This window comes from Nothobranchius furzeri, chromosome 10, assembly GCF_043380555.1.
Source record: "Nothobranchius furzeri strain GRZ-AD chromosome 10, NfurGRZ-RIMD1, whole genome shotgun sequence".
NCBI classification, from domain to species: Eukaryota; Metazoa; Chordata; class Actinopteri; order Cyprinodontiformes; family Nothobranchiidae; genus Nothobranchius; species Nothobranchius furzeri.
In genome coordinates, this window is record NC_091750.1 from 51258328 (window position 1) to 51319275 (window position 60948).

Below are 60948 nucleotides of genomic sequence, written 5' to 3' on the forward strand. Positions count from 1 at the left end.
TTATGTTTTGTTTCCCCCCACAACTCTCATGAATCCCCCAACGGTTGGACAACAAGTCTCATAGCAGGATATCAGGACATCACAGAAGATGCCTCATGTAGTAAATCAGTTGTGTCTTTTCTCTTTTAAACTTCTTAAATTTGCCTTCACTCCAGGGATTACAGTGTGTGCTATTGTTGTAGACGCCATCAGTATTCCACAATGTAAATACGTTTTCAGAATAATAATAATTTTGTCTTTTTAATGCAGAAGTTGAAAACACGCCTAACACAAAGGTCTGAATCAGGGTCACTTAGTCTCTTCCATAAATTCATAATTGTAACGAGTTATTAAGGCCTGGCTTTTAGTGTCTATTTTTTAGATTTATATCAAGATTGTTTTGAATTTATTGCAAAAAAACAACAATGATTCAGTTTTAGATTTTTTGTTTGTTTGTTCTGCTCAAGAAATTTGAATGTCTAAAAAAATGACTAAAAAGAATGAAAGAAAGCGTTTAAATATAAAAAAATGTCTTCTTAATTGATTGTAGGTGCAGTAGTTCTATAGAAATCACAAAGAAGTAATAGAAAATAAAAGGTTTAATTAATAATACATGTGCAATTCATTCCTTATAGTACTTGATACACACGAGTTGCACTACAAGATTTTAAATCAAGTCAATATCTGTTAAATATTCATATACAATCAGCTTTTCTCCTATGTAGGAGGTGTACGCAAGGTGCTGACTAAAATAAAAATAGCATTTGAATCAAAAAAAAAAAATTAACAATAAAGATCGTGTTTAATGCCAAAACAGAAAATATGAAAATGTATTTATCTTTGCTTGGAAGATATATGAGGAATAGAAAGTCCACCCTCCTTCAGTTTTAAGGTTCTATGTATCTGAACATAGTGAGAATGATCTGATCATTACGGGGTACTAAGATTATTCAAATTTAACCTTAAGTATACGAAACACCAGATTCCACATGATGCAGCAGCTTGTTGAACCTCCTCACAGCAATAACTTAGGGTAGTTGTTTCTAGTTTGGCTTTTTCAGTCACATGGTTGTTTTAGTTCCTTTGAGGAGAAAATGCATAGATGGGTAAGGTCCCAAAATAGCTTTTTGGTGAGGTTGAAGGAGAACTGGATCATTGCAACGTTTTGAGTCTTGTCTTTTGAATCCGTTCTATTTGGATTTTCTACTGAACATTGATCTGCTTTATGACCCGGTTTGGTCTTTGCTTTGTTCTGTTTGACAGACAGCCTCACGCTGGAGTTTAGAAGGCTTGTTCAGTGGTTTTTGCAGATTCTCCGAGCGATGCACAGTCTAACCTTGAGGTGAACTTGTTTGGACATTCACTCTTGGGGGAGACTAACACTTCTCTTACATGTTTTTTTTTTTCTTTTTCCAAATCGCTTGGGATTAACTCTTTAAAACATCTCAGATCGAGAAACTGTTGATTATTTTAAGTCATTTCTTATGCATTTCCTTCTTGGTATTGTGTTAACGCACACTTGTATGCTCCAGACCGGTAAAATCTTTCATCTAAAAAGGTGCTAATACTTGCTGATGATTAATCAGTCAATCAAAGGTTCTTAATTAGCTGAGCCTGTGAGCCAACCTATACATGTAAATATACAGTCTGGCCACGACCCATAGACGGAGTTCAGTCATGGCCAGGTGCAAAATCTACGATTAACTTCAAACTGGTTTCTGTACGCGGTTGGACAGCACTAGGATCAATACGAGCAATGAACAATTTGATGTATTAATAGCAACAGAAATCAGTCAACAGGGCAGTCTGTCATACACCATAGAAAAATACTGCATACATTTTGAAATAAAGGACATAAGTCTCCTAAATGTCTCAAATAAAGCCCACGTCTAAAGTCAGTGCTAAAGCCGTTTCAAACACACACACTTTCTGACTCGCCACCATCTTTGTTGTTTTTTTTTTTTCTGTCACAGTTCTGCCATCATCAGAAAGCTCTGCTAATATTAGTGCTAAGCACCAGCTTCTCTACAAACAGAGCACTGTGATAGGTTAACGCTTAGCCGTGCCAGTGGTAGACCTGCCGAGGCTACAATGGGGCGTGGCTAGACCGACCTGCAGAACAAAATCGTTTTCTACTGCTACGGTCTGTCTAGATTCCTAGCTACCTGGGAGTTACTTTTCTTCTTGAATGTTATGCAAAAAAGGTTTATATTAGTTTTGTACTAAGGTTGAAGTATATGTATGTGCACAGGACTGTCATGGTACAGGTTTAGGGTACAGGTGCCAGCATCCGGATAAAGACCATGATATTGCAGGCAATTAAGTGGAGTTTGATGTGTGAAAATCCTAAAGTGTCAAAAGTCCATGCACTTTGAAACACACACTGGTGATTAACGACTGTATCAAACTTTTAAAGTGTGTTCTGAACTTGATTCTTTGCTCTTGTGCTAAAATCAAACATAATCTACAATCCAAATCCAAGTAAACCATGATGTAAGCATACTGTTACACCTCTGTTTTAGACACATTAGTTTACTGTTCAAGTATTAGCATGATGACAAATGTCTAAATACTTTTAGATTAAATTTAATCACTTTAGGTCATTCCATTATGTCCTAAAACCTTAGAAATGAAAGAGGGTGTCCTTTTATTTCCCCCTGACTGTAGGTGCAGTCGAGGTTCTCTTTGATAAATATTCATGGTTTTTATATATGCTTTGTGTAGTAACTTTTGTGAGCTTCTTTAAGGGCATTTTGTGTTGCAGATTTGTAGTGTAGTGCATATAAAGTTGTTTTGGTAGTGTACATGAATAAAAAATGAAACAAGATTACTTTTCTTGACCTCAAAGGTAGTGCTGCTGCACTACCGTCTAGCCCAGGACTTCTCTGTAACAAGGAGCTTTTAAAGACACTCGATAGGGATGCTAAATGGTCAGATGTAACGGTGAGTGGCGTAGGAAGGTCGGACTATGATAACTCAGTGTTAATTACACCTGCAGTGTTTTTGTGCTGACTCTGCTGATGGTGCAAAAATGTGTTTTAAACAGATGACAGCACTTAAAATTTTCGATATGCCCTGGATCTAAATGTGATCCCATCACTTTGTCACCAGTGCAGTGATGGTAGAATATTTCTGGATGGATCCAGCTCCTCCATCTGAGTCATTGAAATTGAACCTCCCTTTCCCTCCTTTTCTCTCACTGTCTCACACCAAGCTGCCCACCTATAAAAGCATCCAGCTGACTTGAAGACTTGACACGATGAGGGATCTCTTGCTGTCGAGCACATACAATATGTGTAATGATTATCAAGTTGCACATATGATGAGCTCCTTGCGTGCCTTCTGCCTTGTAAAAGATGACTGTTGACAGCTAAAATAACGGCATTTCGTATAGTTTAATAAATTTGTTTCTCCCAGAACACAGATCATGAGCTGCTGGTTGGATAGAGACTTTTAAATCCATAACACAATGAACCCGTAGATGCGTTTACTGTAAAATGAAATGCTTTATAATTTGTATTTTTTTTATATACCTTTTTAATATCTTGTGTGTTCACTGTGATCGAATGGCATGGAAGGCGCTTGTGCTCAGTGAAGAAAAAGTGTTTTTTCTCATTTCTTTTTGCAGCTACTTTGCCAATCAAACTGTACAAAACGCTTCGGTAATTGCTCTCAAGTTCCATCCCATTTAGCCGGATCAAAATTAGTATGGGTGAGAATGGTCGTGCTTTATTATCCATTCTTGGTACATCTGACAGATTTTGATGTTGCTTATTTGGTTTATTGTATCGCCTGATCATGCTACTTTGAATAAAGATTTTTAATCCGTCTCTTTGTTAAATATGTGATGAGCACAAACAGAAGTTATCAAAGTGATGTATTCAAATCCTCCCTCCTTCCATTCTTGCCTCTCAATTTCTTTGTGAAATTCACACTCTCTCACACACACGCACACACACACACACACACACACACACACACACACGTTTTGACCCAGTTTCTCTTTATAAATGCTCTGTGCTAATTCTTGGAAATTGACACTAAATAAAGAAGATGGGCCTGCAGTTTAAAATCACAGAAGCAGACAAATAGTAACTGTATCAGAGTTAATCCTGCATGAATCTGACTATGAATGCACCAATCCTTTTATAAGGTACACATGTATGGAAGAAATACAGTCTCACCAGAATATGACTTTGTAGACAACACATTTATGACTTTTAATTCAAAAATTCAATAGCAGATTTTCAACAGCAACAATTCAACAACTGAGGTGCCTTCCTGGCACCCAAGCCAAAGTAATTGTCATTCGATTGAGTCGAGTGGCTTTAACCAATCAAATTACAATTTATTTGATCATGTGACACCAGTGAGGCACCGACTCAATCGAGTGAGTGTTTTGGCTTAGGTCACCAATAAGAAAGAAAATTATCTTTTTTGTAGCACCTCTCAAGATAAAAATCACAAGGAGCTTCACATGAACAAAATATTTATAGTATTTAAAAAATGATTTTATGGTTTTGGTTAAACAGATAAAAATGTGTGATTAAAAACATAAGGAAAGGGAAAGAGGGAAATTAGTGGATCCTGGGAAAGGCATAGTTAGGAGAAAGAGATGAAAAGGAGAGGGTGGTGACAGAGGTGTGGACTTGAGTCACATGACTTGGACTCGAGTCAGACTTCAGTAATTATTTTAATAACTTCTGACTTGACTTGATAAAATCTATAAAGACTTACGACTTGACTCGGACTAGAACGCCAATGACTTGCGAATGGAATCAACTTGCCTCTGTTGACTAGATGATGACTTGAGCCCATTTGATATTTTAGCACAAAAATGGCACGACATGGACAAAAATCATAAATCATTCTTGGTTCTGGGTTTGATCTTGTTCTGCTAACTGCAGCAGCACTTTGTTTATAATCAGAAGAGTTATTTCTGAAATGTATTTATTATCATTGTCATTAAATAGAAGTTGGACACATGACTTGAATATGACTTGATAATTCAAAGTTAAGGCATTGGACTTGACTTGGACTTCTACATTATTGACTTTGGACTTGACTTGGACTTGGTTGTCTTTGACTTGGACTTGACTCGAGACTTGACTGGAAAGACTTGTGACTTACTTGTGACTTGCAAAGCAGTGACTTGGTCACACCTCTGGGTGGTGATGAAGGTCACACCTAGGCCAGCTTGAACAAGTGAGTCTTCAGCTGCTTTTTAAAGGAGACCACTGAGTCCACTGATCTCAGGCTCAGGGGGAGAGAGTTCCAGAGTCTGGGGGCCACAGCAGCAAATGATCGGTCACCTTTGGTCTTTAGCCTGGTGCGCTGCACAACCAGTAGGCTTTGGTCACTGGACCTCAGGGACCTGCTGGGGGTGTAGGGACTAAGATCACCAATGTAAGATGGTACTTGTCCATGTAAGGCCCTAAAGACATGAACCAGGATCTTGAAATGAACCCTGAAGTTAACTGACAGACATTGAAGCTGGAGGAGAAGCGGGGTGATGTGGGTGTGTTTGGAGGACTTGGTCAGAAGCCGAGCACAGGCATTCTGAACCACCTGTAGACGGTTCAGGGAGGTTTTGTTCAGACACATGAAAAGAGAGTTACAGTAGTCTAAGCATGAGGAGATGAAGGTGTGGAGAACCGTCTCAAGTTCAGAGCGGGACAGAATGGGACTCAGCTTAGCAATGTTCCTGAGATGGAAGAAGGAAGGAAGGTGGTCAGTAGGTCACCTCAGTTGTTGAATTGTTGCTGATTAAATGATTACATGGAAATGTATTTGTTGAATTTTTGATGATGAAATTCTGCAATTGAATTTTTGCGGATGAAATATTTGCTGGTGGATTTTGTTTTAAAAAGTTTTAATACATATTTTCACAGAATAAAAATTCCGTCATAAATTCAATGTCTTAAAAAATAGTCATACTGGTGAAACTGTACTTCTTCAATACCAGATGCCACTACCAACATTGAAACCGCTTTTACCTTCAGAACTATCGGAACTCTTTGTGCCACAGATCCAATGCGGTTTTGGAAATGACACTCATAGATTTTGGTCTATGATATCATCACACAACTGCTTCAAACTAGTCAGCTGCTTATCCATAATGTGAATTTCCCATTACACACATCTTCAAATTTCTGCACTGGGTGAGGATTTGGGTATGGTGGAGTCCAGAATGTATCGTCTCATTCCAAAAAATAATCTCTGTGTTACGGTTCCAGCCTGACCATCCTGGCCAGCGCTCCTCCTGCTCACCCTGTTCCAGCACCATGGACAGTACTGATGCTTTGATGTCAACAGGGAATTTTCTTTCACAGAACTGTCACTCATTGTATATTATCTCTTTTTAGGGTCATTCTCTGCAAACCCTAGAAATGGTTGTGGGTGAAACTCCCAGTTGATGAGCAGCTTCTAAAATACAGCTTGGCACCAACAACGATGCCACCTTTGAAATGACTTAAATTGCCCACTTCAGATGCTATTAGTCCTTTAAATATCTGTTATTAGCAGTTTTCCTGACTGGCCCTCTTGTACCAACTAGCAAGCTGATAAGTACTTTTCCTCCATTCTGATCACTGATAATCACAACACTTTCACCTTGACTCACTTCTAAGATCAGCAGTTGTTTAAATCATCTTTTCTTTTCATTCTTATACTCGTTTAGCTGTGAAGGAAGTTACTTAAACATAAATCTGGATGCCTAAAGGCACCAAGTTGCTGACATGTTATTTGATATTTAGATTAGCAAGCAACTGGCCTAATAAAGTGACCCGAGACTTGGTGGGGTGTTTACTGCAACAAACAAGGAGGGTGGACTTTTTGGGGTTAACACTCCTTGTTGTAGGAGAAAAATATCTAAGTATCAGTGCATTGACTCTTCACTTTAATGCATTTCTCCAACCTGAACAAAAACCAGAAAGAGCCTTTATTTGCAGGAACATAGGTCAATTCAACAGGAACCATGCTTCTTTTTTTTTTCAAAACCACAATAACTTACATTTATTTTCTTTGCTGGATCTAAAACCCACTAATCAAATTTGACCCATAACAGACTCAATGTGCATTTTAGCACCTGTGCAAAAGTAGGACACCTTTGAACCATTTTGTCTTACATTTTGATTCTCTTAAATTAAAGTATTTTTTTATTACCTGAAAGTAAGATCTGAGTTTAAATCAACAACAGCAAAGAGTCCCATCAGGTATATTTTCAATAAAAACTAAATAATTTAGTGTGTTTGTACAGTGAAGGTAAAATTTTAATCAAACAGAATTTTCTACGAAAATTGCTAGAGTCCCAAGCTGAAAACAGCTACACTGAAGACCTCGAGGTTCTACCAAACTTGTGCTTTAAGTAAATTCTGAAGTAGGTCAGCGGAACTAAGCAGCGCACCACAGGCTACAGACATGTGCGCCGAGTGTTGCTGCCATCAGTTCTTCTCCCCGGTGGGCTTGATTTTTAGAGTGGCCAATCTCCATTGCCCTGACACTGTTGCACAAAAAACCCTGTGAGTGCAAAGCTGCACTTTTGATAACCTGAAGCAGGAGAGGAGTTGTCCTTTTCTTTGAAAACTCTGCAGGGTGTTTTGTAAGAAGCTTTAATTATGACAGTACATTTTTAGAACCTCTTTCAACTGTCTGGCTATCAGCTCTGAGTTATTATAAGATAATAATGACAGCTCATTTCTTGTCCTCATATGACCATGAAAATGATGCTCACAATCTCTTCAAAGCTCACAGAACTTAACAATGAAGTTTCACTACTAAAACCTTTCCCATGCCTCTGCATTAAATCTGATGATGAGAAGTGGTCAGAGGTGGCTGAATGACCCATCAGACTCATCATTTGCACATTGTACAGCTTTTAGTCTCTGTGCTTCCTCATAAATTATTTTACAATCTGTCTCCACATCAGTAAATACCACTTCTGTTTGCTTCAGCCTGCAGACTGCAGCATATTGATCAACTAAGTGTTTTCACTGCAGATGGATGGGTGTTTTAGTTCATAGTAAGTGCTTAAATACTAAATCCAAAGTGGAGGTGCCTAAGCATATATTAACCATTTTAATTTTGCATTTCCAAACTTTAACTTAGGGGTCTGCAACCTGTGGCTTGGAGATCACAGGTGGCCTTTTGATACCTTTGCAGTAGCTCTTTGTAGTTTTGACACAAAATAACACTTTTTAATTTCGTTGTCACCTCATCTGTGATTTAATTCTCTGCGACAGAGTGATACCAATAATACAAGAGCAAAAAGGATCCATCAGTTTACTCTAAAGTTTTTCTGTCTTTTTTTCTTTTATTACTTTGAAATTCACAACAGAAATGAAAGATTTAAACATATTTTACCCCCTGAGACCCAAATTTGTATTTGGTGTGATGTAAAATAAAATGAAATAAAAATATTGACAGGTTTCCTAGAAAAACAGAAATAAAGATATGTTTTACTTCAATTCAATATAAAATGTTTCTAAATAATAATAAAAAAGGGTTTAAATTGAAGAGAATAAAATATTCTCGAACATGAAAGAAATGTTTGTATATGTGGATGCAGGGTCTCATGAGGTTAAAGTGGCAGTGTGTCTGGATGGGGCAGTAGATACCTAAATCACTGCAAGCAAGCAGTATTTTTGTGTTGGAGTGAGACCTTACCAATGGATGCCCATTAGGGTCAAAAGGCCCTGGGGCGTTCAAACTTTTGCTAAATAACAAGCACATCAGACTGCCTTTTGTCAGTGGCAACAAGTGAAAAGGTAAATGTGTAAAACAAAAACAATTAAGAATGACGGAAAGTTTTGTAATCATTTCTTACAAATCAGTAAATGCATTTTGTCCTCATGGGCTCCCTTAGAAGGAAATATGAAATCTATTATGGTGTCATCCAGAGACTCAGACCTGCTCCATGTATTTTAGACCAGATTTTTAGGTTATATGTTAGAAAGGCACCAATATTTTTCAACAACTGGGCATCATTTCATTCATTTTCAACAACATTTTGCTAGATATTTCTAGAAATTAATGATAAAAACAGGCCCCCACAATGCAGCTCTGAAATTGAGTCAAACCCGGAAGTGACAAAAATTGCAGTTCCACCCTCATCCGCTGGGGGCTGGTGTCAGAAACGAGCAAATCCTCATTGACTCCCATGTTAAAAATATCAATTTCACAGCAGAAATAAACATGTTTACAGCCTGGTTCCAAAACATGTATTTTGTTTAAATGATCTAGTTTACACTCATGACAAGTCTGAGGGGGGTGAATTTTTTCTCACTCTTCTGTTTAAATGTATTAAAAGCCTAAAATTCTGTATAATTAATGAGCATCCGACCCACGTGACCACAGAGCTAGCTCCGTGGAAAGGCCTCAGTAGAGCCTCGGCCTGGCTTGGAAACTGCTCCGGGATTTTGAGTGTTTGTGTTTGTGTATTCTTTTTTGGACATTTTTTGTGCAATTGTTGGACAAAATGACTTGCTGTGGCATTAATTGCACTAATAGAGCTTCCAAGGAGTCTCCACTTCATTTTTTTTGGTAAGTAAAATTATATTTATGTATTTAATGGCTGACGGCTGGTTCTCCCAGCAGCTCGGCGCATCTGTCTGATCACGGCTTCTGTTAGCTGCACGGGCTGACGGCTTGTGGAGCTCTGGGATGGAAACCTTTCCACCCGGCTCTCCCCAGCGGCAGCTCTGCGCATCTCAGATCACAGCGGCGCTTGTCTGCTGTGCGGCTGCCGGCTTGTGTTCCACCCGGTTTTACCCAGCGGTCAGCCCGGCGTATCTCTGACTCAGAAGCTCTGGTGTTGTGCACAGTTAACTCCAGTTGTAGCTAGGTTGCTACCTCCGTTAGCTTAGCTCCCACCTCCGCATTAGCTTTGGGTTAGCTTCAGGTTAGCTTGTAGCTAGTTGACCGGGTGTCGTCAGTCGATCCCAGCCTTACAGCCCCACCCTCAGTTCCTCCTCTCTTCCCTTTTATGGAATTGTCTGGGCTTGACGGAACCTGTGACACGGTCAAAATGGCGGTGGTGGCCACCTCCCATTTTAGTACAAAAACTTGTTATTGGAGTCTATGGAAACCCATTGTCCATATATTTATGTCGATGGATAAAAACTACACAATAAGCAATGCGTTAGGGAGATTTGGGTTAGGGTAGAAAAAATGTTGCTTTATGAAAAACTAAATGCTTTGGGGACCCTAATAAAGTCCAGCAAGCATCAGCCTTAATGAACCCATCCACCACAAGTGCAGAGCTGCTTATGGCTGCAGGGACGCTCATTTGCATACAGTGAGGAGAAGACTTGTGAGGCTATTTCACTGATTATTTGCAAAAAGTCCAGCGTTTGGAATGCTGACAACTGGGATGAAGTCAATAGCTTTGATAAACCCTCCTTCTGATTGTTTGGGTCATCTAGGAAACTGATTATCCAGTGAAGAAAAGAAGAGCTCTGCAGTAATTCATACCAACAGCCAAACTAATGTTCTCTCATCCAAGAGCAGTTAGGTTATAAATAACATTTTGTAGCATGATAGAACACATCATCAAAGTAAAACTAAGAGGTTTGAACACATAACATCAGCAACTTGTTAAATGAACAATAAACTCCCCAAATTATTAAGAAACTAAGGCCAACCTTCAAAAGGGGAGTAAAAATCTACAGAATCTGACAAACTCAAACTATTGGTTTTAAGAAAATGGGCTGGGATTGGTCAAGATTTAGACCACGAGTCCATTAAAAACATGACAGAGTGAAAATAAAGAACCAATACTGCAAGAATTGATGGATTTGTCTGAAACTGCTGAAATAATTAAATGTTTTTGTTATTTCACTTTTCACTGATGCAATATTTTATGCTAAATTGCAAATTTTGTGATTTATTCAAATAAACCTTCTGCTGCATTTACGAATCTGTGCTGCTTTTAGAACTGCAATGTCATCCGTCAAAGTGTCAGAGACGCTGAGCGAGCTTGACCCATTTATGAGATGACTCTGGCTGGAGCCCATGCACAATGGGGTCACTGGTATTTTCACCTCAGAGCTTTAGTTTGCGTAACGGCTGAATGGATGAACCGAGGACTTTTTCAGCCTGTGTCTAGTGAACTGGAGGGCCGAGCAGCAGCCAGGAGGACAAAACCGATGCATCATTCATCTGATTGTGAGATTGGGACGTGTGAAAAGAGTCACTGCGCTGTGGCAGAAACTGATACGAGTGAGTTGTCACTCTGATTTAGAGATGCACATCAGACAAGACAAATCTGTTAGTGCATCTCTGAAAATTCACCGTGTCAAATTCTCCAAAGAAAGCGCCTGTCTTGTTGCCTTTCAGTTACATCACTTCACATGATTAAGGCTGACTCTGCTTACGATCTAAAAAGACAGTCATCTTTATCAGGCTTCACACTTTCAGGAGATTTACCAACTGAGAACAAAAAATAAACGGACTTCCTGATAGCTGGTATGGAGTAAAGTGCTGTGAGATTTAGACTTCTTTCTTGAGTGACGCCTCTGGCAGGTTATTTATGTGCATGGCTGCCCTCGCCAAGGGGTCGCTCCAGCACAAGTTCATATTTGCTGCTCTTTTTTGCATGCATGTGGTGATGAACCACATAAGAATAAAAATCCCCACAACTCAGTATTTAAGCTACATTACAATAATTTACTAAATATATTTTAAAATGCATTGCTGAAAGAACCCGACTCGTGTTGCAGAATCATTTAAGATGAGCTTAAATGTATTTTTTTAGAGAAAAGGGGGCAACAGTGAGCGTAGTGTTCTTTGATGTGCCAGCACAACTCCTACAGACCCGTCACTACATAAATAAGCATGTTTATGTGTCGGGACAGTACATCTGGTTTGGTCACAGCTCACACACATTGTTTCTATGGAGACATGAATCCAATGCAACAAAAGGGAAATGATTTGGAAAAACAAGCTGGTTAAGAATCTGTATTATTGTTTGTGTTATTTATTTATTTATTTATTTCTCCTCTGTACTTGTCTCATATAAATACATAAATATTAAACTTTAATTAAACAAAGTTATTTTTGATCCAGCTAACTGCTCAGAGCTTTGAGGTGTCACCCTGTCTCCCATGAGACACTTTCATCCGGTGACCTGCTCCCAAAGGCTATAAGGACAGCCTTATCCCGTCAGATGCTGCGACTGACTTCTCCTTTGAGAGTTTGTTGGATTTCCCAGAACTTGACCTCCGTCTAATGCTCCTCTCACAGTGAAATGTTATTACCCACTCTGGTTTGTGGTTTACAACCACTGCCATTTCTTACTCTACTAAACTGGGGGCGATATTTAGTGGCTTATCAGTTTATCTTTTAGCACACAAATCTTAGGTTTTACCATAAAAACACACAAGGTACAGAACTATTGCAATCTAGTCTCACACACTCAGCACTTTCAATGACTCCTGAAACAACAGTGGTTGTAATCTCACCATATATGGTATGCAATAAGGGACTTGAAGGAGTTTGATTGCTAAGAGAGAGCAGCTCATGATTGGTGAGGGAAATGGTCAATGAGCATAGGGAATTAAAAATATATAGCGAATAAAACAACTCCAGAGAACCAATAAAAAAGGGAAATCACTAATTACAGAAATAATCAGAATGTCTTCAACTAAAAAAACAAAAAACTAATGAAGAATATGACTAACTCAAATGTTAAAATGACTAAATAAACACATTTAATAAAACTGACAACCCTCAAGTCTGATTAGCATTTTACATGTTACTGTGACTGAGAGTTCTAATTAACTTTAAAGAGCAAAGTTAATTACTACATGAGTCTTACTCCACTTCCACTTACTGTTTGAAAAATGCAACAATTGCTGTTTCATGGGCAGCAGGGCATTCGGTCACAACCTCCATTCTCCGTAGAGGAAATGTTTTGGCCATTTTTTCTGCAATCAACTTTGCATTGTTTCTCTTCTTTGTTTCTTCCACCAACTCAAGCCTCTCCCTCTCCAAGGTCTCCTTACTTTCTCCACTAGGATGTGGAGGGAGATAATTCACCTCGGCTTTCTTTGGTTTTCTCACATTTTTTGCAGGAGCGGAATTTCCAGGTTTCTTCTTTTTTAACACGTTTACTTCCAATTCTGGGTAAGCAAACTTGCGTGACTTCAACATTGTGCGGTAATTGTGCATTTTATACTTCAGCCGTTGCTGCCAGCCATACATTCCTGAAAAGGACCCTGGTTCCTTCAGACAAGGAAACTTCTCAACAAGGTCTTCAACAACTGAGATTATTTGCACATTTGAAGGGTATGCTGTGTACGAGAATATGGCTTTGGCAAGGTCTTGCATTGCTGCAGATTTTATGCTTGCATCATTGAAGTGTCTTCCAGATGTCTGGTGTATCATGTTTGCCTCAGCAAGTGTCATTTCAATGTCCCTTGAAAATGTAGGGACTTCTAATTCAGCTGGCCATGGAGCAGTACGGCATGATGCAGGAAGAATGATGGTGTTGTTTGAGCTTGATGATCCACCATCATCCTCTGCAAGGGCTGAATCTTCACTTTCATCTGCAGCAGACATGTCTCCTGAGGTCGTTGTATGAGGAAGTCCCGATTCATTCAATGGAACAAAGTCAAGGCTGAGAACAGGTTCTTTTCTTACTAGCTTTACGGTGGCCATATCTTCCAAATCAGCAGTTGAGATGACACTGAAAAATTCATTCCCAAAGTCTTTATCTTCATAAAGCAGCCCAAATTCACCATGCAGTTGTAATTCTTCAAGAATCACTGACACAAGACCTTCCACAGTATCAGGAACTCCTGATTGAAGCTTCAACTTTCGAATGTCATGTTCAGCAACAATGACTCTCAGTTGGAATGGCATTGTCTGGCTTATTCTATCAACAGCTGTGAAGACATACAAAGAGAAGATTTGGTAAATGAAAACATTTTCTCACATATCATCATTGAGGTAGAGTTATAACACTGTAATATAAAGTGTAGCTTTCTCTGAAATGTAAATGAAATGCTTCAGGGACACCATCCGACCATTTCTTGTATTATATGCAGCCAAGGGGTAGCCATGGCTAGATCGTACATGATCAGCAGCGTGTGAATGTGTGAATGACTGACTGTGTTGTGAAGCACCTTTGGGGGTTGTAGAACCCTAAGAAGGGGTTATACAAATACAGGCCACTGTATATACTATTTAAGTGTTCCAAAATCCAAAAAACAGCTTTCTGCGTCTTTACAAGTCTGTTAAGTCTCCCAGAATCCTTTCAGGACATGCACCTGCAGCAGAGACCTACTTTGGGTTTGCATAAGCAGCAGGTCTCTCCTCAGATGAGAATCTGCAGATTTGATCTCAATCTGAAAAGATGTTTTTATCCTTACACTTTTTTATTGATTTTGTGTATTTCTTTTAATTATCTCAGGCTCAAAATAAGTTTTGATTAAAGGACAAACAACTAAGTCCTCCAGGGGTACTTCTGAGTTAAAAAATGCTCATGAAATACGTATGTGGAGTAATCAGGTAGGTACGTTTTAACGTTGCAAATCTGCAACACCTGCCTCAAGAGGGTTAAAGAAGTAAATGCATAAATGCAAATGCAAAAGATGAGAGTGCAAGGTGCAAAACCCGAGGCAGTGTGTGACTGCAAGGCTGGCTCAGTCTTATTTTCTTGTCTCTTTTTTTCTTTTATTTTTATTGTTGTTTGTTTTTATTTTGATTAGGAAGAAAAAATAAAATATGCTAATTAAACCCTAAATGATCAAACAAGGACAGAAGAATGTCACATATTGCGGCTCCTCTTCATGATAATGATATTTTATAATTGACAATATATTCATTTCATGTCATCCTTGGATTCGTCCAAATAGTCAGTTTCTATGTTTATCTGAGATCAGATTCGGTTTGTGCTCTGTTCTCATGAGTCCACGATGGATATGTGACCTGACACCACTGTCCACCACTGACAGTGATCCATGTGGAGGGAAGATTGCGATTGTCAGTGCTGTCTCTGCGCAGCGCATTGCCCGCAAATGCTGGCCATGCGGTGGGCTGTGCCGCAGAATAGCTACCGGCAAAATAACCATCCTGATGCAAGACAAAGAACACGGAATCAGACGCTCGTCGTCTCCCAACATGTGTCTGCAGCCCCACTCTCTTTTCCCACCCTCTCTCTCTCTCCTTTCCTTCTGTTATTTTCCACTGGGGGCGAGGGGGCACCTCCTCATCAGCAAAACATCTCAAATAAATGTTGTTTCTCCACACCGGTAATCCTCATCATCAATTTCCCAATCACGTGCTTCAGCGCATCTTAATAATGATGAATAACTGGTGCACAAGAGCGCGCAATACTATTATTATTATTATTATTATTATTATTATTATTATTATTATTATTATTATTATTGGTGTTATTGATGTTGTTTCCTCTTGTTCTTTCAAATCGCCATGGAGGAAAGAGAGGAGATAAATGGGCGTGGAGGGGAGCTGCGCCACAGAGGAGAGAGATGAAGTCTGAGCGCGCGTGCCTGGGTGGGATGCGTTCATTACAACATCAAGTCAGACACATTCAGTCACACGACTTCCGCTTGGGAGCTCACAGCAGGCTTCTTAATGCTGAACGATAACACAGTGCTTCTATAAATATGTAAATAAGCTCCCGAGTTATGAATTATTCTCTCTAGACGTTGTTATTTACGTAGAAAAATATTTATAAAACTGGTTTTGTATGAATAAATATGAAATGTTATGTTAAATAGCATTGGGTAATAAAATTAAACTTAAAACCGCATATGTAAGCCACAAAATCGCCCCCAAAATAAATTACCTTTATTATGAGACAACGGCATTGTATTTTATTTTGAAACAACCCCCTTCTTTTCTGGTTCTTTGAGTGTGTTTTTCTCTGCCTTGACGTTCTCACAGCTCCAGCGGCTGGGAAACACACCCGTCAGAGACGCGCATGAGGGAGAGAAAAAAAGTGCATCACAGACAAAGGAAATATGGGTGCGCTGGTGAGGACTGACTCGTGCCGGGCAACGCAATGGATCTGCTGTTTCACTCACCGGGAGACCAAGTAGCGCACCTTGATGAGGTGCTGGGATGCAAGATACTGCAGGCTAAAAAGGCGGAAGGCTGCGTTTAATCCGTCTGCGGATCCTGTGAGCTTGCGATGGCTGTGACGGGGATATGCAACTGGACAGGGAGTAATGTGCCTTTTTATTTCGTGCTGTTTTCCTTATTTTGTGGCCTTGCGTTTGGACAGTTGCGATACTCTATTACAGAAGAACTAGAAAACGGCGCACTGGTTGGTGAATTAGCGCACGACCTGGGGCTGGATATTCGAAAGCTGGCCAGCCGAAGAATCAAGGTAACCTCCAACAGCGGAAAACGCTATGTGATTGTCAACCCCAAAAACGGGAAATTACTTGTCAATGACAGGATCGACAGAGAGGCGCTGTGTGATCTCTCCAGCACTTGCCTTATTAACCTGGAGGTGCTGGTTGAAAACCCCACAGAGGAGCACCAAGTCGTGGTGGAGATTGTGGATGCCAATGACAATGCGCCGCAGTTCCCCAGAGATGAGTATCAACTGGAAATCACAGAATCCGCTCTGCCGGGGTCTCGTTATTCCATAGAAAACGCCCAAGACCCAGACATTGGCTCTAACTCAGTCCGCATGTATCAGCTTAGCACAAATGAGAATTTTGCGCTGGTTTCAAACAAACCCTCTCTAAATACAAAGCACATTGAGCTGGTGCTCAAAAAGCCCCTAGATCGTGAGCAGACGCCTTACCACCAGTTAATTCTAAGTGCTGTGGATGGTGGGATACCAGAGAAAACAGGTTCGGCTAAAATTAACATCAGGGTGCTGGACTCAAATGACAATGTTCCCTTGTTTGACAGTTCAGTGTACAAGGTGAAACTGTTGGAAAACTCGCCCAAAGACACCCTGGTGGTCAAACTGAATGCAACAGACCTGGATGAGGGCACAAATGGAGATATTTATTATTCTTTCAGTAGCTACACCCCTGAAAGAGTCCGGCAGATGTTCAGTATGGAAACTAATACAGGGGAAATAAGAGTGAGAAGCAATGTTGACTATGAAGAGACACACTCTTATGAGATGTACATCCAAGCTATGGATAAGGGACCCGGGGCCGTGGCTGCACACTGTAAAGTGGTGGTGGATGTTGTTGATGTAAATGACAATGTCCCCCAGATAGTGCTGTCATCGCTGTCGAGCCCGGTGAGGGAGGACGCCCGTGCAGACACAGTTGTGGCACTAATTAGTGTTACTGATCAAGACTCCGGCGCGAACAAACAGGTGAGCTTAGAGATTCCAGCAGGCCTTCCATTCAAGATCAAATCATTTAGAAACTACTACACTCTGGTTACCTCAGCCTTCCTGGACCGTGAGACCACCGATGCCTACAATGTCACTCTGAGTGCCACAGATGGGGGAAATCCTCCCTTATCGTCCCAGAAGACCATACAGGTGGATGTGGCTGATGTTAATGACAACCCACCACGCTTTGAACAGACTTCATATACAGTCTATGTGACTGAGAACAATGCCCCCGGGGCCTCTTTGTGTACTGTGAAAGCTCAAGATGCAGACATAAAAGAAAATGCACGCATCACTTATACAGTGCTCAATGACAACAACCATGGCATCCCTGTAACATCGTATGTGTCTGTGAAGGCCGATACAGGTGAGGCTTATGCCCTGCGAGCCTTTGACTATGAGTCACTGAGAGAGTTTCATTTCCAGGTCAAAGCCCAGGATGGGGGCATTCCTCCACTCAGCCGAGTTGCCACTGTCTACATCTATATCATGGATCAGAATGACCATGCTCCACTGATAGTAAGTCCTCCTGGCAATGGGACACGTTCCTTGGAGACGGTACAAAAAAATGCAGACCCTGGTGCCTTGGTGACCAAAGTAGTTGCGTATGATGCAGATGCGGGCACAAACGCTTGGCTGGTCTATGAACTGGAGACTGCCACGGACATGGACTTGTTCAAAGTTCACCAGCACACTGGGGAGATCAAGACCACTCGCAGAATCCTGGAGGACAACTCCACTTCATTCGCTCTAACTGTTGTTGTGAAGGATCATGGCCAGCCACCTCTGTCCTCCACTGCCACCATCAATGTGGCCGTCATAGAGGTGGTGCCAAAAGTGGCACCTGATACCAAGAAGGTCACAAGACCTCACAGCACACTGTTTTTCTCCAACGTCACCCTGTATTTGATTGTGGCTTTGAGTGCCACAACGTTTGTTTTCCTGGTCACTGTGGTTGTGCTGGCCATCGTCCGTTGCCATGCCTACTGCTCTCAGCCTGGTTCTTGCTCTCCTTGCTGCGGGTCACAGAAACCCCCTCCAGATGGTGGGAGCAGCAGTGTAAGTGCTGGTGGGGGAGGTGGCGGAGGAGCCCCGGGACAGCCTAATAGCAATGTAGTGCTTCGACGAGATCTTAAAGTGGAACCTCACTACATCGAGGTGCGAGGAAATGGATCCCTAACGAAGACGTACTGCTACAAGACCTGCCTGACTGCCACGTCTGGCAGTGACACGTTCATGTTCTACAACACAGGCCGGCCCATCAGTGGCACCTGGGGTAGCGGTGCTGACCGCTTCTTCACCAGTGGAAGTGGATTTGTACGCAGACTGAGTATGCCTGATGCCTCCCTACAAATCTGCCCAGAGGTGTGTTTTTCTCTTTTATGATTTCCTTTGTCAGCAAAACTGAGGGGGGAGGTTTAATTATCAGTTTTTGTATATCAATACTTTGTTGTGCAGCTTCAAACAATATTCCACACTTATATTACACTTCACATAAATACTGTATACATGCACGTAGTTTGACTTTAGAGGTGTGTGTGTGTGGTGGTGGTGGTGGTGGTGGTGGGGGGGGGGGGGGGGTACAGTAAGCATACAAAAAATACGTATAAAACTACAGTCTAGAAGCTCTTTTATGCAATGTCCGGAATGCAGAACTGTCAAGTACACAAGTGGCAAGAAAGGCCAATCACACGTTGGCAACTATCACCAGAGCCAATAGATGGACTTATAGACAGTTCTAATGGGAAACAGGCTTCAACACAAGCAGTTGTTTTCTGCTTGGTCCTAGTGCTCAACCAATGTCTATTTAATATAATGTAATATTGTTTGTGGACGGTAAAAAGTGCAGGGGACAAAAATTGACTTTAGAAAAAGTGTGTGTGTGCGTGTGTGTGTGTGTGTGTGTGTGTGTGTGTGTGTGTGTGTGTGTGTGTGTGTGTGTGTGTGTGTGTGTGTGTGTGTGAACTACAACCATGACTGTACACACACTGTCAGTACACCATTTCAATATGAAGAAGGCAGTGACCTTTTTGTGCTTTTAAAAATTAGTATAGTTTATGTACACATGTTCCCTTGTTTCAAAACTACTTTGAGGGGAAAATTCCATTTTTTTTAATTCCAAAAAACTTAATCTTGTAAGAGAAGGGGATATAATTTGTCCCAGATATTCTCCATTGGTCAGGAATGACAACTCAGCACAACACCAGTTCACAGTGACCAGGGGACCAAATTGTGCCAACACATTCCCAGTTTTTGTATGTGTGAGACAGAACTTTCTGGTTATGAAAGCCTGACATGAACTCTGTTATGAATATGCACCAGTTCATGTACTTTTTGGGATTTGGCTGAGTTATTACACCTGACTGCAGGATAACTTCTGGTAAAGAGCTTAATCTCTTTTCATTTAACAATTTTTTAGGCTAAACAAATGGCTTTTACCACGTGAAATGGTTTTGAAACCAAACCAATGTACCTAGTTCTAAAAGGCACACAAAGGCCTTCTTAGTAAGAAGTACTTTCTCGTGTTGAGTGAAATCTTTTCAGTGTTCATTCTCTTAGTTCACTTGTTCTGTGCAGTCACCCTGTGGAGCTCAGCATTCGTACTGAATTAGTGTCAGACCGTGTGCTTTTCAAGAGACCTGTGTTTTATCTGATGATTCTTACATCCGTGCTTCGGTTTGAGGTTGTCATCACTTCTGCACTACAAATATGAAGATGAAATGTTTTGTCTCTACTAGTGGGATAAACTAGTTTCTGAGCAGGAATCTGTTAGTGAGGGAGTGAAATGGAGAAATTCCATAGAAGTAAAATGAGGCACTAATTGTATTCAGAGTAGTGCAGTGACTCCCAAGAATGAAACAGGTTTGTTGTCAAACTACTGGTTAATAGTCAATTTAAAAATAACATTATTTTTACTTATTTCATACAGCAATGAATGTTTCTCATGGGTTTTTTTTAAATATTTTTGTCTTGCAAATTCAGGTTAGACTTTTGTCAAATTTAAAGTAAGGATCCTTTCTATCATTTAACTGAAACAGTTGCATAAAGTCAGCCTCAAAGCTACAGGAAGGACGATACAGCTGTCCTATCTGCATGCATACAAATGATCCTATCAGGATTATTTTGTTGTTTAAATTAGATTAACCTCCAGCCTCTGTTCCTCAGCACTGCTCATTAGATTTACTGGAGGAGGATGGTTGCACCATTAGAAAATACTTCCCATCTGAATTCAGCTGAAGAACATACGGGTAGTTGGTGTGTATGCGGGTCACATACTGGTGCTTCTGCAGATGTTTAGATTTTCTTAATGGTTTAATGTTTCTTTCATATTTTCTATGTTCACTTCTGAAAGCCTTGTGATTCTATCAGATTCTAACAGTGTCTCGACTGCAGTGTTTTTCTGCTGTGCACCTTACTGAGAAAAAAAATATTAGCAGAAGATGATAAATATTTATGGTGGTTCATAAAAGATAAGATAAGCCCAAAATATTTATGTTAAATGGTAAATGGCCTGTATTTGATATACTGTAGCACCTACTAGAGTCCTGGAACCCCCCAAGGCGCTTTACAACACAGTCATTCACCCATTCACACACTGGTGTAGCCACAGCTGCCCTGGGGTGCACTGACAGAGGTGAGGCTGCCAAGCACTGGCACCACCGGTCCCTCCGACCACCACCAGCAGACAAGGTGGGTTAAGTGTCTTGCCCAAGGACACAATGACAGCGACAGACTGAGCAGGGCTCGAACCTGCAACCTTCCGATTACAGGGCAAGCACTTAACTCTTGTGCCACCACCCCATTTAGTGGTTCCACAGTATGGGTGCTGATTTAAGAAGAATAAGATTTTATTTGGCCAAATTTAGCTTAGATAGTGTGAAATTTTAACACCATTTTGCACAATATTTATTCAGAAAAATTAAAATAGCTAAATGTTTAAACATAAATGTAATTAATTATGTTAAAATAAATATTTAGTATTTATTTGTACATTAGTATTTAGTAATAAAAGTTTAGTATTTAGTATATATTTTTATAATCACTATAAACTCAAACCTTAGATACATAAATGGTAAATGCCCTGTATTTGATATTGTTCCTTCTAGAGTTCTGGAACCCCCAAGGTGCTTTACAACACAATCAGTCATTCACCCATTCACACACACATTCACACCCTGGTGGTGATAAGCTACATTGTAGCCACAGCTGCCCTGGGGCACAACGTACACAGGCGCCACTGGTCCCTCCAGTTCAATGTCTTGCCCAAAAACACTTGCTTAGTGAACTAGACCAAATTCTTGCTTTGCAAAGTTTGGTCTAGGAACGCTCCACTGGAACCTCTGCAGCCCCTAACAGCATTCTGGCAGACCAATCACAGCTCTCTAGAGGGGTTTCAAACAAATAAAGAGCTGTGATTGGTCCATAATGGTGGGCCAGTCATAGTGCTCTATCTGCGTAGTGAACAAATCACAGAGCTTTATCCACTTTGTGGGCCAATCAGGGCACTCTGTACGCCTGGTGGGTGGGATGATGCAACAGAGTGAAACAATATGGCGACAGCTCCTTTAAAACAGCTTTTACATTAATTTTGGACTGTTAGAACTTGTGCTTCATTAGAATCAGGAGCACATAGATGTATTTAAGTGTTTTTTTAATAGAAAAAAAATAGGTGTTTTCTCCTTCTTCAACTGTGGAGCACCTCATTTACCGATATCTGTTGCGGTGAGAATGTCACATTCATTGTCCAGTAGCATGCGGAGATCATTTGAAAGACAACGGTAGAACCCGCCCCACAACCGAGAGTCGTCAATGGAGCGTTGCCAGACTAAATAATACATTTATTTAGTCTGGCTTGCCAGGCTACAAAAACACGATAACTGTGACAGAATGAGCGGGACTCAAACCTGCAACCTTCTGATTACGGGCAAACACTTAACTCCTGTGCCACCATTGCAGTTACATGTAAATGTTAAAGTTTAACTAAATTGTGCTAGTTTTAAACATAACTTAATATTTAGTTTAATATTTAGTATAAAGTAGGCCTCTTTATTCAGCAACATGCAGTTTCATTCAGAGTAGCCTCAAAGTTAAAGTAAGGTGAGGAGATCCTCAATATAACATCTGAGTTGCTTTAATGCAAATATTGTGCAAGTTAATTTAGTCATGAGTAGCTAGTGTTATTGTCCTGGTTTTCCTCAAACATCGATGAATTAACCACAGTTTAAATGACTCGACATGCTATCAGAATAACCTAAGATGTTATGGGATCACTTTGAAGCCTCGCATTTATTTTGGTTGTCTACTACTTCTAGTTCACAGTGGTCTGAATTAGCATATTAGCTCAGCCTTTAATTGGAAATTGACATATTCATATTTAGGTTTTAATATTTACTCTTAACTTTACACATTTAGAATTCATTTAAAATCTGAGGTCAACTGTGAGTGTAAATAGTTAAATTTTACATTTTACTCTTAATATTTAGAATGGATTCTATTTATTTAGGTTTGCAAACTTTGCATTATTTAAATGAGTTATTGGTTCATATTTTGTGTTACAAATTCAAAGTTAACATTGATATTTAGTTTTGATTCTAATTATTCCTATTAACAGCATTGTCAAAAGATACACGTGATCAAATGCATTTGTTAAATGTGCCTCTATTCCTTTACAACCAGTGGCCAATCCTGAAACAGGTTAATAATCATTGCCTACGATGACAAATATTCTGCTAGTTGAGTCTTAAAAGCCTGAAAGATAAAAACACTTAAAAAAAGACTGTCTTAAATGGCGTGTTTCCCTTTGTCTAATAATACACATGAACATTATCACGTTTGTATTTAACACATGTATGGCTGATGAAGGTTAGAGAGAGGATGTGGGTGCTGTGGTGATGATGGCCATTCTTGCTTGATTTTATGAAACGTCTGCTGGGAACTTCAAGCAATCAGACCAGTTTCATCAGGAGCAGCCAGATTTACTCCACTTACATGTGTGCACACACACACACACACACATACATGTGCACGCATGCACACACACACACACACACACACACACACATCAAAATGATCAAACATGGCAGCACTCAAGGAATGGGCCATAATTCCTCCACCTCGCTTATTTTACCGCACTGATGGGGAGATAGTAGAAAAGCTGCCAGTTTGGCTCTCAGTGACTTCCAGTGTTATTTTATTTTATTTTTGTGTGTGTGGCTATGATTATATACATGTTTGTGTTTAAAATGTGAGCCACAGCTGCAGTGTTCTTATCACATCCTGAACTCGGATGTGCATCATGAATAATTGATGAGACCACGGCCCAGCCCGGCTCTGCACTGCATGAGATCAAATTAAACTCACTCTCTTCCCACTTCTGTCCCCCCTCCTCCTTGTGTCTCTTCATCTTTCTCTTATCCCTCCTTTTTTTTACCCCTCTCTTCTCTTCTCTCTCTTCCTCATGCTCTCTCAGCCAAAAGCCCCAAATGCTGACTGGCGATATTCTGCGTCTTTGAGGGCAGGGGTGCAAGGGTAAGCATTTTCCATCTTTAACATTTTTGCAAGAATGTCCTTCTTAATGAATGAATAAAAAAATAAAGATGTACTTCTTTATCCTGCTTATAGCATCCATAACAGGGATTCAGTAATACACAGTTTAATGCAAATATGTTCTCTGGTTAACATGATTGCACAAAATATCCCACTGACTCAAAACAATGGGTTTTAAATGTGATAGACAGACAGACAGACAGACATACAGATAGATAGATAGATAGATAGATAGATAGATAGATAGATAGATAGATAGATAGATAGATAGATAGATAGATAGATAGATAGATAGATAGATAGATAGATAGATAGATAGATGGATGGATGGATGGATAGATAGATAGATAGATAGATAGATAGATAGATAGATAGATAGATAGATAGATAGATAGATAGATAGATAGATAGATAGATAGATAGATAGATAGATAGATAGATAGATAGATAGATAGATGGATGGATAGATGATAGATAGATAGATAGATAGATAGATAGATGATAGATAGATAGATAGATAGATAGATAGATAGATAGATAGATAGATAGATAGATAGATAGATAGATAGATAGATAGATAGATAGATAGATGGATGGATAGATGATAGATAGATAGATAGATAGATAGATAGATAGATAGATAGATAGATAGATAGATGGACAATCTTTCTAAAGTTGCAGACAAACATCTTAAGAATGTTTTATAAACATGATCTGTAGATGAGTGTAGTCATACCGATCCAATCAGATATGTAGGATGGGATTAGAGCATCTTGAGGTTATCAGAATGTATCAGCTGCACAAAAACATATTTCATGTGTTCTCTACACCAGTGACCATGTAAATAACCAGCATACATGGTCGGTAGCTGGTTAAAATGAACATAATCCATAACTCCCATATGCATCAATAGAAACAAAATCAACATCCTTATTCAGTCTTGACACTGGGCTCAAAATTACAAAACAACACCGTAGGTTTTAAAAGGTGCTTGTGACTCCATAACTATATACAGATGCTGCTAATTGATTTTTTTGCCAACATGGATGATAGCAGCTATTTTCTGGCTTCATGCGTTGGCCTGGATCCCTTAGCTGAAAGGAATAGGAATAGTAATACAAAATGTCTCGAAAACTTGTGGCAGTAAACAAACCATGTCAAATGCTGTGCTCATCTTCATGGGTCAGGCCACCAGAATACTCTGGGTAACTAAATGCTGCTGGCACTGTGATAATAATCATTTGATTTAGTGGGATTTGCATTCAAGAATCTACATATGTAGATTCATCATGGGAAAAAATTCATATTTAAGAATTTATGATCTACAATTTGTTCCATTAAAGGTGTGGAGCACTGAAAAAAGTTTTTAATCTTATTTCTTCTTACAATCATTCAATCTGAGTTTTGTGCAGGCTAAACTTGAAAGTAGTCTCTTACACATATCTCCTGCATTAGCTTCTGTTAGAAATAGACTGTGAAACCTGGCCCCAGTATGGCTACCTGTGTTCAAAGTTCAAACTTTATAAGAAATAAATATAATATCATTTTAAGGACTGAAGTCTGGAGTGCAAGCAAAACCCAAACCCACCAGATGGCACCCCACGGCCTTTTGTTGGAATTATTTCATTTTGTATGGTAAAAGGCCGCGACACTAGGATTTAAAAAGTCTGACAAGTCTACATCATACTGTCACTTAACATTAATGGGCTCAGCCATTTTGACTCATGATGGGGAAAGCTGTTGCTGGTTTAGCATCCAGGAAACAGAAGAGAACACTAGTAGAAGCTAACTGTTAGCCTTAGCAACTTCACCACATGGTAGAACTCCTTCAGGCTATTGTTATTTGTGGAGATAAAACATCCACGATGCAAGTTGGTGGTAGATTCACGTTGCTGTCATCTAATTTGAGGTTAGATGTCCAAATATCAGAAAACAAGACTCCAAAACCTGTCCTCTGAAGCTCAGCTGTAATGTGGCTCACTTCTCGACCCCCATCCCCCCCCCCAGTATTGATTAAATGAGTGTATCACATCTTTAAACGATTACATGAACTGACAACGGATATTTTGTAAGCTCTTTTAATATAATTCTGTATCTTGTGTCAACCAATTTTACAGACTAACAGTAACAGTACAACAAAACGTGTATCTGCACCTGGAAACAGACACGAGGGTATTTGTCAGTGGCTGCAGCATCCCTCTAGTTTTCTGCAGTGTACTACTATATAGGTCATCAACATTCAGAGTGTAGCTTCCTCTCTTTCTGTCTTTAAGCATGAAGCATGAAGGACAAACGAGCTGCCGACGACCTTTCTCAGATTATGAGATACACATGTGTTGCTTTGTGTATTAACTCCACGTGTGAGCATCTCTCCGGGGGCAGCTTGAACTTGTGTGAAGTGTTTGCTACTGATGACCTGATAAGGCTCTTCCACTCAGCTAAATCAAATTATAAAAAGATCCAAAGTCATGCTAGTAGCAAAACAACACTAAGCCAAGCTGGAAAAAGCTTGGAAAAGTTGATTTTCCTCAGTTCTTTAAAACAAATTTAGTTAGGAGTTGAAACACATTATAATCATAGACAGATTGTAGAATACTTGAGTATTCCCACATTGTTTCACTTTCTTGTTCAAAGTAGCATTGTCATCAAAAGCAACAGTGTATATTTTACTTTAATGATTAGGTCATGCAAAACCTCCTTATTAACATGAAATTAAGTGCATTTCTTATTTCATACAAAGACAGCTGGAAAATGAGGAACTAATGAGTTTTCCCCCCACATGACCACGCTTTGTACCAGATTTTCATAATGTCATGCTAGCAATGCCTAATGTTCAGTCACGCAGCCATTTGCTCCGTCCAAGTTGGATTTAATTGGATATTAATGCTAATTTCTACAGTGAGCAGGAGATCATGATGTGCACTCTGTCAACAAGTCATGGCAACATGACATGGATTAACAATAATCATTGCTGCAATTTGCCACTGCCATCTTTAAAGTGGCAGGGCCTGTAATGCACGCGGACACAGAGAGACCTCCCATTAACTCTTAACCTGGACGTAGGAGTGATCACACATGTTGCTCTGTGCTCAGTAGTTGCTTAGGTTTTTAGATTGACACAAATATTGTTTCTAACATAGTTTGTGGTCACAATGTTATGGGCTCGACACACGGGAGGCGACATCGCCTCTCCTCCATTCATTTTCAATGAGACATGCGCGACAAAGTGATAATCGCGGGTCTCCCTCCCAGTAAGCAAAAAGCGAAAAACGTGCGTGTGAAATTTTGCGCCCGTGCACGTGTCGTGCACATGTGACCCAGCGACACAATCTCAGAAAGTTGAAATATTTTCAATTTTTCATCGCTGTCACTCGGACGAGGACCAATCAATGGAGGTTTCATTCACTGACCAATGAGCGTACAGGATGCTCCGTACATCTCCGAGCAAACATGACAGAGAAGTTGATTATTATTATGTTTTATGTAGTAAAATCAGAAGTAAGATTTCACGAAACTCCAGCAGCACCTTGTGAAACATCATATCTACCACTTTTTGTTACTCTGAACCACTTAAATAACCTTAATTCCCTCCAACTTGACACAGCCAAACAAAACAACGGAAGTTTTGATTTTGCCATGGAACAGAACGCCTAGACGGCTTTGCCGCTGGCCGCTGCCACGGGTCGCCTCCCATATGTCAGGTAATAAAAGCGGCAGCGATGATTTACGGTGATCGCGGTCGTTTGTCGCCACGCGTGTGTCGAGCCCCTTATGATGGCAGTTTGCATAAAGTCCAGATTAATCATTAATTGCAAAATCTCTCTTGGCCATGAAAATAAAGATAATCCCTAAAAATCCCAATTTCTGCAGCATTTGTGAAACGGTCTTCTAAGTGCACAAGAAAGTTTAGAAGTACATAGGTTGTCACCTAAATTTTATCCAGCTAAAGGACTGGGGCACCATTTTAGCAAAGCTTGCGAAAGAATGACAGCAGACAGCAAAATGGTGAAAGATTTTGGAGAATGGTCTGCTAGTAAGAAGGGGTATTCAATTCTGGGCCTTGAGGGCTGGTATCCAGCACGTTTTAGTTTTAACCCTCTGGAGGCAGGCGTTGCAGATTTGCAACAGTTAAAACCTACCTACCTGGTTACTCCACATACCTATTTCATGAGCATGTTTTAACTCTGAAGTACCGCTGAAGGACTTAGTTCTTCATCCTTTTATCCAAACTTATTTTGATCCAACACATTCTCACACCCTAAGCGTCGGAAACAAACGCTTGGTCAGCCACCCTCCACGTCAGACCCCAGACGCCAAAAGTGCCCTTTTTCGTTACTTATGTGCGAAAAGGGTTTTCCCCTTTTGTAACTGCAGATCCCAATGCAGCGTAAAACCGACGTGATTAGATATCCGCTGATGCGGCACCGAACCAGCTCGTTTAACCGCACCTAAACCTTAACGTTTCGCTATTTATAACCTTCCCCTCTCCCTCATCCTAACCTTAACCCTCTTGCTACCTAAAACGTTGCTCTCACTGCGATCAAGCGTTTGCTTCCCCTGCATTCTGACTCTGACAGTCAGAATCTGACTGTGAATTTTCGTATTTGCCGCCCAAGGGGAACGTTAGAACATACCATCTGGCGAGGGGGAGGTTACACATACCCTCTACTTTTAACCTCCACCTTGGTAGTTGAAACCTCCCCCTCGCGTTGGCTCGGTCCAAACTCAACCAATCACGAGGCGGCTCCCGCCGTTCACTTCGTAGAGCCGGCTTTTAGAGCGATCGACACATCACTAACGTGTTCGCTGGCAAGATTGTTAAGGTTAGGATAGAGGTGAGGGGAAGGTTAAATAAGAGGATAAGGTTAAGGTGAGGTACAATGAGCTTGTCTGGTGCCAGTGTAACGCTGCATTGGGATGCAATGGTAGCGGACATCACATCGCTTCAGTTTTACGCTGCATTGGGATCTGCAGTCAAATAAGGGAAAACCCCTTTTCGCACATAAGTAACGAAAAAGGGCACTTTTGGCGTCAGGGGTCTGACGTGGAGGGTAGCTGACCAAGCGTTTGTTTTTGACGCGCTGGGAGTGAGAACGTGTTGTTTGATCAGCAGGTGATTAACAGGCAGAGCCTGATGAGCTGCTGAATCAATTGTGTTAGACCAGAGAAACCACTAAAACGTGCTGAATATTGGCCCTTGAGGCCAGGAATTGAATAGCCCTGATATAGAGGATTTGAAGGTAAACCTTAAACATTGTACATCTTTAAAAATCCCTTTTCCAGATCAGAGTAACTTGATGTATTGGTTATCGTCGGCGATCTGTTTTATTTTCATTACAAGGATGCCTTTTTTTTTTTTGCAATTATTATTTGCACCATGTCAGGCTAGACTGTACAAAGTAAAGTATGTGTATAATACTTTCTTTTTAATATTCCCAAATAATAAAAATAGCATTAAAAAACCCTGAGGGTGAATCACAAAGGATATCCATATTTTAAAGGCAGTCACTAATCTTTATTTTTAACAGGAACCAGATAAAACACTTATTCATTTATTTAAATGTGTCTGTTTTTTGTTTTGTGTTATTGCGGCATTTCAAATCAGTCCAACTCAAAAACTAACTGAACATGTTCGAAGACAGACACCAAATGCAATACGTCCTATTTAGAAAAAGCTAAGCATCTACTGAGATGTCTTTTTTAAACCTTATTAAACAATCCAAAGCCTTTTGCCACTTTATATTGAAGAGTTTTGTGAAAATGCAAAGAAGGTGACATGGACAGAAAATCCACTTAGACAAAATCAATTAAATGATCCCACAGAGGCCATAAACCACTGCAGTCCAAGCCTGAGGCATTGGCTATGAAAAAATAAAATGACTTACAATAAATCTTTTTTCTATATATTGGATTACATTGTAGTTTGGGATGTTAGAATTATAAAACTTAAAAAATATCTAAATTTTAACATGTTCTCATTTGGATATGTGATGTGTGTGGTCTGTCTTCCAGTGCTGTCCACATGGAGGAGTCCTCGGTGGTGCAGGGAGCCCAGGGCATGCTGGTCCAGAACTGGCCTACTGTATCCAGTGCTGCAGGTGAGTAGGACTGCAGCAGTGTGAATTATGACCGTCATAATGTGAGTCAGCACTTTTTGCTGTGATTGGACCAAGAAAGTGTACAGAACAAACAAGTAATATCTGAGTATTGCTCTCTGGTTAACGCAGACACAACCATGAACACAATAGTGCCTCTGTTGTTGCAGAGAGTGGATTTTTGAGGAAATGTGACAAAATGAAACTTTGTTCCTTGAATTTTGACTCATTTTAAAAATTGAAACATCTGACTTAAATTTCCCAAGTGTCATTCAAACGTGTTACCCCTTTTATAATAAAGATTATAAATAATGTATCATTTTAAATAGTTATGTAGGCATCTGTTTGGTTCGTATTTGTTGCATTTCAAATGCTAAACATGTTTGCATCCTGACTTCCATTTTTCTTCATTTGACATTAATTCAGTCTGTCACATTCATACTCTGTTAAACCAGTCAAGCCTGAATGCAAAGATTCTGTCATGCTGTATAGGAAAGTTTTTATTAATTTAAGCATTTTTTTTTCATTCCCTGTTTTAGGAAAACTACTCTTTTTCACATTGATCTTATAAAAACCTGAGTTTTATCCAACTCTCAGGGTGTAAATGGATGAGATTTCTCCAATTTTAAAACTGTACCTTTAATATACCAGGCACCAACATACTAGCCCCACATAAGCTGTTACATCCATAAAGGTGGTTGAATTCAATTTCAAAATAATTTTAATGTAGTTAATTTAACAACTTTCAATTTGAAATGTAATATAATTAACATTTGAATATCTAAACTCTCCTAAAAATCAGTGTGGTGCTGATGCAGGGCTCAGATGAGACGCTGGAAGCCTGAGGCACCATGCAGCATCACAGATAAACAACTGTGTCCTTCCTTCGTAGCAGCCGGCAGCACGAGGCGCCGCAAACAGAAGGAGGCTGCTGTTTTCAACAAGGAATGATCTGTCCTGAGTGGGTGGCACGATTTCAAATGTGTAGCAACAAAACGTAAAGAGAGCTAACCCTAAAAGTTGACCCATGTTGCATCATTTTCACATTTGCTGGCTTCTGAGCCTCGGAGCGGATGACTAAGAACATCTCAGAGTACTACAGTTTGTTGAAAGTGACAGAAATGACTGGAAAACTTCTTGTGAATGGAAAACAGTGTTTAGAAGATTATGAGCTGTTCCTTTCTTTCAGTCAATCTTCCAGTCATTGATTTTCTGTGTGGCTGTAGGAATTATAACACACAGAGAGATTTCAAGGTGATGGGTAGTGGCACAGTCAGCAAGGGAACTGTTAGTAAATTTGTGCATTTTTTTACTTTATTTTTTAGTTCAGATGTCTGCTGTGTATCCTGAAGTTGCCCAACGTGCCGTGGTGCATCTTGATGCAGTTTTCTGAAATCCATGTTTACATAAATGATCCCTGGCACACATCAGGAAGACATTTGACTCAGGCCAGAGGGGCAGCCAAGCTATTACTAGTGAGAGCATTTAAAAAAAAAAGAAGTGGTCCTGTAACATTAAAAGCAGAAGTGGGAGTGAAAGAGCAAAAGGATGTATGCAGGAGGATAAAGAAGAAAAATGGAGGTGTGGGGGGATGGAGGGAGAGAAAGGTTAAGAGGATTGGCAGGTTTCTGCAGTGGTGTTGTTGCTAGGGAACAACGCCATGTGACTTGTTGCCTGGCAACACTGTCTAACAGAGAGACTGCTGCAGCAGCCGCACCCACCATCAGCAGGGAGTGGGCGAAGGCAGTTTCCATAGCAACCAGCCTTATCTCTGAATGGAATTTTTAGAGACAGAAGCAGGGAGCAGAGAAGGGAAGACAACTCAGCAAGAATAGGTATTAGGAGCAAATGGATGAGCTTAAGATTGGTGTGCTTATGAAAAATACATGTGACACACACTGCATTTATTTACTCTACATGACTATTGCATCAGCACGTGTGTTACAAACCCTCCAGAGGAATTCATTCAGAGATGAAAATGTATCAGTACAGAAAATAGCACAGCTTATTTTAAATGTAGGACACCGGGTTACATGAAATCAGGCTTTCAGCACTCATCAGGTGTCATGGCAACGTGCTCACAAGGAGCTATGCTGACCTGCCTATTAGCAAGCTCCACAGAAATGTGTTTCAGATCGCTGTAAGTAACTGAGGAAACTGACCTACCTGATAAAAAGCTGCACAAGTGCCTTCATAATTGTACCAATCAGTGACATGACCTGCTAATTACGAATTATGCAAACACACAACCACACACACACATGCACGCGCACCCAGACAGGCCAATTACTGATTAATATCAGTGTCTTAATTAACGATATCTGGAATCGGGGATTTGCCACAGCAGTACAGGAAGCCCTGGGATGTCCCAAGACACATTAATTTGATAAGAGATGCAGCCCAGTGCAAGTGTCTTGAACCACTCCCTTTATTTCTTTATAGATTTACTTAGAGTTGTTTAAAGTGTTCGTTTTCAGGTCAGCCCTCAGACTTGACCTTTTTCTAGAGGATTTTGTGTTTGTTTGCAAACCCAGTCCAGATGAGTCACCCAGTCCACCCTGACCTGGGAATTAATCAAAAAAGGAACCTAAATTAAGGGATTAACCAGATCTAGACAAAACAAGCAGCTTAGCTGAGCCCATTTTAAATGGCTTTTCTGGCAGGATTGTTGGGGATCAAACTGACAGAGTTTTGAACACAGAAAAAAAACACAGATTTTGATCCATCATTCTGAAAAGAAGCTAATTGGCAGCAGTTGTCTTTTTCATCATTATATTCATTTCAAAAGCACTGTCAATGCTGAAAAGCTCCCAAACACTCAGCAGAATACTATCAAAGCCCACAACACAACATTACTGTAGAGGATTGTCTTGAGAGGCAACAAATCCAATGAAAATCTTTGGTAAATGCATAAAGATGGTTGGACGACTTTGGTCTAATCAATCATTCAATCAGATTTTATTTACAAAGCGCTTTTCAAGCAAAAGTGCAACTCAAAGTGCTTTACAGAATTAAAATGACCCCAAATTCCCACAACAGTTTAAAAGCATTTACAGTCATACACACACACACACACATACAAACACTCACACAAATCAAGTCCATTTAATGCGGACCAGGGCTAGAATAAGATAGTCAACCCAGAACATCCAAGCTGAAGATTCAATGCAGAGAGCAAGAAGATTTTGAACCCTAGCCCTAAATTCCAAAAATAGAGAGTTTTGACCAAACGGTAAAAATTAAGGTGCATGCAGGGGCGTGTCCAGGGAGTTGCCTAGGGTAGCACTTGCCACCCTTAAAATCTGAATGGCCACCCCACTGAGTTTCATTTAAATAGAAGCTGTCCTGTATTTGTTTCGTGCCTTCTTAGGGTTCTACAACCCCCCACGGTGCTTCACAACACAGTCATCCACCTATTCACACACACATTCACATGCTGGTGACGATGAGCTACAATGTAGCCACAACTGCCTTGGGTCGCACTGACAAAGACAAGGCCTGCCATACAGTGGCGCCACCGATCTCTCTAGTGGGAGCTGGGATTGAACCTGCAACCTCCCCATTGATGGACAACCCGCTCTACCTCCTGAGCCTCATTTAAATTGCCTTCACATCGTCCTTAAAAGGCATGGGGTTTAACATTGTTTCAAGCCCCAGGCCCACACAACATTTCTATATTATTTTTTGGCTTTATTATTTGTAGAGTCATCATTGAATGGATGGCACACAGTAGTGTAAAGTGTTTTGGAGTCCTCTGACTCAAAGGCACATACAAGTGAGATTTTTAATTTTTTTTTTTTCATTTTGACATGAGTCATATTTAGAATCCCAGTCCCACCCCACTCCAGTTGGCGGCTTTCCAGCCACCACAAAACAGCTCAAAGTAGAAGTAAAAGAAAAAGAGAGAGGAAAATTGGTCATGACACAATGTGGAGCACACAAATTCACTGAAATGAAAAGTATAATGATTTTGACACCCCCTCAAAAATAATTTATTAATAAAAGCGTATTCATAGGTGTCACCCATGCATAAACAAGTGCCCCACCAGGGCCACCCTATTTTGAAAGGCCTGAACACTCCACTGGGTGCACGGGGATAGGTAAAACATCTGTTTTCACGTTGCATCGGATCAGCATTAAACTCTTTCAACAAGAACAGAGTCCATCCAGAAGAAAGTTTTGAAAGAGCACGATAATCGATTTGAGCTCTTAAAATGTCTTGCTACAAACTTGCTACGATGTAACGATTAAAAATGGTTCATGGTAACCAACTGGTAGCTGTGAGGTCTCCAAATTGTGTGGTTTGTTTTCTTCTCTTTGGTTTGCTTCGGATGTAAATGTCCACTCTACTTTTTGTTTTTCTGATCTAAAAAATGCAACTTAAAATTATTAGCTCTGTGTTATTCACCCTATTTTATGCATTTTCACTGACTCATGCACATTTTGGTTATGGTTGTCTTGTTTTGCAGAAGAAGCCATCTATCCTAGCTCACCACTGATTTGATGGGGCTTCGCTGCATCAGTGTTTCAGTCGGTTTAATTCCCAGATTAAATACAGACAGACAGACTACAGTATAAACACAAATGTCATAATCCTCAGAAACAGACGTTATAGACTTACAGCACTAAGTCTACTAATGAGGATATTAGATTAAATGCCAACACTAAATATAAAATAAGCTCAATTTCAGTGGTCAATTTGTGTTTATTAGGGAACAAAACATTAATGAAAAAGACAAAAAGTATAAGTAAAAAGTGAGAATGCTCAAAATGTTTGAGAACATATGAACAGTTCAATAGTATATAAATGCTCATTTTAACTGCTTTCTTGATTTCAATTTCCTTCTGGATGATCCTGTAGGAAGACTTTAATGAGACGGCATGTGTATGAGCATAGCAATTTTTTAAATAGTGTTTGTCCCAACAGAGTGGTTGTTGAAACCATTTGAGCACTCGAGCAATCTCATAAATAGCATCCAAACATTTTTTTTAATAAAATTCAGGAAGAGATGAATCTTTTTGCAACAGCTCGCATTTGATCTAAATAAAATCCAGACTGAAAGTAGGTCAGTGTAGAGAGAACTGGTGTGGGCCTGAGAGCACCGTGTCTGCAAAACCCGCCCACCCCCATCCTCCTCTCTGCCTCACTCTCCTCTCATCCTCCCTTCCCTCTCTCTCCATCTCATTTAACACCCACTTTCCTTTTCATTGTAAGCCATGTGACCTTTTAACCTTAAGTTATATTTCACCTTTTCTTTTCAATAACTGTCACAATAACATAAAATTCGTTTTCCATTTCTTTGCCCTGTTCTTTTTTCCGGTCTGCCATCTGGGTTCCTTTCTCTTTCACACCCAAGCTTTTGCTTTACAGACTGAATTGCTGTCCACCTCCATGAGTGGCATTATGCTTGCTGCCATCACCCAAATACAAAAACTAATCACAATGTCAGGTTAAAAATCTCTTAAGGTTATTAACTTACCTTGCCTTCAGTGGTAGCTAAACTAAAGCTCTGAAAATGTCCACTTCTTGTCGCTACTGAGCTGCAGAAAATAAAACAGCATTAAAAAAAATCAGGAATTGTAATCTGAGAGTGCAAAGTAAGTACAAAAGTAAAAAGAGATGTTAAACTTCTACATTTGACACAAATGTGGCAATAAAGGAGGAAGTGGTGCATCCTGTGACTTTTAAGATGCTCAGATGGATGTCTGATCCTTTGCAGCTTGTGAGGATTTATCAAATCTTCTATCTGTGCTAAATTTAGAAAATCTGTTGGCATAAATAACTGACTATTTAGCAAGTTATAGATAAAAAAACGATCAATTCAAATAATTATTCAGTTGCTGAAGAAATGAGAAAAAGCAAACAATTCACCAAGATCTTTTAATTTCAAAATGCCATTACCTCCATAGCTTCAATGTGTTATCCAGATGGGAATTGTTTTGCTCATGCACCTGAAATGTCACACGATAAAAGGTAGAAGGATTGTTTTACCTTTAAGATATGTTTCACAATATCCCAATAGGTAGTGATGGTAAAAATGTGTAAGGAAAATTGTGAAATCATGACATTAGTTTAAAATTTTGAATATATATATATATATATATATATATATATATATATATATATATATATATATAAAGAAAAGGAAACATTTGATGAACTTGCCCATCTTTTTTTTTGTTTGTTTGTTTGTTTTAGTATTTGTCTCAGATTCTGTTCATAACTTTTATGGACAGGATTTCTAACCGCAGCTAAGGTGGTGGGGGGATCTGCTTTGATGGCCTGATGATCAGGTCTCTGCATTTTGCAGATGGTGTTGTCCTGTTGATGTCATCAGAACATGATCTCCAGCTTTCAATGTAGGGGTTTGTAGCTGAGTGTGAAGCGGCTGGGATGAGAATCAGCTCCTCTAAATCCTTGAATTGGAAAAAGGCAGGATGCCTTGTCCTGGTCGGGGATGAGGTCCTGCTTCAAGGGGAGGAGTTTATTTATCTCTTGGTCTTGTTCATGAATGGGGCAGGTGATCGACAGGCAGATTAGCGCTGCGTCTGCGGTGATGCAGGTGCTGTAATGGTATTTCGTGGCGAAGAGAGAGCTGAGCTAGAAGGCGGAGTTCTCAATTTAAAGGTTGATTTACGTTCCATCCCTCATTTATAGGTAGTTGGGCAGTGACAGAAATAATGATATCGAGGATACAAGCATTCAAAATGAGTTTTCTCTGCAGAATGTTGGGGCTCTATGAGACAGGGGGAGGAGCTTGTTCATCAGGGAGGGTCTTGGAGTAGATCAGCGTCTCCTCTACATCGAGAGGAACTAGTTGAGGTGGCTCATGTGTCTGGTTGGGATACCTCCTTGACACCTCCCTGGTGAGGTTTTCCAGGCGCATTCAACCAGGAGAAGTCACAAAGAAAGACCCAGGACACGCTGGAGGGACTATGTCTCTCAGCTGGCCAGGGAATGCTTTGGGATTTCCCAGGAGGAGCTGGCCCAAGTGGCTTGGAGGAGGGAATTCTGGGCCTCTCTGCTTAGGCTGCTGCCCCCGCGACCTGTCCCCAAAAAGTTGGAGACAAGCTGGGAGAACATAACAGAGCCTCCTCCATGTTTCACAGTAGGGGCAGTGTTCTTTTCTCGACATATTTCATTTACCCACCTGTGGAAATAGAGATAATATGCCTTGGTTGCTTGGAGATGTTATTTTTAGCATGCTTGTCATTGACCTCCTCTGAGCATACAGATTTAAACAAGTTCCTCTGAACAAACAATTATCAGCAAGCTCTATTGAACAGACAAGTCACTGGGAGAGGTTAAACAGCAGCACATATCTGTATGTTCTCTACCTTCACTTGTTCTTCTGGCAGCTTTCCTCTTAAAGGTGCTCATTTAGTGATTAGGAATTGAGAGCAGCTGGGAAGGTTGGATGGAGGATGAGGAGGAGCAGGGGTGGCAGCCTTAGGACATCATGCCTCTGTCCAGGGTGCTGGATAAAAGGAGCAAGATATGGTGCTGTCCTTGGTCCTGAACCCTGAGCAGCAAGGCAGTGGTTGTAACAGTTGTACTGAATGTATTGTTGCAGATTGACCATGCCCCTCATTTCTATTGTGCTTTTTTGTAGACGGAGAGGGTGGTGGAGAGCTTTCTCCTCCTGTGGGTGCTGGCGTCAACAGCAACAGCTGGCACTTCAGATATGGTGCTGGACAAAGTTACATCCCCCCTCAGCCTCTGAAACCCGGAGAGATCCCCCCTGAAGCTTTCATCATCCCTGGATCTCCAGCTATCATTTCCATTCGCCACGACCCAGGCCCCGTGGATGACAAAGGTGACTTCATCAGCTTTGGCAAGAAGGAAGAGGCCAAGAAGAAGAAAAAGAAGAAGAAGGACAAGAAGGACAAAAAGGATAAAGGAAAGGATGATGGTGATGATGAGTAGAGGAGAAGGTGTTGACCTAAAATCAGTGCTTTCCCATACTATCCTAATTTCACAGCCAGAAAAACAAATGCATTTTAGAACCAAGGGGAGCCTCCATGCTCCATATTTGCATAGACTTTGTACAGCGGCCAAATCCTCATTCGACCAGGCCTGGCTCCCACTTCAACCAAACTACAACTGCTCTTTATCTAAAGGCTGGACCAAATTTAAACAGAAAAAAAAGATCTGTTAGTGATTTGAGTCCAACCCCACCTTAAACCTCTACCCTATTTGTATAATGACAACAAAAAGCATCAACAATGGTGCACCGTTTGTATCTGACCACTTGGGTGCTGGTGTTGACATCTCCAACACCCTCTTTTTTTCTTTCTTTGCCAAGTCAATGTGAAGTGAAAGCCAAGCTGAAAACAAACCCGAGGCTGTTTGTCTTCAGTGCTACAGAGGGCTTGTAGGAATTCAGAAAATGTGCTCTTTTGTAAAAAAAAAAAGAAAAAAAGAAAAGAAAAGAAAAACTCTAAACATATACCTATAAGATAAGCACCTTTAAGAGGACGAGGTGGCTGAGAGAAGCTGGACCACACTGAAACGGAGCTCTGCTTCTGTAAAACATAGCACATCGTACAGGCGGACAACCTGCTGTGGGTTGCACCAGCTATGCGCAAGTTTGTTCCCAGGTTAGTTTATTAATAGGAATTTGCTTCATTACTGATAGTTCATTTGTAATTAGTAAGTTACTGAAAGTTCAATAGATGTTGGTAAAAAGAATCCATATTTGTCTCTATAAGGATAGGACATTTTGTTTTTGTCCATTTTCTGCAAATTATTCATTGGTAGCCCTTTTTATAAGTAACCACTGTGATTTGGGGATATTTATTGTATTTATTTCTTTATTTTTTTATTTCTTTTTTTGTAAAGAACACAGAAAAGCTAGCCTGGCAAGCCATCCTTCAACTATATGTATATAAATAGTCTTACCCCAACCTATAGACAGTGCTCAGTCATAGGGGCGGAGTCTGTGGTTATCTTTCGAACCGTCTCTGCACGCGATTGAACAGTATTAGGACCAATCACAACAACAAACAATGTGACGTATTCATTACTACGGACATCAGTCAATGAGGCAGCCATAGACCTTTGAAGAAGTATAGCTATCTGATCAGGTCTCTGAGGAAAGGCCAAGTGTAAATCGTCCAAAATTGATGCCATTCTATGGAAATGAGCGCTGTTCCTGCGCCATTGTTGTTGTTCTGCTCCATCACAGCTCTGCCGTAATGGTGCTAACCCCGCCCGACATCACTCTCCAAATATAGAGCATTGCAATTTGCCAGATCAACACTTCACAGAGCCGCTGGTGGACCTGCTGAGGCTACAATGGAGCGTGGCTACACCAACCTGCAGAGCAAAATGTGTTGCTGCTGCTAGGGTTTGTCTAGATTTGTAGGTTGTACAAAAACAATAGCTCTTGCTGGGTAGGTTCGCGGCCGAATGTGAAGCGGCTGGGATGAGGATCAGCACCTCCAAATCTGAGACCATGGTTCTCGACCGGAAAAGGGTGGCTTGCCACCTCCGGGTCGGGGGAGAGGTCCTACCTCAAGTGGAGGAGTTTAAGTATCTCGGGGTCTTGTTCACGAGTGAGGGTAGGAGGGATCGGGAGATCGACAGGCGGATTGGTTCGGCATCTGCAGTGATGCGGACGCTGAGCCGATCTGTCGTGGGGAAGAGGGAGCTGAGCCAGAAAGCCAGGCTCTCGATTTACCGGTCGATCTACGTCCCAATCCTCACCTATGGTCATGAGCTTTGGGTAATGACCGAAAGAACGAGATCGCGGATACAAGCGGCCGAAATGAGTTTCCTCCGTAGGGTGGCCGGGCTCAGCCTTAGAGATAGGGTGAGGAGCTCGGACATTCGGGAGGGACTCGGAGTAGAACCGCTGCTCCTCCGGATCGAAAGGAGCCAGTTGAGGTGGTTTGGGCATCTGGTCAGGATGCCTCCTGGACGCCTCCCTGGGGAGGTGTTTCGGGCATGTCCTGCCGGCAGAAGGCCCCCGGGTCGACCCAGGACACGTTGGAGAAGTTACATCTCCAATCTGGTCCGGGAACGCCTTGGGGTCCTGCCGGAGGAGCTGGTGGACAAGGCCGGGGAGAGGACGGCCTGGAGCTCCCTAGTTGGGATGCTGCCCCCGCGACCCGGACCCGGATAAGCGGAGGAAGACGAGACGAGACGAGACGAGACAAAAACAATACATCACAGGAAACTGAAAGGTCCTAGAAGGATGCATTTGGTTTTTATACTGCATGTTTACATCACATCTGTATCCAATTTTAATCCAGATGTGAAAATTCAGGGACAGCATTTTCAGACTATTAACTGTCATGTCATATAACTAAATGGGAACCATATTTTTTATTATTATAAAAAGAAAAACACTTTAAAAATATTCAAATAACATTTGACAGCTGTAGTATGAAACAGTGGTTCCCAGACATTTTAGCAACAAAATAACAATAGACAAGAGCTCACACAGAAACCTAATAAAATACTACTTATATACTTTTATGACTGTTACTTTTTGCTGGTGAAGGTTCTCCGTCATCCAGTTCATGGTAATTCAAAGGGGTTCTAATGAAGGCAACTGCACTTTTTTGGTTTCTTGAAGACGTTTCACTTCGCATTGCAGCAGATTTTCAATTCTAGCTTGAATATGTGAGGGCCAAGCTTCTAAACTGTTGCTGTTTATTTTCACTTAATGAGCAGAAATACCTATGAATACCTCCCCTCCTTAACTTCTGATGAGTCGTCGGGGTCATTAGTCTCTATAATGAGGGAATTGTTGTGTTGATTAGATGCAGGAACACATAGAGGTAGGGAGGAGAGGTGTTCATAGATAGTTTCTGCACATTAAACAACAATTGACAGCGACATTTTATACGCTTGATTCTCCCATTTTCCTTCTCAGAATTTTGAAAAATTTTCCTTTTGTCAGAATTGCGAAGCTCCTCGGATGTGAAGCGAAATGTTTTCAAGAAACCAAAGAAGTCCAGCTGCATTCATTTGAACCCCTTTGGATGTTCTTTAGCTTTTGCATCACTTTTAGTGATATTTTTCAGTTTTAGTTCTGGAAATACTTTAAAGACCCCTAACTTAGAGTTTTGTGGCCCACATTTTATAACCACTGAAATGTAATGTGTAGAAAATGGACAGAAGAATAAATAGTTTTTTCTAAGGTGCTTCAAGAGTCAAACAGAATGGAAATGAAAAGAAAAAGTGTGCATATATAGGGAAAAATAAGTTGCGCTTAACTGTTGGTGAGTGCAGTTTTGTGACTGTATCATTTGCACTTGCTTTATTGCTTGCTTAAATAATTGTTTACCCAAGGCTACGCTCTAACTGATTTTTGTGCTGGTATCGCTTGTAATTTCGAGTCAATTGGAATCGGTGGCAATTTCGGATGTGGCTGGGGGAACCTACGTGCAGCTGATGCAACTGCCCCCGACCCTGCTTCTTTGACCAAATCATCGGTCAATATGATCTGTGTATCAGCACATCCATCACACACACACACACACACACACACACACACACACACACACACACACACACACACACACACACACACACTGCAATCAAACACTGGCTCTCTATGCCTTGTACTCGTACTTAAAAGGAGCAAACACACACCTACATTGTTTCCTACAATGCAAATCAACAACCAAATTTAAACTGCACCCTTCTGTGTGGAAAGCTGAAGGCTAGTGCTTAATATGGGAGTGTATTATATGGCTGAGATGCAGGAACGTTGCTTGCCGCTTCATTTCTGTTCAAGCCTGATCCCTCCTCTTCTGTCTTTGAATGTTAAGTAGTTGTTCTTCAAGCTCTGCACCACTGCCTCGACTGCTTCAGTGCTTGTAGGATTTGCTTGCCCCTGCTGCCTGTTTCCTCCCTCTCTACTCCTGTTTCCTCAAATCAACATGGTTGGATGGCGTCTTTAAAGTCACTCTCCTTCAGTGAACTGTGCAGTTGTAACTCAGTGACTTTTGTGTATATTCATATATTTACATGCACAGAATAAACACACACACAAAAAGAGAGAGAGGATGAAACTAAAATACACATAAAGCAGACATAAACATCTTTTTTAGAGTAAAGTTCAGATCAAACTGAGCTTAGTTGCTTCTGCCAGCGTGTCTACTCTGACTGCTCATCGTTGACAGCTCTGTTGTCCCTCGCTTGGCATTGTGGGGACGCTTGACAAGTTAGCAGCCAGTCAGACTGTGCTAGATATGATGTGATAAAATGGTGTAGGGGTGGGCGATTTGGCAAATTTTTCATATACAAAAAAATCTTGTACTTTTTTAGGTTATCGAACAATGTAATCACATTAATGCCCTTAAAACTGCCCTTAAAAAAATTATAACAGATATTTTAGGTCAAACTAAATTTAGTACCAGAGTTTTACAGTGTTCCTCCCTAACAATACCATTTAAAAGGGCTGAGAATAGCACTGAGGGTGATTAACTAGGCATCAACAGCCTTCACTCACATGAAACATTAAACAACCTTAAAATAATTAACATTTATTAGTAAGTCTGTGACATAATGTGCAAACCAGTGCCAGTATTACTAAAACATTACCACAGTCAGTAGTTAAAGGATGTTGTTAAAAAGATTTATTTAAATGTTTTTTTTCTGATTAAAACAGTCCATAAACAGGACAGAAAGAAGAATATGTCCTACTAAGCATTCTACAAATTAACCTTTTATGATTAAATACTGTCCTATCGCCCACCCTTTAGATAGAATATAGAACAGAAAAATGAGATAGATGATAGTTGGTCCAGTGTCAATAGATGGGGAAAAGGTGGAAAAGTAAATTAGGAAAGGTAGGGAAGTTGTTTTCACGTCTGATGTCGGTGAGAAGTGACCGAAATGACACCAGTTACCAAAACAAGTAAAACTAAGTTCAGCTACATTTGGAAAAATGATTAAATTCACAGTGGGATGTCAACAAGGGTAAATATGTTATTGAGCAACAGTTCTTAGAAACAACACGGAAAGATTAACCAGCACTCATGGCTAAACCTTACAAATAAATTGTGAATGGTAATAACGTTGTTTGGTGCTGAAACATGGCTGCTAGAAATAGCCCTTCCAGACATGAAAGTCGATCAAAATGTGAATATTAGTCATGCGAGAATCAAACAAGTCATGGGAGTAGTAAATACTGGAGGAGCTTTATTATACCATGTCATGTCATGACATCTCACCTCAGTGTTCTTTGATTTTAACCCTTTGTATTTCCAGTCCCCGTCGACGTTTGTAGGTGCTCATCTCAGTCCTTTCCACTGACCTGACTCCTACCCCCTGCCTCTTCCTGCAGGTGTACTTCTGTGCTGTCAGATCACCAAGTGACTGTTTGCATGTTATAAGCAAAGGAAACAGATTTTATATAGATAATATATATATATATAAATAAATATATATATATACATAGATACGTTTTTTCCACTGGGAAATGTGTATTGAAATGCATATACCTCTAATACACATCGCCAAGAAAACAGACTCACATTCAACCATAAATGAGTACATACAACACATGAAGATACACTGTTGATAACAGTAAACTGTGGAAAAAAACTAAACGAAACACATTTTTATCCTGTTGAAAATGACTTCAATCTTCTACATATACATAATGCTATTGTGTTATGCTATGAAAGGCCTTTTTTCATGTTTTTACCCGTATGATTTTCATAGATAAGAAGATCAATCCTTAAACTTGTGTTGAGCTTTGTAATGATCAATCAAACACCAATGTGAAATAGAGTCATCTGTTCATCCTCCATATCTGGTTGTTGCTCTGTAGGAAAAAAAAATAAATGAAAAAGGGAAAAAAAATATAAAAACACCAAAACAGTCATAAAAAAAACAAAGTTGATGTATTCTCTGCTTGTGTATAGTGAATGTCCCTCAGTCACTGGGTACAGAGGCAGACTGAGGCGTGTACCCGGCGACTGTGGCCGTACAGATCTGTTCATGACTTTTTTGTACACCTGCTTATCATTGTTAAGGTGATAATAGTGATTCCTATGATTTCATGGATCTGGTAACGTGTTTTGTTAAGAAGTCACTAATAAAGCTTTTTTTCTTAAATATCTTACACTGTGTTGTGACAAAGTGTTGGTGCACTGCACAAATCTAATTATATTTAAAAATGACAAAAGGAAAAACATCTGGTAGAAAGAGGTGTATATCTTCATCTGCATGTGTAAAAAGCATGTGTCTGTTTTTTATTTGTTTTTATTGCACTGCGGTTTAACAGCTCAAGAGTATTTATTGCACAAAGCAATTACTGCGCATGTTATTGAATGAAGTGCTCATTTAGCATTGTAACAGCCCTGGGATGATTGCTGTTTTTCAGTCTACTTGTTTTAGCTTTTACTGCCCTGTAGTGCCCCCCTGAGGTGATTAGTTGTAACAGGATATATATATATATATATATGTATGTATATATATGTATGTATATATATGCATATATATATATATATATATATATATATATATATATATATATATATATATATATATATATATATATATATATATATATATGCACACCTACATACATAAATTACAACTAGCTGGGAAAAAAAACCCACAAAAAAATGTAAATAAATAAAAAAAAATACTAAAACTCTAAAGACAAATTAAACTTGATATTTGGACATTTTGTCTCTGATTGGCTAACAACTGGGCTCTACCATTTACTCTGCTTTATAACGATGATATTTCATATCCGCAAATAAAACAAGCTTGAAGGAATTCTGCTGTGATGTGGAGTAGCTAATGCTAACTGTTATCCTGTACTAATCAAGGCATGTGCTGCTCCTTCCTGGAAATTCAATCAAAAGTATTGTGAGTCAAGATAGGCAAGTCCATGAACGTTAAGCGGCAGCATGATGTAGATATATCAGGCTTTTCTGAACTGAACATTATGACATTTATTTTCTATCAGAAGCTAATGCGGGAAACTGGTGTATGAGTAGAAGACTGTTATCATGTTCAGTCTGCATGTTCTTCAGTCACTGATAATTTTCAAAAATGTTAAGTAAAAAAATGTTTCTCAGTGATGCTCTTTAAATCATAGCAGGTGGACAACTCATAACATGCAACATGCCTTACTATCAGTACCCTTTGAAGTGAATTATGTGGTTACAACCTGGTGATCTTTGCCCAGTGTGGACTTACGGCCCCACAAAAAAATGAATTAATTTAAAAAAATTGCTAGCGTTCAAAAGCCCTTACACATCCAAGGGCTTTTTCAATGGTGGAGTATTTACGCTCCACAGTGGGCATGGTCCTAGAGGGGAATGCAACCACAGTCTGTGTCACCATGAACTTGGGTGAGAAGAGCATCTAAGCCATAATGTGAAGCATCAGGTGAAACTGTAGTAGGCAGTAGTCCTTAGATGAGAACCTTGCCCAGTGAGGAGACGCCAGTCCACAACAAACAGCGTAGTAGAGAAACATGCAGTGTCATGTGACACGATGGCAGGAAGACAGCCTAGTACCTCAAGTAACTTCACAGCATTAACAGAGCTGGTTTGAGTTGAGCAACACACATGGGCACATAGACACACGTCTTGCTGCAGCAGCCTGGCATTTTGGGCTGTTTGCCACATTCACCCGTGTTACAGCAGTAACGGGAATGGGAAAGAGCTGGAGCTGGAGCTGGAGCAGCAGAACCCTGTACAGCAGGGTCAGGTGGAGTTCTATGGTGTACTTTCTGGAACTGCCTGTAGTAAGCTTTACATCTGCAACAAGAGCTGTCTGAATCGTCTGCCAACACAACAAGCACCAGTAGGTAATTCCAGAACCTTCTCTCCCACATATATAGAGGTATGCTATGCTAGGCTTAAGTTTAATTTATACTTCTCCGTCAGCTCCACGAGGGAGAGACACGCACAGACTGATATAATTTGCCCTCATACTTCGTCTCCTGGGGAGTGTTGCAAAGCAATTCCCCACCAAGACAACAGAGGGCGTAGCGCTGTTCTGTGGTATCCTGTTATGTATCCGGTCCAAGGTAGTGTGTTTATATTGTGTGGTTTTTTTTTTTTTTTTGTATTTAAGAGACTTTTTAACATGGGCAAATTTGTCCCTCATTCTCCTCCACCTCTTCATGCACTCGCCACCGCTAAACCCACGTTTCACATAATTTCCATCCACGAATAAAATGCTTGTTGCGCATCTTTTCACTCCTACAGCTTAGGGGGAATAAAACTTTTACATTTTTAGAGTTTTTCCGCGAGGTATTCTTCAAGCTTCTACGCGTCTGCCGCTAGATGTCCTCGACTCTCTTTATGTTTTTGGGGGCGCAATAGCGATGCTGCAGACGACAGCGAAGTCCTGACCAATCACAAGCTTGCGTTCTCCATCTTGATGAACGAATGTTTAGAAAAGACAGCTCGAATTTGTTCGTCCTTGCGATGGCTCTCCAGCAGGCTCGCAAGGACGGATAATGGCATTGTGTGCGTCCGTCCCGACGCAGACGGAGAAGTATAAATTAAGCTTTACCCAGGCATGGTAGAAAAGGAGGAAGAGTTGGTGCAGCAGCAAACATGTCATCTAGAACCTCGTCGCCACTTGCTGTGTTGTAGTTGAAATGAGCAGGCAGCGCCTCTATTATTAGCTCAGCTTGGAAAAGTGCAGTCATATGTCGCCAACGAATATCATCTTCTTCTTCTGCGTCTACACAAGACATTACTGACACCTAGTGGTTACAGAACACAACAGAGATGCAGTAATGTGTGTGGAAAGTGTAAAGTAGAGGACTTAATACACACCCCTGAGGTGAGCAGATGTTGAGACTGAATGTGGAACAGAGGTGGAGGTTTTACTTTGACTCCCCGCGATGTTGTCAGAATGCCAAAATGAAGCCTAACAGAATTACTTTCACAAGTGGAGCTTTAGGGCTTTTGCTACAATACTCCACTTGACACAGAGGGGATCTCAGTAACCTCCCTTCCATTCTAGAGAAAAGCAGAGGAAAGCCCCAGGGTGACCACCCTGCAGTTACAGTGCTTCTTTTGTTGCACTGTCTGAAAACAGTACAGTTAAATCCCGCTGTCCTCATGGGAACTGTTCTGATGATGCATAGAAAGCATTAAATCTGTGCACATTTGCATGAGTTTTCATATAACTGTAAATTCCCAAATACCCCTTGTCTTTAAAACCAGAATGAAAAAATCTAACATTACCAAGAGAACTTCTTTTTTAATACGACTAAAATATAATTTGTTCACACATTCAGCGGCTGAAATTAGTTTTGACGTCCAGAGAAGGAAAGCAAGTGATGTGAGTGATAATTGTTTACAAGAAAATCAGACTGACACAGAAATGTCAATAAAAGAAAGCATTTGATCTCCTGCTTCCTATCCCACTGCTGTTGTTAATAAAGGATGTTGGCGTCTGCAGCGTGAGCTCCATCTGTCTTCAGTCTCAAGTCATGTGCAGGAAACGTTTCTCCTATAGCATCTTGTTTCAGTTCTCCAACAGTGACACCTTCTGATGACATTCAGACTAAAACCTGACTGAACAACATCCCCTCTCAAATTTGGAGGAAAACACCAAAGATCAATTTTATTAAAGAATAAGGATGAGGAAAATCTCAGCTAGTAGCATTTTAAATGTTTCCGCATTGGCATGTTTTCAGTTAAATAATTTCAGTGAAGCATATTTTGTTATTAGTTGTTTTGTTATTTTTCACCCTGAGACAATTTAACCATTGTATGAATGGTTTCTCTAGCCATGTGTCTCTTAGTGGACATCATACAAAATCATTCTTAATCATTCAGAATTTAAAGTAACTCTAGAAATCATGTCCATAAAAGTTATTAACAGAATCGGTGACAACGGGCAGCCTTGATGGCGTCCAACTCTCACCGTAAATTAGCTTGACTTACTGCTGGCAAAGCAATGCGGTATCAAAGGGTCTGGTACTTCATACTCCCAGAGTACCCCCCACACGGACCCCCGAGGGACGTGGTCGAACGCCTTTTCCAAATCCACAAAACACATGTAGATTGGTTGGGCAAATTCCTACGCACCCTCCAGGACCCCCTAAGGGTATAGAGCTGGTCCAGTGTTCCACGGCCAGGACGAAAACCACATTGCTCCTCCTGAATCCGAAGTTCGACGATCTGACTGACCCTTCTCTCCGGAATCCCGGAAAAAACTTTACCAGGGAGGCTCAGGAGTGTGATCCTGTCAGCAGAATATATATATATATATATATATATATATATATATATATATATATATATATATATATATATATATATATATGTGTGTGTGTGTGTGTGTGTGTGTGTGTGTGTGTGTGTGTGTGTATGTATGTATACTCTAGGATTAGAAAAGCCTGACAGATCTATGTCACACTGTCACTTAACATTCATGGACTCACCCATCTTGACTCTGGGGAGATTGTTGTTGGTTTAGCGTCCAGGAAACAGCAGAGAACATCTCGGCTAGAAGAAGCTAACCGTTAGCATCAGCAGATCCCCCGCACAGCAGAACTCCTTCTGGATTGTGTTATTTGTGGAGGTAAAACATCAACGTTGCAGAGAAAATGTAGACAGTGGTGGAGTTGTGTTGCTTTTGGCCAATCAGAGGCAAGATGTTCAAATATCAGAAAATAAATGTTTCAGTTTTTTTCCCTCTTTTTTATGAGAGGGGGACATATATGAATCCTGCTTTTACTAAATTACACAGTAATTTACAGACGGTCCCTTCCCCACTGTTGTAAGTCACTGCCTCTCTCCCTGCCTGCTCTTTACCAGCCATATATCAGGACACATGCATGCTGGGAAGGAGGACAGTGGCTGAAAGGAGGGGTGAGAGGAAGGAAGCGAGAGAAGGGAGAGTGAGACAAAAGGCAAGACACAGTGTGTTGGCAGCCCACCGGAGCAGTTTGCTGCGTTCTGATAATGGAGTGAGGCTGAAGCAGCAGAACCAGAGATCACCCAGCTTAAGCTGCTTGATGGATCAATGGCAGATAGACAACTTCAGCCTGTGAGTGATGAAGAAGCGCTGCTTTGCAGGGCTTGTTGTCTGCAGACTCTTTGGAGTTTGAATATGCAGTCATGTGATTTACAGGATGAGGAAAAAGTCTTTATACATCTTGACAATGAATAAAATCTTGGAGTGAGGAAAACCAGTCATCTTCCAACTGGATCAGAGAATCAGTCAGGTAAGCCTGAACAGAATCAATTCCATGTGTTTTTCTCAGTGCGCTGCTTTTCATTATGAACGAGTGTAGCTTTTCAAGGACGTGTTTTATTAAACCCCTCAAAAGAGGATTTAATGATGTCTTAACAGGGCTTGACAGTTGTCACTTGTTGTTACACAGTGTTAACGGACATGGGTCACTTGACCTGAGCTGAAGTATTGCAACAACCAAAAAAACCATCCTTTATGAGTTTAGGAGTGTCTGATTCTGAGTGTTAGTTTGCATAAAAGGTCACAAATTACTAATGGAAATGGACATGTGTTTATTTTTGGGCTGAGGGGCTTTTTGTTTTGTTAAAAAATCATAATATTCACATCATTGTATCTTGGTGCATGATGATATTATGTAAAGTTTAACAAAAATATCAAAGAGTGGCACTAATGCAATTAGTCAAATGAAAGTATTCCTCTTCAGTGCACACAGAATGTAATTATTGTCATATCAGTGAATGTACTGTTTTCCCACAAGGACTAAAATAAAAGGAAGCTTATTTGGAAGTTTAGTCGTGAAATTGGGTATTTTCTGTGTCTGATTATTTAGGATTCAGAGTACCTGTTTATATTGAAACAACCTGCTTTCTTCAAATACTTACTTTTTAATTGAATCTTTTATCAGATGTATTTGCTGTGGAAGCTGCAAACTAAATGCATCACTTGGTTGACGTTTCTGCAGCACTGAAGTAGTTTTTTGTCTCAGGTCTCACTCCGTGCATCATTTCAGCAAACTCACGGGTTTCCATCTCAAACGCCCTGTCACTGTAAACTTGTCCCTCTCTTGGTTTCAGACAGATGTAATGGTGTGGAAACGCTGCCGCTCTCTTCACTCATCAGACCTCTGAGTTGGTGAGACAAGAGGATGGGGAGACGAGCGGCTGACCCGGCCACTCCGGTTCCGGTTTTAGGAGTCCCCGCCTCAGTCGGTGGTTGGAAAACAACAGGAGGAGACAGAGGTGGAGTTCCGCTGCAGACATGGGGGCAGTGCAGCGTTGGCATTCAGACGTCCCCTGGGATTAGCAGACCACCTGCCCAGCTACCTAACACCCCCTCAGACAACATTACCCAAACATCCAACAGCGGCATTGCCAAAGAAACTGAGGTTACATCACCGCTAACAAAGAATAACAATGAGAAGGGGGCTATTTTAAGACATAAATCTGGAGAAACTAAGATCAAAAAGGAAGTGACTTTCAAAGCACTTGGAGGTGACACCTCAAAGGAAGGTGGGATTTACGGTTATGCTACAGCAATTAGGACCAACCCACTCATCGCGGGGAGTGTCACCGGCAGCAGGACTAAACTGAAAAATGCATCTCGCTACATGAACGGCAGTGTGGTTGACTCAGAGGCGATTGGTGGCATAAGCGTGGTCAACGATGAGGCTGAGGCTGAATCAGACCTGCGCCTTCAAAAAACAGATCAGTCAGGGAAGACGGTGCCGTTATCCGTCGGCCAAGCTTTAGCTGCGCCACAGAAGATGTGCAACCTCTGTGGTGGAAGGAAATCCACACAAAGCAAAAACACGCACCTTCCAGAAAAACCGTCAGAGCCAGGACTTACCTCAGTCTCAACCAGCAGGCAGCTCCAGGTTTCACATATGAGTGCAAAACTCCAACAAGAACAGCTAATTTATCAAAGCACCACAGATAAAGAGGCACAAATCGCAGGTAATCCGAGAATGTTTTACCTAAATGAAGAGCTGAGATATAGAAACATCCCTCACCCTGCTTGCCCGGTGCACTCCAGAGGAAAGATTATGACTCTGTCTCATCCACATGGGGCCAGTGATGAAAAATCCATCCAACCTGCAACTTCTCCACAGGCAAACGCTACTGCTGTAGCAAAAGCTACGAAAGAACCTCTCCCTGAAACGCAACAGAACACTATTCTAAACTGGACTCCACAAATGTCAAAGAGTCCACTTTCACACCCTAAGCTCCTCAAGACCGCACACCTCAGATCGGTCCACGATAACATTCCTCAAGATATTTGTGTTTCGGTGCATGCTACACCAAACAATGTACAGAGTTCACCAGCTTATACCGTAGCCATGAGGTCAGGAACTACATCCTGTACAAAGAACCCAACCTTTAATCCAGAAGTGATGCCCTCTGACTGTAATCTGAACACTGAACAAGAAAAACAAATTAGCAACCAAACAAATGCTACTAATAGCTTGCAGATGGCTCCTAAATGCATCACATTAACTAATCGTGTTTTCAAATCAGATCATCCTGCACACCACGCACCTGCTATTCCACCACATATGCTCCTCTCAAGCAGGGTCAGTTCAACGCCAGGTGAAGGAGCCTCTACAGACGCAGAAATACGCCAGGCTCACTTCCTTGCTTTCACTAAAACACCACACACAGCTGAGCCACATTCTAGTGATGCTGGCTCACAGAACACTTTGAATCATAAAGCTGATCCAGATCAGATTACAAGCACTAAACATAAATCTGTTGCTTTGCAAAGCCACTCAACCCACCCGCAGTCTTCAACCTCTGAGCCTAACATTAATATGTCTGCATCTTCTCTGCACAAAGCATCTCATGCATCCAAACCTCTGGACTCCAGAGCTGAGTTACCTGCTGCTTTTACCGTTATGTATCCCGATGCACTTCACAAAAACGTTGCATGCAGGAACATTAAGGTTTGTTTGGAGAAGACAGCCGGCTCTCTGCTATCTCCACTCACAGAAAAACAAAACAATGTCACCATATCCAGCACGAGCTCGCTTCAGTTGGCGAGCATAAAAAAGGTGTTTGGCTGTAATGAAGCCCCCGACTCAAGCAGAGCTCATCACACACAAGCAGCGAATACAAGAAATCAAGAGAGTAATGAACCTACAGCTCTGGATGTCACTCCCAATCAGGAGAGCAGCTCCAGAACGACGTCTGAGTGTCAAAGTGTGTCAGAAAATCTGAAGAAAAGTAACAAACAATCAACCTTCACGCCCAGTGAATTACTTATAAATGAGTCTAAGGACCATGAAAAGTCAATTCGCTCACGAGGCTGTAACACTCAGAATTACGTTTCCATAATTAAGTCGAGCAGCTCATGTCTGCAGGGTTGTCTGAACACGGAACAACAAAGATTTACGGGTTATCAAGGATACACGGAGACAAAGGATGAGGGACGTTGCGCAACGAGCCCACCAGTGAATACAGATTCAAACACTCAACAGTTTCCCCAGGGTGCAACAGCCAGCCATGCACACAGTCAGCTTAAGCCCAATGCAGATAGACAGACCAGCTACATTTCGCCCTCAGTCCCAACACAAACTAACTGTGAACCCATCGTCTCGAACGCGCAAATGAGACCCATCACCTCCTCTCCAGCTTTCCAGAACTTCAATTTAGATATTGCATTACAAAAACAAACACACACAAGTCCAGAATGTTCCGTCAGAGTTCCAGCATCATTCAGCAGCGAAGGCGAGCTCGGTGCAAACAGGGGCCTTGAATGTGAGTCCACACTGCCTTCATTTACGATGCTCCTAGTGTCCAGTCCTCAAATCCGGTCCAGTGAGGTGGAGGCAAACAGAAAACTAGATTCAAAGTGTAACCCATGCGATTCTGAGTTGTTCTCAGTGGACAGAAGACTGGCTCACTCCCACCCAGCCAAGGCTGCACCAGCGCTACCTTCGTCCCCACAGCCCTGCAGATCAGAGGCACTGGAGCAGCGGCTCAAGGCTGTGGAGGCCAGCCTGGCAGCCAACAAGGACAGGATCGCCACTCTGCTGAACATTATCCACGACCTGGAGAGGGTCAGCACTCCCAGCAGCCAGTGAGTCAGTGTTTCATAGTCTTTGTGTATCTGATAATGAACGCTTCTGATTAAAATCAGAACGGAATGAAAATGAGTTAGACTAACTGATTCAAATGATTTAAATTACCAGTTGCTTTAGACTGTGAGCAGTTGTAGTAATGTATGTTTTGGTACAACGACATCTGTGGTGGTATGTGTATGCATGCATAGCTACACAGATGAGTATATGTGTGTTTATAATTGTATGTGCATGTGTGTGTTTATGTTTGTTTTTAAAGGAAAGTCTATTCAGTTCAGTTAGGATCTGTGTATGTAACATTTGGAAGGACTGGATTAGCCATTGATTGTTCCTAGGTCATTTTCAAATGACCTCTGTTTGGTGACCCTTTTTGCTGAAAAATTTACGTTTTTAACATGATTTTACTCCGCATTTGATGTTTAGAAATGTTTACTTGTCAAAATGACATAAAAATAAAAAGAACTTAGCAGAAAGTTTTTAAAAAAATAAGAATTCCTTCAATCAATGTTAAACCTTTAATTGATGGAACGTTTTTAATCAGCAAAAATAAAATCTGATATTTCTTGCTTTTTTCTAAATGATAGCTGAAGTATTTCACATATATTTCAGTGATTTGTTTGATCCCAAAACGAATATAAATGCAGCAAGAGGAAGAAATATATTTTTATCTGTAAATTTAGAGTTTAGTTGGAATTTGCTCAAATGTTATCTTGTTAAACATCATTAAAACTGAACTACTCATGACATGTTTTACAGTAAAAAGACACAGTGTGTGTCAGCTGCTGTGTGCACCACAATCCAACAGGTCACATAATAAATACAACTGGCTGACTGCACGATAATTCCCCGTTCTCATTCTCATTAGGGCGAAGTGAACCTTCCTCTTTGTTCAAAGTTTGTAAACAGGTCAGCGATGGTGTGTCTGCATGTGACAGAAACCTACTTGGGCAATCCAAGCGGGCACGTCTCACAGAGATTTTATTAGCCACACAGCTCTGCTGGGAAAATTCACAGGAATTAAACCGACCTCCTGGCAGCGCGCCTCCATCACTCTCACTAATCAGCTGTGACTCTTTCTGAGGTCATCTTTTAGAATAAACAGCTTCTTGATCAGCAGTAGAAGTCTAGCATAATGCATGGTGGACAGCTTATTGCTGCGTATTCTGAATCTATTCAGAAGGACAGGAAAAGGGGAAGGGATGATAATTTCAATGATTGTTTTTTTTAATTTTGTTTCTCGTAGTCAAAGATGCTGCAAAACTGGACTCGACCTCAAAAACTGCTCCACCTGCCAGAAGACTGCTTGTGTTGTGTACAGGTGAGACAATGACTCTTGAGAGGACATGTTTGGAAAAAATACGGATCAGTCTCACGGTAATGCTTGAAAACAACATTTTAGAATATGACAGATTAATAATTTAATTAATTGCGGTATTTAATTAATCACAAGTTTTTTCGCATGAAGGAATCTTAATTTGATAAATTCAGAATAAAGGCAAGAATTAACTCATCGGGTGGATTCAGTTTTAAAATAGGAATGTTTTTTTTCCCCCATTTAGATTTTATTATAACATACCATATAGTTTTATTTTTAGGTCAATCAGAGCCTTGAATACAAAAGTCAATAGCTCGAACCTCACACCTACACTAGAAACCAGTGGAGATGTGTCAGGACTGGAGTAATATGACTGTTTCGGCTTGTGATTGTCAAGAACTTAGCAGTAGCATTCTTAACTACCTGCAGTCAGTTCAAGGCCGAGACAGAAGCACCAAAGCATGGGTGGCTGTCTCCATGTGTCTTCGCTTTAGTATTGGTTTTAAGTGGGTTGAACCAAATGTATCTGAGGGTCATTGTGAAGTCGGCATCCAATTTCACTCCAAGACTAAGACACACATTGCTTTGGATCAAAGACAGTCAAATCAGAGGCCAGATGTGTGAAGGGGTATGAATGTGGTGTGGAATCAGTCATCTGACCATGTGATTGACTAGTGCTTGTTTATTTAACTTATTTGGAAATAGCTGACTCACTCTTTAAACATCTTAAACAGCTGTTGGCTGTTTCTAGCTCAGAAAACAAGAGAATCACAACAGATCAATGATTTTGTCAAATATCTAAACTTACGCTGCATAATGGCACAGCCTTTTTACTGGTTAAGTTTATGGATTTAAGAAAATGTTGAAAAATTCAAAAGGAAAGCTCATGATGCCTAAATCCGTATTTTTGATCACGTTTAGCAGTTTATATTTAAAAAAAAACTCAGAAACAAATAGAATATCCTTGGTTTTCTATTGCTAAATAACTTTTATATTACACGATCTTACATTCATTTCATAAAAGCTAAATTAAAGGGGACAAATTGTGCAAAAGTCCCCTTTTGCATCCTTTTGTGCTGTCATATGGGTTTCTGCTGCCTCTATAAACACTTCAAATGTAAAAATAAATAAATAAATGTCCGTTTTCTGTCAGTGTTTGATTTCCTTTGTGTAGAACCCCTCTGACTTCTGTAGGCTGGAGCAGCAGCAGCACTACTCCAAGCCCCTCCTAATTTTTGGTGCTTCTCAGCTTACAGCAGCTTCATCGGGGGAGGGGTGGGTGTGATCAGAAACAGCTTGTTTTCTTAAAGTGACAGAGCCCTGAAACGGTTCATTCTGGAAGATACTGAAACTGTGAAGAATAAAAGGCTTCATGTAAGAGGGATTTAGTGTAAATAACATCATGAAAATGTTTTGTGTTGGCCATAGAGCTATTAATATTTTTTTATCATAATATGTCTCCTTTTAGATTGGCTCCAGACTGGCCATTTTGTAAATACATGTTTTAAAAATTAGCAATATTAGTGGCATTCCTTTTGAACAGCCCAATGCTGAAAGGGACATTTTATGTGCGTGTTAATCAGATTTTAGTGAAACCCTCAAAACCAAATCACCAAATTAAGAGTTTTGAGACTGAGGTGTTCTAGTAGGATCTTGTCGATTTTTGTGTTGCAGATGTGAATCCCTTGTCCCTGTAGCTGTACCTTGTCTTGGTTTGCACACGTTTACTGAAATGTTGCATCAGGTGGAAGCGGCACAAAAAAAGCCCAGTTAAAACCACAACAATTGCCTCTGAAGTTTAGGCAGCAGCAAAGAGCCAAAGAAAGGCTGAGAAATCAAAAAGTATGCAAATCATCTTTCTGACTATAAAACGTGGTGTTGTATAAAATAACCTAAAACTGTCCTTGTCTTGAAATATTTAAAGCATTTCTCTTGATCTGCATTCTTTCACAACTGCTTTTGAATGTTGAAAAGACAAGCAGAACGATGCAGATAAATAAATTCAGATTGGGTTTTCATGCTTTTGGAAAAGAAGAGATGATGTGATGGGAACTTGTTTTTCTGTCCAAAGTAGTCAGCTATTATTTTATGAAGAGTCTGACAAGCACAACGCTTCTAAGATGATGAGGCCCACACAAGGAAAAGAGAACGAAGCATCACAATAATTGCGTGTGGCATGAGAATGATCAGGAAACGTAAATCTGACACTTCTGAGCTTTTATTGGGATATCATGAGAAAATTCAAACATGGCTGATTTCCCGTCTTTCCAGTGTTGAATATGACTTCAGACAGCAGGAGCGACACTTCTTGGAGGTTCTGAATCGTTCAGCAGGAGGCAACACCAGCGCTTTCTCTGCACGTCTGACTCAGCCCTTGGAGTTCCGCTTACTCAAAAACATTGTTGTTAAGAACTTAACAAAGACAAAGTTGAAAAGCAAAAAGCTGTGCACGACCTTGCTGAAGTGGCTCCCGAGAAGAATTCAGCAACACTGAGGAATTCCTACAGGAGCATGCTGCTGCAAAGCATTTGTTTATAGATTTACTCTGCCAGAGCTGTTACGGTAATCTGGCAAATATCGGGAAACTTATTGTGTAATTACACATTTTAGACCAAATGTATGGCATGATCTGCATTTCTTTTGTCATTATCCAAGAAAAACAGCAACAAGATGGTGAAAAAGTTAAAAACCATGAACTTTGTGTCCACATATTTGTTTTGGAGGCTGCCAAGAGGCCTCTACATGTACAAATTGTATAAATATGAGATTTATAATTATTGTAATCTGCCTGGATAATAACCAAACTCCTGTGCTGATGTTACGTCCAGCCTTGTCTCCTGCATCCTGTCAGAGCTGATCACCAGTTTTTTCCACCAGAATGCATTTCTGGTATTTTTGTTTTTGTGTCTATTTTTAGTCAATGCTATTTGTTATAAATAGATCTGCTTAAATTGTATAACTACAGATAATAAGCAACCTAAAAAACAGAATTCCAGATTTCATTTTGTATTTGAGTTGATGTTTTCATCAGTACAAATAATACACATTCCCCCTTTAACTGTCCCCCATCATGTTTCCTAACAATTAATTTTAATTGTGGAATCAGTGGCTACTGCTGTAATTCATTGATTGTTCTGTTATTGTGATTCCCAGTTAATATAAAATCGATCCAAACCCTTATACAGATGTGACATGGGTGCAGGGATGAGCCAGTGCTGATGGTCTCCAAATCCCCAAACAATCAAAAGGATTTACAAGTAAAACAATGACATGACAAAATCCTGCAAGCAAACCACGAGGCGTAATTAGGGCGATCACGTGCACGCACACACACACACACACACACACACACGCATGTTCAGAAACTCATCAACTGTAACATGAAATGAGCTCCTGCTGATTGTTTCACAGAAATAGTCATAAAATACATAATTAGCATCTACATTGCTGATTTGAGCACAGAGCTCAGCAAACATTGTGATATTGTTTCTTGAGCTCTTGATGCTTGTTGTTTAATTAAAGCACGAGCAAGAAGAAAAGCTGCCAAGTAAAATGATTTCCTGTAACGGCTTCACATGAGGGAAATATCACCTCATAACAGGGATAAACAACCTTTGTCGTCATGGTGGTTTTGGTAAGGTACAATAAGCTTTTTGCAACTATTGGTAATCGGAGTTGAGAGCAAAACAAAGAAAGGAATGTACAAAGTAAAACAGAAAGAAATTCTTGCAATAAAGATCTAAGTTCATCATTCTAAACAGCTTTTTAAAAGTCAAATCAACTGGAATTTTTTTTATTATTATTATTATTATTATTAGTAGTAGTAGTAGTAGTAGTAGTTGTTGTTGTTGTTGTTGTAACTACATTTAGAAAATAAGCACCTGAAAATTAAAACTCAAAACATTACTAAGAAGGTAGCACCGCCAACTTATACACCCTATTATGTGGATTTTGTGGTTTTCTACACACAGACTAAAATTGCCCAATTTTGATGTGTTTAAGCACAAATGTATTGTTACCATTTTCACAATCAATACTAGAAGACATGTGTGGCTTTCACAAGTGTAGCAATACTGTTAGTAGGTCGCATCTGGAGGGTCAGAATTGTAATGATTTCACATCGATCCCCCAAAACTCCCTCTTTGTCCCACATTTTGATGGTATGGATCAGGTGACCCTCTGAGAGAGAATTTCCAGGTTTTATTAAAGTTCTGGTTGCCTGGGATGGACCACACCATGGTGTCACACCCTGTCCTGTCTCTCCATTTGGTTCAGCCTGTGTTCCTGTTGATTGCTCCCACCTGCCTCTTGTTCCCCAATCACCCAAGCTCCCAGCCCTCCTGTATTTAAACCCCTCCAGTCCTTTGTCTCTTGTTGCTTCATTGTTTCCATGTCCTGCGTGCGTGAATCATTAAAACCCTTTCAGTTGTCCAGTTTGTCTGCCTGCCTGCTTTCTCCCCTGCATTTGGATCCTCACCTCCGCTCCACTCACCAGCGCACCCTGACACATGGAGGGTCATCAAATCTTGGAGCCCACCTCCATCAGTGTGTTTTGATGACTGGCCTGAGCTGGCCAACAGGGTTTATGTTCCTGTGTCTCCAAATCTGTCATCCATTCATAACACCTTTCAACACATGCAGTCTAATTTTAGTTCCAACACGTTTTTGTCCTCATGCACACATCCCTGCATCTAATTTGTTGTTATAAAGGCAGAAAGGTAAGGATAAAAAAATAAACAACTCTTGTTTAGTTTTTCTCTTGCTACGAAAAATAGCAGCTAGTTTTATTGTTGAAAATGTTAAGAAGATAAGGAAAATGAGACCACTAGTGTTCATTTAAAATGTGCATTAAATGTTTTTAACTTTAATTTTTATGTTTAAGTTACAAGTTTTTATCAGTAAATTTTATCAGTAAATCCATAATGGGCACTGATAAATGAAGGAGTTTTAAGTTTTAAACATGAGTGGATTATTTTCAAAATAAAAGACTGAATATCCAATGCAAAGGAAAAAAGTAAAACAACAGAGATCTTATAAAGACAGAAATACTGTATGTTAGCACAGATACGGGGAAAGATTGACCAAATCTTAAGAACAGAGGTTTATTTGATAAGAGAGGGTCTTCTTTTATTCAAGGATTGTTCATTTTTATACATTTTATAAACTAACACAAAATATAATTTCTGTAATTGTTGAAAAACAAATTAAAATGATCTCAGGTGTTGGTACATGTTACATGTTGCATAATAAATGTGTTTGCTTCCCATGAGGCTACAAGAAAAATGTGTTCCACTGCAGCTCATTTCTCATGGGGCTAGAATATAGATATATGTATTTGTGTGTGTGTGTGTGTGTGTGTGTGTGTGTGTGTGTGTGTGTGTGTGTGTGTGTGTGTGTGTGTGTGTGTGTGTGTGTGAGTTGGGATTCTTAAATTTTCAAAATTTTACTTTGTTTTTTCTGACTTTAGAGTGGATTTCATTGCTTAATTTAGAATAAGGATAACTTTTGTTGGACTGTTTATGTGTGTCATTAAATTCTGATCACATATTTGTGTTTTTTGTTTTGTTTTGACCATTTCCCCCCTCTTCTTTAAGATAAACAGTCCTGACTCTCTCTAAATATAGAAACACTGCTGCCGGATTGATTCACAGAAAGAGCTGATGACTCATTGTGGCGTGGAGACTCAGAGGCAATGTTCCTTTGGGATTATGAGGACAGGGATAGGGTAAAAATCTGTTAAGGAACACAGGGACATGTTCAAGATGCTGACTAAGGCCGTGGTTTGTCCAGACCTAAGTCTGGTGACTAAGTTCTGTTTGACACATAATCCCGATCAGTTTACCAATTTAGGCGCTCTGTGACTGTTTTTACAGGAATTCTTGTTTTTTTAATAGAAGAGCTTGAGATTGCCATTTGGTGACATGGTGTTCACAACAGAGGGGAGACTCAGATCTGACGTCCCCAACGCTATAGTTTCATTCAATCTGTGTTTGTGTTATCCTCCTCTGTGTGTGTGTGTGTGTGTGTGTGTGTGTGGTAACAAATGTGTTAAAGGTGTGGTTCAATAATTTGATTAATACATTTTCACTGGTCTCTAGTAGGAATGAATGCCTTGTAAGTCATACTCTGGGTACAAAAAGCCCTGTTACACATGTTTCAGGATCTAGAATATGTCCAGATCAGAGGAGAACTTCGGACGGCAGGATTTGGAGTCTTATTTCTTGATATTTGGACATCTCACCTCTGATTGGCTAACCGCATTGTGACTCTACCACTGACTCGGTTTACTTTGCAGTGTAGTGGAATATAGTTTGTATATTCTTACACTGTTATTAGGTCCAGATATTATAATCAGAAGAGGTTGTTTTTACCTTCAGGGAGTTTTATTTAAACACCTTGTATTGACTTAGAGACAAGAAAAGAGAGAGTTGGGATTGTTTAAGGATCTTTAATTTCTATAATTATAAATTCAAACAATGTCCCAGGACTAACTCTATGATGGATGCATATGGATTTGAATGTTGAAGTGTTGCTGTGTGTGTGTGTGTGGGTTCAGAATCTCTAGGCTGAGGCAGGCGGATCTGGTAGTCTGATGTTATGACTAGGGTGCACGAGGCTTCAGAAGCTCATGACATGAAACGCCATCTTGTGCCGTGATTACGTACCTATGGAGTCTCC

General features: G+C 40.4%; 3 protein-coding genes across 3 annotated transcripts in view; all 3 read left to right on the plus strand.

The window, feature by feature from the left end:
- LOC107386604 (protocadherin alpha-C2) overlaps window positions 1–10 on the plus strand; it is a 5825-nt gene extending 5815 nt beyond the window's left edge. The window contains exon 3 of the mRNA XM_015961125.3: window positions 1–10. This exon is cut by the window's left edge and continues 153 nt beyond it. The gene's annotated coding sequence lies outside the window, so the exon portion shown is untranslated.
- A 15980-nt stretch (window positions 11–15990) lies between these two features.
- pcdh2ac (protocadherin 2 alpha c) lies at window positions 15991–38085 on the plus strand. The gene is made up of 4 exons (XM_015961127.3): window positions 15991–18676; window positions 23781–23839; window positions 29870–29955; window positions 37566–38085. Exons 1-4 carry the CDS (start codon window positions 16136–16138, stop codon window positions 37877–37879), a joined length of 3000 nt encoding a protein of 999 aa, XP_015816613.1. The 5' UTR covers window positions 15991–16135; the 3' UTR covers window positions 37880–38085.
- Window positions 38086–48260: 10175 nt separating this feature from the next.
- LOC107386607 (uncharacterized) lies at window positions 48261–59755 on the plus strand. The gene is made up of 4 exons (XM_015961128.3): window positions 48261–49130; window positions 49954–52954; window positions 54199–54273; window positions 56542–59755. The coding sequence occupies exons 2-4, from the start codon at window positions 50025–50027 to the stop codon at window positions 56762–56764; spliced, it is 3228 nt and encodes a 1075-aa protein (XP_015816614.3). The 5' UTR covers window positions 48261–49130; window positions 49954–50024; the 3' UTR covers window positions 56765–59755.
- Window positions 59756–60948: the final 1193 nt, after the last annotated feature.

Bases quoted from the DNA above. Each gene is read 5' to 3' on its own strand.
- pcdh2ac (XM_015961127.3), top strand. From the start codon at position 16,136: ATGGCTGTGACGGGGATATGCAACTGGACAGGGAGTAATGTGCCTTTT. The intron at 23,840-29,869 runs GTAAGCATTTTC...TCTGTCTTCCAG, and splicing joins TTGAGGGCAGGGGTGCAAGG to TGCTGTCCACATGGAGGAGT. The intron at 29,956-37,565 runs GTGAGTAGGACT...GCTTTTTTGTAG, and splicing joins TACTGTATCCAGTGCTGCAG to ACGGAGAGGGTGGTGGAGAG.
- LOC107386607 (XM_015961128.3), top strand. From the start codon at position 50,025: ATGGGGAGACGAGCGGCTGACCCGGCCACTCCGGTTCCGGTTTTAGGA. The intron at 52,955-54,198 runs GTGAGTCAGTGT...TGTTTCTCGTAG, and splicing joins GTCAGCACTCCCAGCAGCCA to TCAAAGATGCTGCAAAACTG. The intron at 54,274-56,541 runs GTGAGACAATGA...CCGTCTTTCCAG, and splicing joins ACTGCTTGTGTTGTGTACAG to TGTTGAATATGACTTCAGAC.